At 40.1% G+C, this 63,408-nt stretch overlaps 1 protein-coding gene across 2 annotated transcripts; it reads left to right on the top strand.

The window, feature by feature from the left end:
• The first annotated feature begins 2,897 nt into the window (after positions 1 to 2,897).
• Positions 2,898 to 46,340, top strand: ublcp1 (ubiquitin-like domain containing CTD phosphatase 1). 2 transcript variants are annotated; one of them, XM_063052782.1, is made up of 11 exons: positions 2,898 to 2,994; positions 8,131 to 8,308; positions 16,046 to 16,137; positions 20,069 to 20,154; positions 21,308 to 21,423; positions 25,765 to 25,863; positions 27,837 to 27,874; positions 31,788 to 31,886; positions 35,167 to 35,283; positions 36,001 to 36,128; positions 44,439 to 46,340. In XM_063052782.1, exons 2-11 carry the CDS (start codon positions 8,155 to 8,157, stop codon positions 44,464 to 44,466), a joined length of 957 nt encoding a protein of 318 aa, XP_062908852.1. In that variant the 5' UTR covers positions 2,898 to 2,994; positions 8,131 to 8,154; the 3' UTR covers positions 44,467 to 46,340. The 2 variants fall into 2 exon arrangements, with proteins under 2 accessions (XP_062908852.1, XP_062908853.1); XM_063052783.1 differs by lacking the exon at positions 2,898 to 2,994 and adding an exon at positions 4,891 to 5,005.
• The last annotated feature ends 17,068 nt before the right edge of the window (positions 46,341 to 63,408 follow it).

Raw genomic sequence — 63,408 nt, 5'->3', positions numbered from 1 at the left:
AGGGCCGAGATGGCCTGTTTCCATGATGTAATTGTTATATGGTTACATAAGTAAGTCAATGGTATCATAACATTTTAAGTAACATTTGGATATTAAACACACAGCACATATTTTCCCTGTTTGAACATATAAAATCATTGCAACGCACCAATATTGCTGAATCAGTGGGAGCCCTGGGCTTGTTTCCCTGCAACAAGACAGTGCTATCGAGGGGTGTTGGGAGACAGCGATAATCAAAGGGGGTTCCTTATGTCCAGTCTGTTCCGCAATTTAGTTTTCGTTGCATTCATTGCAGAGATATGCTGGAAATGGAAGCAACGTTTTCAGTGCTTTCGTGGCTATCTCAGGATATTTCGCCTTGACTTTGATCCAGGATACCGGCAGAGATGTTATGTCAAACATACTTTTCATCCCGCCGTCATTTGCAAGTTGGAGGAGTTTATCTTCTTCCCGCGCTGACATGGATGACGCGCGAGTAATGACCTCACATGCGTAATGGCTCAACAGTGTGTGACGGGGAATGAGGAAAGGTGCAGCTGACTCATATCGCCAAATCATATCGCTTCTTCGTGGCCCGGTAGCGCATGCTTTGCGGCCTGGTACTGGTCCGCGGCCCGGTGGTTGGGGACCGCTGGACTAACGGATGCCTTTACTTTTACTTTAGGAATAACTGAGATAATCACCTCTCTCCAGGAAGGTGGAATTTCTCCTCTCTGTAAAATCCAATTAAAGGTGTTAAGTAATAATGGAACTAACTGTGAACCCATCAGAGCCTGGAGACACGAGGAAGTCTGCAGATGCTGGAGTTTCAAGCAACACACATAAAAGTTGCTGGTGAACACAGCAGGCCAGGCAGCATCTCCAGGAAGAGGTATAGTCGATGTTTCGGGCTGAGACCCTTCGTCAGGACTGTCAGAGCCTGGAGACTTTCCGGCCTTTAATGGCCGCATTCAGTTCTTTGGCAGTTACTGGTTCCAATAGGCATTCATTTTGTAAATCTGTCAGTTTGGGTAGATCTAAAGAATTTAGGGAAGTGTCTATATAGGGCTCATTGGAGGCCTGGGGTTGAGAGTCCAGCTCTCAATAATATGTTTCAAAACTCTCTAGAATTTTCCCTATTGTATTCTCCACAAGCTTTGTTTTTGGGTTCTTTATTTTATGAATTGTATTGTCTGCTTGTTCACGTAACTTATATGCTAATAATCTAGCTGATTTTCCTCCTACTTCATAATTCTTTTGTCTCGGGCAAAGAAAGTTTCTTTGAGTTTCCAATGTGTATATATCATCAATTTCACTTTGCACTTTCTTAATTTTCTGTTTGAAATTAGAGCTAATTTTGTTGCTATCTACAACTTGAAGTAGTTTTAATTTTCCGTGAAGGTCTGCTAATTTTTGTGCATTGAATTTTTTCATGTGAGTAGTAATGGAAATAATTTTCCCTCTCAGTACAGCTTTCAATGTATCCCATAAGATCACTAGTGATGCTTCTCCCATGTCATTATGGTCCAAGTATTCTTTGATTTCTCCTTTTAATTTCTCCATTACTTTCGGATTATTGAGTATATGTGAATTTAGCCTCCAAAGTGTTTTCCTCATTTTCCTTTCCAGAATTAGAGACATAGAAACTGGACTATGGTCCGATAGATCAACTGTTGCAATATTACACTCTTTTGTCCTGAATCTATCTATGTTAAATATTAAAAAAAAGGTCTATCCTTGAAAAGCTGAATGAGGGAAAGAATAATGCATATAGTCTTTACTAGGGTGTAATTCCCTCCACACATCTATAATTCCCAGCACCTCCATCAATGAATTCACTTTCCTAGTCAGAGGTTTATTCTGAATAACTGTTCTTGAAGAATCTAATGCAGGGTTTAACCTAATATTAAAATCCCCTCCGTAGATTACTACCCCTACTATAATTAAATAACATTTAATTATTTAACTGTTTTGGTTGTGAATAACAGAAGGCTTCATCAGTAAGTCTGTGGATGATGTGACATTAGGAAATATTGTTGAGGAGGAAAGCGATCATAGATATATGGAAGATTTTGATCAGCTGGGAAGAGGCCAAGCAGTTGAACTAGAAAGAGGGCAGAAAAGATGTTGTCAGGACTAGAGGGCCTGAGGTTGGCCAGGGTAGGTATTTATTAATTGGAACATAAGCGAATAAGGGGCAACCTTACAGGTGTTTAAAATTATGAGAGGCATAGATACGGTGGATTGTAACAGCCTCTTCCCCAGGAAAGGGGAGTCCAAAATTCATGGGCATCGATTTAGGGTGAGAGGGGAAAGATTAAAAGGGACCTGAGGGGCAACTTTTTTGCACATAAGGTGATGATGATGGAGTGAGCGATCAGAGGAAGTGCTTTTGTTAAGTGTAATGATATCATTTAAGAAGAATTTGGATGGGTATGAGGAGTGGTGCAGATTAAAGCGATACAGCAGGGAGGACACAGGGAATTGGGTCTAGTTATGTCGACATTTTCAATATGGACTTGTTGAACCAAAGGATCTGTATTTGTGTTATATTGCTCAATGACTCTAACTACTTCCTAGCAGTTTTTGGGATTTTAGATTAAAATGCTTCATCAAGACTGCCAATAGTGAAGGAAGATAATCAACATAAAGAGAACTGTGAGTGGTGAGTCTGGAGGCGATTGGCGAGTTGTGGAGGGAATAAAGATGATGGGCAGATGGAGAGTTGGAAGACAGATGATAGCTGGAGGCAAACAAGGAAAATAAACACAGATCGAGTCAGAGTGGAGATAGCTGCTGGAGTACTGACAGGAACTATACCTTAATTACACATTTTTTATAATTAAAGGAAAGTCGGGAGACCCGAATAGGTCAGAAGTATTGCGCTGAGATTTTTTTCGACGGGCGGAACCTTAAACCGTACAACGCAGCGGAGCCGGGGGTAAGGGGAACATTGTTGAGTTACGGACCCAGGAGTAGTGGGGGCGGACGGAACTTCCGGTGAACACGGAGACGGTAAAATGCCAGGAATTAAATCAAATAAAGAAAAAAAAATATGTATATAAAGGAGGACGGAGAGGGTCTGAGGACGGGGAGTCAGTGTCTGCATCCGTGTGAACGGATACTCCAGACTTCAAGAAAACTAGCGCTTTTTAATGGGGCCCGTCCGTGGCACGGTCCAGGCGGCTGATGAGCGCCAGCGGCTTCCAGAGTTATCACTCCTCTCTTTCACAGTATCCCATACCCTCTTTGTCCTCTCGTCAGTTATAGGATCCCATTCATCTTCTCCTTTGTCGCTCCATTACAGTAACCTATTACCCTCTCTCCTCTGTAACATCCACCCCCACCCATTTTCTTTCACTGCGACCGCTTCAGCTCTTCCTCTGACCGCCCCACCGCCCATTTTCGCCTTCTCTATTGCTCAATCTTTTGGCTTTGGCTCCATCCATACCCTACATCCTACCCCACCCCCCTTTACAATTTGGCAATACGTTGTCTGCTTTAGAGGACAAATTGTTTATTAAAAAAAAGTAAAGCGATTATTTAAATGCAATGGTCTGGTGAAGGAATATGACAAGCCGTACTACAGTAGTAACGAATTCTCAATGCTTTGGATCGAAACCCTGCTTCAGGACAGTTTCTTTCCCCATAGACATACCGTTCAATCCATATGATCCTAGCAGTTTGTTGTTCTAGATTCCAGTATTTGCAATCTCATCTGTAATTGTTATCTGTAAGATGACTATCTGGTGCGAGTTTAAAAAGGTCTGAGATTTAGTGTATGATATGCATTCAGTACACCCTGTAATTGGAAAAATGAAAATGTTATTGAGGACATGATGCAAGAGTAAAACTAGGAAACAGTGGAAAAACTGAGCAATTCCAGTACCATCTGTGGGAATGGAAGCTTCAGATCTGTGAGGCTCGGCTTCTTGACCTTTGGCTACGATCAAATGTGTTATCTGTTCTTTTTCCCTTCCCCCTTCTTCTATTCCCCACAGTGGCTTCTTGATTCTCGCCTGCCTATCATCTTTCCCAGTGCTTTTCCTCCTTCCCTTTCTCCTATGGTCCACCACTCTCCTCTCCTATCAGATTCTGTCTCCAGCCCTTTACCTTTCCTACCACCTGGCTTCACCTGTCCTATCCTCCTTCTCCTCTCCCCCCACCCACCTTTTTATTCTGGCGTCGTTTTCCTCCTTTTTCAATCCTGAAGCAGGGTCTCGGTCCAAAACGTTGACTGTTTATTCATTTCCATAGATGCTACCTGATCTGCTAAGTTCCTCCAGCATTTTGTGTGCATTGCTTTTGGATTTCCAGTATCTGTAGACTTTCTCATGTTTAGTAGGTCATGCTTCAGTTTTATAGGAATTGATGAGGCATATCTGGAGTATTAGATAAAGGACTGAACGTAAGGAAGAATGCACCTCCTCCAGCTCAGTAGTGTGAGAGGAGAACTTGACTGAAACAAGAAAGATCTTGAGGGTACTTGACAAGGTGGATGTGTTACCTCTTGAGTGCGAATCTCAAAATAGGATTCTCTTTTTAATCACCCATTTATGACAGATGAACTTTTTTTTGCTCTCTGTAAGTTTCTGAACTTCTGCAATTCTATTGGAAACAGCCTTTAAGGCAGAGTTAGGTGGATTGCTGATAAGCAGGGGAGGTTGTAGGCAGTCAAGTGGAGTTGAGGAGCCAGTCATACCTGCCATGATTTCATTGTATGGAGAAGCAGAATTGAGAGAACATGTGGCCTGCTGCTAAATTGTATATGACAAAATCCCCAGTGCTGTTTTAACACTGACATGCAAGATATGACATTTCTTTTGTACAGAGTGAGATGTTTCGTAGTTAAAAATGAATGCATGTGGCTTTGTTTTCTTTCTCCTCGCCACCACCCCTCCTACTGATTAGAACTAGGAAGTCGCAGAGTTTTGAGGCAAGAGCAATGGGACCAATGGGATAATTCACTTTGAAGATGAAGACCAAGGTCTGACACATTGTGGCTTACACCTTCTTAAAGGATTCAGTGAGTAGCACCCTCTGCTGTCTTCCAGGTGCTTCACTATTCACTTTCTGTCTCACTCTTTTTAAAAGCAAGTGAAGTCGAATCAGAAGGTGCAAAGACTCTTGCTAGACAAGTGGACATCTAAAGAGTAAAGCTGGGGTGAATAAGAACCCTGGCTCTTAGTATGCAGCAATAAAGTAGGAGTGGCATGGTGTAAAGCTGCTAAATTACATGGTGCTGTGTTACTTCTGATTGGAAATTAGAGAACAGAAAGAGGCTGCACTTTAAGTAACAATAGTGTCTCTTTATCATGTTTTCTAATATCTTTCAAGTTCTTTTCTAGTTATCTTAAATAACTTTACAGCCAATAAAATACTGTTGTGTAGGAATTCAGTGGCCACTTTGTGTATTCATACTTCCACTACAGTGCTGTGAGAATAACCAGGTCGTCTATTTTTGGGCTGTTCAGTGAAGGATTAGTATTGCGCAGGATACTCTTCTGCTCTTTGAAATGACATACGCCTGAGAGAATCAGCATGGCCTCAGTGTAATGAAGAAACTGATTAAAGTAGCATCTCTAAAGATACTATTCCCTCAGTCTAGGTTTTTGAATGAGGACCTGAGTACAAAGTATAAAGTACAAAGAGTAGAACTTGAGTCTACAACCTTCTGGCTCACAACTTCTGATTGTGTTCCTTGGAAGTTTGCATAATTAAAGTATGCATCACTTTTTATTGTGGAAAAAAAATTGGTTTCATGAGTAGTTGTATAGAGTATTTTTATACATTTGAGCACGGAAGTGACTGCATAACAAATAGAAAACTATCTGTAATAGGTTTTGGCACCACTTATAGGCAGCATGTACAAATCTTTGTATGCTTACTGCATAGACTTACCAGAATGGAAGCGGCTTAAAGGAACGACAGCTGCAAAGAGTTTTCTCAGATGTTTGGAATATGGTACTCGAGTGGAAAATCTATGAAGAAGTATATCAGGCTTATAAAATTAAGGAGGAAATACGGAATTTCTCTAAAAAGTTAACAGTTTAAAAAAAAAACTGCTGTTGTAGAAGTAAAGCAGTAAAACTTGAACTATATGCTGGGAGTTAAAGCTTGGACTCGTGAAGTAAACTCCAGTGGATGCGTGAAAGGAGAACCACACCAAGTGTTTGAAATGGAAAAGTGTGGGACTAGAGCAGGGGTTCCCGTACTGGGGTCCATGAATCTTTCGGTTAATGATAAGGGTCCATGGCATAAAAAAAAGTTTGAGAACCTCTGGACTAGAGGGAAGGTGGAAAGCAGTGAAATCAGCTTTGACTGCTTGTAGCAGAAATCTGCGATTTAACAGCTATAGATTGTTTTAGACTATGGAGGATTGGTAATGAGTTTCTGGTTGATTAGGAAAACTATGCAGCTTTATTTTTTTGAGAGGCTTTGTGCCCAAATAGTTTCCTGCCACCCCTAACCCCCACAGTCAAGATTCTTCCATCTTGCTGTTGCTTTTTCTTTTGGGTTACTGTGCTGTTGTTGGTGGCACATCCTTTTAACTAGAGAAGCCTTTGTAGCAAAGCTCTGTGTAACGTCACCTTCCATCCTTAGCCAGTATCACTGGACATCATTGATATTCGCATGGATTTGGCATTAATTGAAAATTTGACTGGAATAAACTAAAAAGCAATCAATGGCACAGTAGAGTGATTAGAAAAACATTTATTGTAAATTGTCTTGAAATGGAAGTCTCATTCTCTACATGACAACCTCAAAATAGATTGAAGGATTTAGTTAGAATCAGTTCTACAAGTTGAGTTGATACTAATACATTGTGCTAGGTTCAATTTTGTGTCATCCCAATTGAAACTATTTTTGTATATGAAAGAAAGTTGGTTTTGGTTACTGTTCTGAAAACACCACAGTTTCAAGTTTCAATTTCTTTATTTTAACAAGTGTGTACTGGTAATTTAAGGTGAATTTGCTTCACAATTACACTGAAAAGTTACATCATAAATGAGAGACAGAAGTGATTCTGAGCTGAGGGACCATATGTCCTTGTTCAGTAATTTTATTGTATTTTGTGTTGTTTGATGGGATTTAGACTTTAGATTTAGCATCCTTATGATAAATGTGAGTGAAACTGCTTCATCGGCTTGTAGTTACATTAAAACAGATGTTCCAAAAGTAGCTGTGCATTTATTCACCAGAACCACAGACATAAAAGTATAGAGATGATTGATGCTCAATTCTTTTGAAAATTTTTGATTTAGCAGGACTTTACCAGTAAAAGTTTAAAATGGGAATCAGCACTTAACTTCTTATCTTGAGTTAATATGATGAGATGCCACTTGATATTCATTATGACCTGACGGTTTGTTCAATTTTAAAATTGGAGCAAAGAAAATTTAGTAAGCAGTATAGTTGCAAAGTTCTATTTTCCGAGCTGAGTTGCATTTGAATAGATTGGTGGGATGAGACAGTTTTCTTCCATCCTGTTGTAAATAATAGAAACTGGTTGCATTACCAGCTTTCTTACTGTTGTCAATTAACTAGAAAGAGAGATACTGCTTATTCCTGGTTTCTCTTCGAAATCTGTGTTCTTGCAATGCTGCAGTCTGAGCACAAGGATGCTAAGTCGATGATGAATTGTGTTAATTTGATACTAACAGAATGGCTAGCTAGCTAACTTCTGAACATGTCTGAGGATCATCCACATTGGAGTGGGTCTGTCATAGCCACACAAGGCTGGGTAATTGTGGCAAGTTTCAATCCCCAATTGTATTTTTAATTTAGATCCAACAACTTCAAGTCAAGTCAAGTTTATTGTCATTGAACTATATGTATGTATATAACCAATGTTATGACGCACTTTTTGAAGTCCTCAGATTCTTCATATCATCACTATGAAATATCCCTGAACTTAATGCCAATTAAAGAAGACACCTACTATAATTTTGTTTAAGATTTAAGTACAAGGCATCAACTTATCCACAGTCCATTTGTTGCATGTTTTTAAAGTCAGGTCCCCAATTCCACATGTATTCTTCCAGGTGTTTGAAATACTTTTTAATATTCTTTGTACTTTGTAACACTATTGCAACATTTAGAATTTTTATTAATTATGATGCTTAACAAATAACTTAATATTCTATTTAGAGTACAGCCATCTTACCTGTGAGGATGTCCGTATCAATTATAATAAAATGGAGTGGGCAAGAATATCCTGTGACAAAGCTGACAGAGGAAGATACAGTTCTGGACTTGAAGGAAATGATTAAGACTCTAACTGGTGTACTGCCAGAGCGACAGAAGTTACTTGGCCTGAAAATCAAAGGTAGTATCCGCTACATTAATTTACAAATTCAGTGTTATTATCTTGGGTAAATGCAAAGAAAACCATTGCTTTCTTTGTCCTTCAGTTGCATATCTGTAAAGCAGCAAAACAGAGATATTACCAAATATTTTTTATTATTCATAATTGAGGGGTTCAGAGACATCATTAGCTCTGGTGACTAGGATAATCATTTTAATTATATGTGAGTTGTCTCTTTTGTGATAGCTTGAAGCTCTTGTGACCTGAATATACATTCATATCTTTTGCACACTTATCTCTCCAGTGTCTGCAGACTGACCAAGCATTTAGTTGGTGATACAAATCTAGATGTAAATCAACTAGCTGTGGTATTACATTGTAAAGCAAGTGGAAAGTCAAAGTCACAGAAGTCAACATTTATGATGCAACTTGACCTCGTTCACCCATTGTAATTTATCCTTTCATAACAATTTTTAATAATGGGCTGAAGTATTATTTTGCCAGAGGTTGGGCAGGTAATTGCTGGCTAGGTTATTCTCTCAAATCGGGCTATTCTGCCTGCGTGTTGCTATGCAGGACTGTCATGTAACCTGGAGTCTACTTCACCAGACTCAACAATGAGCCATGAGGCAGAGGACAAGAATAATAAACATAATCATTTAGTCTGGCTCTCCAGTTTATGCCAGCAACTGCATTTATTTGAATGGGGTCTCTAACATGGGCGGCAAACATTTTTTTAAATTTTAATTTGTGATAACTGTTTTCTTTTTGAAAGTTCATTAAATACCTTAATTGTCTTTATTAAATTTATTTTTTTCAATTTAAATCTGTTTAGATTAGTCTAAAATGTGCTGGTTATCAGAGATATTTAGAAACTTGTATCTTAACATAACAAAGATATTTATAGATGTAGAAATGTGTAAAACCCATTGATTGTACAAGCTTGATATTTTCAGAATGACAAGAGGTTAGTTCAGCCATGGGGATTGTACAGATAAATTAGGAGTCAGAGGGAGACACTCAGCCCTCAAGCTTTTTGTGTCCTTCAGTAAAGTTATTGTTTTGTCTGCCTGTCACCACAACACTGCATTTATAGTTAATCCTAATAATATTTCATTTTCTACTTTTATCTTAAGTATGTGTGTATGCTTCCATCACCTTTTGAGGAAGTATTCTCAAAATATTTGTATCCCTGAGAGATTTTGCATTATTTCTTTGTTAAATGTGTGACCCCCTAGTTCTAGATTCTCCCACAAGAGGAAACATCACTCCACATACATTCTGTGAAGAGCCCTTGGTATCGTGTGTGTTTCAATCAAGTTCCTGTCATTCTTTTAAACTCATGTAAACAAGGCTAGCTTGTACAATTTCATAAGTTAATCTGTTCAAAGCAGGTATCAATTGTGTAAACCATTTCCAGAATTGCTTCTCATGAATATTTATGATTTTAAAAGAGACCAAGACTGATCGATCTCATTCATGCTGAATAACTGAAAAATAAACTCCCTACTTTTATATTAAATTCTTTCAATAAACAAAATTCTTTTTATTAACTTTTTAAATGCATTTTTAGGATCTTTATTGGAAAGCCAGTATTTATTACCTATCATACTTTCCCCAGGAAGTGGTGATCAGCCACCTTCTTGAACTACTACAGTTACTCTGGTGAAGGTACTTCCATAAGTGCTCTGGAATAAGGATGCAGGATTTAGACCTAGTGAAAATGAAGAGCAGGTGAGATATTTCCAACTCAGGATGGTGCACGACTTAAAGAAGAACTTGCATGTAATGTGTCCCCATGCACCTACTGCCCTTTGTCCTAGTTTGAAGAAGTTGCAGATTTGAGAACTGATGAAGGTTAACTGATACAAGTATTTACAATACATTTTGCTGATGATGCACACTGAAAGCATTGTGCTGGTAGAGGAGGGAAAGAATGTTTAGAGTAGTTGCTAGGTGCTAATTAAATAGGCTTCTCTGTTCTCGATGCTGCTGAGCTTCTTGACAATGCAGTTATCTGAGCAGGTGGAGAGTATTCCATCACGTTTGTAAGTGTGTCTTTTGCACCCTGACGCCTTCTCTATAATTGTTGGAGATTTCAACCAGGTCAGTTTGAAGAAGTTTCTGAATAACTACCACCAACATATCACCTGTGGAACCAGGGGAGCCAACACACTTGACCACTGTTACACCATCAGCAAGAATGCTTACCATGCCACCCTACAGCCAAACTTTGGAAAATCCGATCATCTGATTCTACTTCTACTCCCAGCATGTAGGCAGAGACTGAAGACTGCAGCATCAGTGGTGAGGATCAAGAAGGTATGGTTAAAGGAGCCAGAGGAGCACTTTGAGGACACTAATCAGGGATTCATCTTTGAATCTGAATGAATGTGCCACAGTTGTCTCTGACTTCATCAAGAGCTGTGAGGATGAGAGTGTGCCTTCAAGAATATACCAAGTGTACCCAAAAGCCGTTGATGAACCACGAGATTTGTAGTCTGCTCAGGGCTAGATTTGTGGCATTCAAGAGCGGTCATCCAACAATATGTAAGAAATTCAGTTATGACCTACAGAAGGTTATTTAAACGGTGAAGAAGATTCAGATTGAGCTGAGAGATGCAATCGGATGCACGTCAGCTTTGACAGGGTTTGTAGGGCATTAGTTCTAACAAAGTAAATCCTAACTTCATGAATGACTACGATGTTTCACTCCCAGATGAGCTCAATGAATTTATGCGTGCTTTGAAAGGGAGAATAAAACTATGCCTGTGCAAATCCCTGCAGCATCTAGTGATGCTGTGATCTCTTGTCTCAGAGGCCGACGTCAGAACATCTATCATGAGGGTGAGCCCTCGCGTGGCGTTAGGCGCTGGTGGTATGTCATGGGATTCTGAATACCTGTGCCTACCAACTGGCGGGAGTGTTCAAGGACACCTTTAATCACTCACTTCTGCAGTCGGAGGTTCCCACGTGCATTGATAGGGTGACAATCATACCAGTGCCCAAGAAGAGCAGTGTGAGCTGTTTCAACGATTATTGCCCAATGGCACTCACATCTACTGTGATTAAGTGCCTTGACATGTTGGTCATGGCTAGAATCAACTCCTGCCTAAGCAAGGACCTGGACCTGCTGCAATGTGCCTATTGCCATTATAGGTCTACAGTGGATACAATCTCACTGGCTCCTCACCCAGTTTTGGATCATCTGGGCAATAACAATACCTATGTCAGGCTGCTGTTTATTGACTACAGCTCAGTGTTCAACACAATCATACCCTCAGTTCTAACAAGTTCCAATAGCTGGGCCTCTACCGCCATCTGCAACTAGATTCTTGACGTTTTCAATGGGAGACCACAGTATGTGCAGATTGAAAATGACATCTCCTCCCTGCTGACAGTTGACACTGGGTGTACCTCAAGGATGTGTGCTTAGCCTGCTACTCTCCTCTGTCAACACCCACGATTGTATGGCTATGCACAGGTCAAATGCCTATAAATTTGCTGACGACAATTGGCGGAATTTCAGATGCAATGGGGAGGCCTACAGCAGCGAGATAGATCAGCTCGTTGAATGGCATTGCAGCAACAATCTTGCACTCAATGTTAGATTGTCAACATCTCTGAGGATCTACCCTGAGCCCAACATTTTGAGGTAATTGCAAAGAAGGCACAACAGCATCTATACTTCATTAGCAGTTTGAGGACAATTGGTATGTTACCAAGCAGACTCACAGATTTCTACAGGTGTACTGTAGAAATTTTAACTGCATCACTGCCTGGTATGGAGGGGCCACTGCACAGGATCAGAAAAAGCTGCTGAAAGTTGTAAACTCTGCCAGCTCCATCATGGGCACTGGCCTCCCCAGCATCCAGGACACCTTCAAAAGGCAATGCCTGAAAAATCCAGCATCCATCATGTCATGCCCTCTTCACATTGCTATCATCAAGGAGGATGTACAAGAGCCTAAAGATAAGCACTCAATGTTTCAGGAACAGCTTCTTCCCCTCCGCCATCTTTTTAAATGGACAATGAACCCATGAACACTACATCAGTATTTTTTTCCTCTCTTTTTGCACTAATTTAATTTTTATATGTATATTTATCAGTAATTTATAGCTTTTTATTATTATGTATTGCAATGTACTACTGCTGCAAAACAACAAATTTCAGTGATATGTCAGTGATATTAAACCTGAACCAGATTCCGATTTTGGTAGATGATGAAAGGCAGGAAGTGTCAGCTGGTGGGTCACTTGCCACATGATCCAAGCTTTGGACTGCTGTTATTGTTCGGTGTTTAAGCCCTGATGAGTTTTTGGTCAGAGGTGACCCACAAGATATTAATAGTTGGCGACTTGATGTAATGATGCCATTAAATGCCAATATTAGATTCTCTTTCTGAAGATTGTTATTGTTTGCATTTTTGTGGTGAATGTGTCCAGTTTTAGTAGGGCAGCTTAATGCTGTACTTAAATGCTCCCTTGACGTTAAACGCAGCTATTCTCCTTTTGCGTCTAGATGGGGTCTGGAGGCAAGTGTACTTGTAAAACCCACCTGAGTGTTGATTATGGTTATTGGTGGATAGTTTGCTTCATGGACTTCTGCCGTTTGCTGATGATAGAGGGTAATTACCTGTATTGGATTTGACCTGTTATTGGTGAGTAGGATTTATCTGGGTATTTTCCACATTGCTTGGTAGATGCCAATGTTGTAATTGAACTGAAAGAGATTAGCTTGAGGCACAGCTAGCTCTAGAATGCAGGTCTTGTGGCGCTACAGCTGGAATATTGTCCAATCCCTTAGCTTTACCTATATTCAGTGGATTGGATTGAATTGACTGGAGATTGGCTTTTGTGATTGTGAATGTCAGGTGGAGGCTGAGATCATCCATTTAGCACTTCTAGCTGAACATGATTGTGAATGCTTCAGCCTTCTCTTGAGCTCTCATATGCTGGATTTCACATTGTTTGAGGTTAAGGATATTCTTGGATCCTCCTGCTTCAAGTTTAATTATTCACCATTGTGTGTAGATTTGGTAGGAATACCAAGCTTTTGATTTGAATAGTTTACCTCTTGTCTATTCTGTGCTGCTTTGGCTACTTAGCAAACAGTAGTCCTGTACTGTATCTTCACTGTGCTGGCACTTTATTTCTAAGTATGTCTGATGCATTTCTTTATACATTCCTCATTGACGATCCTTCTTCCAGACATAAATTGATAAAATAGTGGAGTGAGAGAATGCAGGTTATGAGGCTACAGATTATGATGGTATACATTTCTACTGCTGCTCATGTTTATCCATTTTTGAGGAACCAGGTAACTCACATTGAATTATCAAAGTTTATCTCTTTAGTAGCTCGTTTTTTAAAAAAAAGAGATGAGGGATTTGTCTCCCGATGATTGTGTACTATTTACTTCTACCAATGCAGTCGTGGATACATACATAGTTGCCACAGAATGGCAAAGAAGAGGTCAGATAGATTTATCCTTTGTATTCATTCACTCATTACCTGTTGCATGCCGAGTTAGGCAGCTACGTCCTTCAGACTTCCGGTGTGTTTTTTTTTAAAAGGCCCCCACCTGCTGTAATTTCCTGCAAAGGATGATTATGTGAATATAACAATGTTAGATTGTTGCTTGACTAGTCTATCAGAATCAGGTTTAATAATATGGGCATATGTCATGAAATTTGTTGTTTTGCAGCAACAGTACATTGCAATACATAACTACATAAACTATAAATTACACAATAAATATAGTGGATTCTGGTTAATTGCGCCATTGCTTAATTGGGGAAGCTACTTATATGGGACAACTCTTAAAGAACAGAAAAAGAGAGAAAATTGCTTGGATCCCCTTAATTTAAAAAGAATTAAGTAAGTAGTGCAAAAAGAGAGGATGGAAAAATAGGTAGTGTTCATGGGTTCATTGTCCATTTAGAAATCTGGTGGAAAAGGCCTCCACCACCAGTTGAAATGTTGAGCGTATCTTCAGCTTGATGAGAAGAGGGCATGTCCTGGATGATGGGGGTCTTCAGTGATGGTTGCTGCCTTTTTGAGGCATTGCCTTTTGAAGGTATCCTGGATGCTGGGGAGACCAGTGCCCATGACCGCGCTGGCTGAGTTTACAGCCTTCTGCAGCTTTTTCTGATCCTGTGCGGAGGTCCCTCCATACTAGGTGATGATGCAACCTGTTAGAATGCTCTCCATGGTGCATTTATGTAGAAATTTGCAAGTGTTTTTGGTGACATACCGATTATCATATCAAACTCATAATGAAATAGAGCCACCGTTGTGCCTTCTTTCTAATTGCTTCAATATGTTGGACTCAGGATAGATCCTTAGAGATGTTGACCCCCCAGTAACTTGAGACTGCTCACCCTTTCCACTTCTGATCCCTTGATGAAGACTGGTAAGTGTTCCCTCGACTTCCCCTTCCTGAAGTCCGCAATCAATTCCTTGGTCTTTATGATTTTGAGTGCAAGATTGTTGCCACAACAATACTTAACCAGCTGATCTATCTCCCTCCTGTGCACCTCCTCGTCACCATCTGAAATTCTGCCTACAATAATTATGTCATTGGTAAATTTACAGATTGCTTTTGAGTTGTGCCTAGCAACATAATTGTGGGTGTAGAGAGAGTAGAGTAGTGGACTAAGCAGGTATCCTTGAGGTGCTCTGGTGTTGATTGTCGGTGAGGGGATGCCATTTCCGATTCACTCATATTGTGGTCTCCGGTGAAGAAGTCAAGAATCCAGTTGCAGGGGGAGGTATGGAGGCCCAGGCTTTTGAGTTTGATGATTAGGACTGAGGATATGACTGTGTTGAACACTGAGCTGTAATCAGTATGCAGCAGCTTGTGTCATTGGCAAATTTATATATGGCATTTGAGCTGTGCCTAGCCACACAGTTGTGGGTGTAGAGAGTAGAGCAGTGGGTTAAGCACGCATCTTTTGAGGTGCTGTAGTGTTGATTGTCAGCGAGGAGGAGATTTCGGAAGAGGTGGGGCTGAATTGTGATTGGATGACTTTACATTTTAATAGTCTGTGAATCTGTAGAGATGGGGAGTCTACAACCGTGAGACGGAAGTATTGAACTTGGACGAGAAGATTATACAAGATACATTGCAGAAGATAATAATCATGCAGAATGCTATATTTGGCACTTAGGAGGAAAGTTTAGCAAGGTATTGATCAAAGTATTGCAAACTGTAAAAGTAGTATGCTGTCAATCTGTAAAACAGCTAATGTAACCTACCTTTTGGGTATTCTTCAGGACTGCTTTTCCCTCGACTTTGTAGCTGGTCAAAATTTAATAGATGTAATTGAGTGCAGAGAATCAAATTACAGCTTCTGTGGAGTGAAGGAGCCTGTACAGTTCCTTAATGGATTGGTACGTACACAAGCTACAAGCTCAGAAACACCAAGGTTTTTGTGGTCAGCAGGTTATTCGCTGATTAATCATCTCTGGTAGTTCAAATGTAGCACTCTGTAATCCATGAAGGTGGGTCATGATAATCAGTGGTGCAGCTAGTAGAGTTGCTGCCACAGTGATCCAGTTTTGATCCTGACCTATGGAGTTTACACAAATTTCTGCATTTCCTCCCACATTCAGGGCAAGTGTGCTTGATGGTCAGTGTGGTCTTGTTGGGCAAATGGCCTCTTTTGGTGCTCTGTCTCTGACAATATTGAGAATGCTTCATTTTATCAGTTTCTCCATTTGTAGTAAATTTGAATGCTTTTTTTCTTGTTACAGGTAAAGCTGCCGAAGATGACGTTAAGCTGGGAATGCTTAAATTGAAACCAAATACTAAGATTATGATGATGGGGAGCAGAGAGGAGTGCCTGGTAGGAATCAAATATTTTGAATATTATGGAATAGTGAAGAAATAGTGATCAATGTTATTTACTAAAACATGAGTATGTTGGAAATCTACAGTGTGCATGTTCCGTCCTAGCATTTGGAATGAATCTGGCAGGTTCTTGTACAGGAGAAGATAAGTTAGTACTTTGACTGGATAAGATTTGTCAGAACACTTCCTTGATTCAGTCTAAAATGTTGATCTGCCTTTTCTTGACCCAATCTACTCCAAAGCTTAAAAGATGACTTCTAAATTCATGCTCTATAAGAATCGTTAATCATTTATAACAAAAATAACAAGGGATTAAAAGTAGGATGTTAAATGGTGGCACCATCAGTTGCCTGTAAATCAGAAGCATATGTGGAATAAGGACAAAAGGTATAATGTTAAGTAGCCTGGTCTATTACTTTAAGGTTCTCCTGTCCCAAACTTTCTAACTATTACTGTTTCTGGTTGTTTGCCCAGATTGTTTTGAGGGAGAGAACATGTTAATGAACATATTGTAATGTCACTGGATGAGATTTTCTGCAGTAGTTGAATAACAGAGAGAAGGTACAAGATTTGATTGTGAGATTTGTGTAAGGTAGGTAGAAGTCTGAATAGATGGAGATCTATCTACCAATATTATCTGCTAACATTTGGTAGATTATGGCGTCGTAAGATGCATTAACTGAGTCATTGAATCTTTTGCAACATTACATGTGGCATGTCTCCTGAGTCAACTTCCAGAGTTTTTGCACAGTGTTTTCTGAGTGTGTATCTAGAAAACTGCATAGCCCATTGCTGAAATGAGACAACTCTCCTCTCCAATTGCCACACCCAGGCCTCCAGTGCAGTGTTCAGAAATCTTCTTGTTACCACCCCTAAATGTTTTTCATGGGTTGCACTCGCATTGTACCCCCACATTTGAGGCTTGTGGGCTGGCTTTAATTAGTACAGCTAGGTTCTAGCTAAGGTGACAAAACTATCAACAGCTCAGTCAGTAAAGGAAATATGTGGTGCTTCTACCAAGTAGAAAATAAGCCACATTAATTATGCATTGCTATCTCCTTGCTCGATTTTGGAGGTTGTCAAAATTAGCTATGTTAGCCAATATGTTCTTGTACTAAATTTCCCTGATTATCATTTCCATGCATCCTGCTACTCTGCTATTGATGTGAAGATACTGTATGTTTGAGATATATATATATTATTATACAATACTATGCAAAAGTTTTAGGCAGATAAATATAGCTAGGGTGCCTGAGACTTGTGGGCAGTGCTGTAGTAATTTTATGTATTACACTGTATTGCTGCTGCAAAAAAAACAAATTTCTTGACATAATGTGATCGATGATAAACCTGGTTCTGATATGAGTCTCTATTGTGGACTGAGAGTGGGAAGGAGGCTGGGAGAGGGGAATCATTGTTGGAAAAAGGGGAGGGAGCGGGAAGCACCAGAGAGATGTTCTGTAATGATCAATAAACCAATGATTGGGAATCAAATGACCTTGCCTGATATCTCAGGGCTGGGTGTGTTTGCCGACCACCCCCCCCCCCCCCAATTGCCCCTGGCGCTCCTTCTCTGCCACCTGACTCATATCCCTCTGGTGCTCCACCCTCATTGTTCCCACCAGATTTAGAAACTTGCTGTCTGCTGCACATTGGCAAGTACAGTAATCGGCACTAGACAGCAGTGGAATGAAAAAATATATATATTTCCATATTCTTAAGACTTTTGCACAGTACTATATATATGATATGAAGGTAATTTCTGCACGGTTTCTGTTCCACAGTTATAGATAGTGGTACTACTGCTGCCTTATCCTTTCTGATGTCCTTCCTTCCAATATTGTAATGCTGCTAAATAACTGTTGATATTTTTTCCAGACCTCCCCGACACCTTAAGAAACCAACATTTTATTTCACCCTTGATCTCATATCATATTTAATCTCTGTCTTCCAATCAGTCACCGGGCCTTTCCTTTTGTTCTCTCTTCTCCCTTCCTTTGCATCATAAGCCCTGTCTACCTCTAACATTTCCCAGTTCAGATGATATGTCGTTTGAAGTTTGTTTGAAGAACAAACTAATTGATTAAAGTATGGGTTATCCTTAGTAGAGAGAGCTCATAATGTAAAATTTGTAAGATATTTAAATATTTGGTTAAAGATAAAATTCACTAAAGCAATTTAAAAATAGTTGACTTCCTCTCACTCAAAAAAAAGAAAGCTTGGTTTACCAGGGAGCCCTGAAATGTGATTTCAAAAAAAGTTACTGTTCATTTGAAAACAGAAATTCCTGAAATAGATCAGGCAGCATTTGTGAAGAGATGCAAGGTTTATTGACTTAAAACATGCAATTATTACAGGATCAGTGGAGGAATGATATTTTGCCTGGCTGGGGTGTCTAGGGCCTGCTAAATATTTTGTGCCTTTCCTGCTTTTTTATTTCAGATTTGCAGATCTACAATATTTTATTTTATTTAAATAGAACAGCAAAGATTTAACAGGCGTTGATCCATTTGTAGGACTGAATTAAGGACTAGTGACATAGCTAAGTTAATACAGTGATTACAAGGAAAATTGCAATTTACTTTTTAGAAAGTTGTCGAAGTATAAACTACTTTGCTACAAGCTATTGTTGAAACAGTCCATCAATTAAAAGGTAATTAAGTTTTTCTTGAAAATACTGTGAGATGTAAAGAATGATCTAAACAATGAGATTAACATAAAACTTATTTAGTGTCCCTGTTCTTGATTTCCCAATGATTCTACAACTCCAACCCCCCCCCCCATTTTCTATAAACACTTGCTTTTGTGGTGGAATAACTAAAGGGTCACTAAAGGAAGGAATTCTGACTGATTCTGCCCCTTCTGCATGCAGGAATGCAAAGATCTTTCATTATGCCCCAAATCATGTGCAAATTTTAGATAACATAATGAGCTATAAATTTACTTGGTTCAGTTTCACCGTGAAGACCTGTGTCAGTGGGATTAGCTAGGGAATGATGGGTTACGTTGGTGAATTTTGGCAGTCTATTTTTTCCATTCGAGGTGTTGCAGGAAACTCTGTTATGTTGTGTAACTTTTCATACATAGTAGCTTGATCATAATTACTGCCAATACCTATCTAAGCACAGAGACTAAAACATGGGATTATACAGATTCTTGATTTTTTTTTCATATTTCCTTGCCTTCAGGGATGAGTCTTTAGTGCAGCTTAGTGCCTTCCCCAGTTGTAGCCTGTCATTCAGGACTTTCCACTAGGGAACTGTTGGTATGAATGTCTGATTATGAAAGTACACTGCACTTCCTTTTGAGTAATAGATTCCTTTTCATTTATGCATACATTTGCCTTTTGTTGTTTTATTTGCGCCTCTGAAGATATTGTGCACCTTGCCCAAATGTCAATCTTCATATGTGAGCCTATTCCATAAGTGATCAGAGAATCAGCTGTAGTAGGTCTGGCAGAAGTATAGTATATGGAGTAAAGACAAAAGAAAATGTTGGAAACACTGAGCAAGATAGAGGAGAGATTTTTTTATCAGCTTAAAATATTTATATTGTTTTTCTTCCTGCACAGATGTTGTGTAATCTGGTTCGTACTTCCAGCATTTTCTGTTTGTGACTCACTCTGCAAATATGAAATAAAGTTGATTAAAGTAATTGCTCAGTGGGGCTTTTACATGTTACCCTGTCTGTATAGTGTACTGAAAGCTTTACGTTCATTTCAAGACCACATTTTTCAGCTTTGAAAGGATGGGTTGTAGAGTCTGCTGACACAGCATGGAACAAAAGGGCACTGGTGCAGGTGAACATGATCTATATGTAGTTTAACCTAGATGCATTAGAGGACAGGAGCTTTTGGATGTATCAGTTCCTGTTTGCTCTTTGCTTGGGGTTGCTGCTTTAATGTATTTATTTCCCAACTTGCTCAGGAGGAAGTACTGGCACCACCCCCTGACAATGAAGATGTTATCAATGACTTTGACATTGAAGAAGATGTTATAGAAGTAGAGAACAGGTATTGATCTCATTTAAATAAGCTTATGTGGGCAATGGTTCTGCACTGGTAGTCTGATTGAATTGGTCTCAGTGTCCTTTTTAGTTTGACCTTATGCTTATTGGTGTTTCACAAGGATTTAGATAATGAAGACACGCAGTCCTCTTTTATTGTCATCTAGTAATGCATGTATTAAGAAATGATACAGTATTTTCTCCGGTGTGATACCACAAAACACAGGACAGACCAAGACTGAAAAAAACTAACAAAACCACATAATTATAACATGCAGTTACAACATTGCAACAATACTATAACTTGATGAGGAAGTCCATGAGCACAGTAAAAGTTCAAAGTCTCTCAAATGTCCTACATCTCACGCAGACGGGAGAAGGAGGAAAAACACTCCCTGCCATACCCGACCATGGTCCAACTCTGAGTCATCAGAAAACTTCGAGCTCTGATCAGCTCTCCGACACTAAGTACTGAGCGCCATTTCTATCGGAACGATTCGACCTCCATCTCGGTCGCCAACAGCAGGCAAAGCAGGGGATTTTGAGACCTTCCCTCCGAAAGATTGCTGACTGCGCATTAATGACAGCAGCGAAAGGGCGTTTCAGAAATTTTTCCAGATGTTCCTCTGTGCTTTCACGTCCATCTCCATCAAATCAGAATTGTCCACGGCCCTTATTTAACGGATATGATACCATTTTTCACCGGAGGGCTGCGCACGCACGGCGCGCTGCTTCTCTCTCCTCCCGCCTTTTTAGTACCTTATATTATTCATTGAAACAAAGTTCCTTATTTATAGATTGATCTGATACTTATCTGTTAAATGGTTGGTGCTCTAAAAGCTATTCTAACTGTGTACAGCAGGCACAGTGGTGGTGGTGATGGATGATGGGGTTGTGTAGAGGATGCGAACTGTGGAGGTTGGACTATGGGAATTAAATGTGTTGTACATTTTTGAATTTGCCTTAACTTAATTGTAAAAGTAACTTTATTGTACATTAAGTACATAATCTAGGTTGTAAACTATATCCTGTGGGGATGAGGCGAGAAAAGTAAGAGCTAATGCACTTAATTAGGTTCTTCTTGAATTTGCATAATAAACATGCAGTTTCCTGTAGCTCTGATATATTTGTAGCAATTAATCTTATTTATTTTACACTAGGGAAGAAAATTTGGCCAAAATTGCACGCAGAGTGAAGGAGTACAAAATAGAAATGCTGAACCAACCCCGGGAAGGGAAAAAGCTACTAGTTTTGGATGTTGATTATACATTATTTGGTAAGCACACTTACTAACATTAAACAATTAGCCCGGTTATGAATTAATTTATAGGAATCGCATCTGTTAAACACTTATCTGACTTTCTTTCCGCACTTCAGTAAACTTGTTCTAATATTAGCCTTCATTATAATATCAAAATTTCTTGAGGAATGTTTAAAAAATAAAGATATAGTCTGACTTGCTGCAATTTTCTGTAATCATTGAGGCATGTAGTTTTCAAAGAGTTAAGATAATTTTGTTCCCTGTTTCACTACTTCCTCAATTTTAAAATTGTGGAGGAAATATTAGGTGGTTCCTCAAGATTATCCCACTTTGTTTATTCATCATGTTTGCTTCTTCCTCAGCTGAAGGAAAGACATTGAGTAGATCCGTTTGAGGCACAAGAAACTGCAGATGCTGTAATCTGAAGTAAAATCAAGCTGCTGGGGGAACAGGGTAGTTGAAGTTTGAGGTTGAGACCTGTCCTGACCTGGATTGTTGACTGTCCCTAGCAGCATAGCTGCTGCTTGACCCGCTGAGTTCCTCCAGCAGATTGTATTTTACTTTCAGTCTTTACAAGCCTGATCTCTCATTTGACAAGGTTATGACTGATCTTAAAATTCAATTCATGGTGCACCTTTTTCTCTACGTACCTAGTTGTACAAGAATCTGTTGATCACTGATTTTCATGATGATCATTGAACTTTTTTAAGCAGCAGTGAATTTTGGCAGACAAAGATGGATAAGAACATTAGCACATTGTTTCTGAGCATCCTATTACTGTTAGTCTCACCCTATCTCACACTTCACTAGTAGAGTAAAAATACCCAAGCTACAGTATTAAGGACACTAAAATGCTCTCATGTCAAAATAATCAGCCCAGGAGATGAGGTTGACCACGACAGGCTATTTTTTTTTTCATCTCAGTGAAATTTGCAGTTTTGAAGCATAAGCAAAACACTTGTTACATCAGATATGCAAATGCAAATATTTCCCTAGGCCTCACTGACATGCAGTGTAAGGAAGGAACTCTAGCATTTTTCTAAATGTAAATTCCCTTTTACTTCCTTGGGAATATTGCAGACAGCTAAGCAATTCCACTTTTCTTTTGGCCAAGGCCAGGTGATTCAGGGAAGCAGGGGTGTCTTGCTACTCAGCATATCTGAATGAGTCAACCATTGTCCTGAATATACTTCTGAGCATTGTTTCAGTATGTGATTGATTTCAATTCTAAAGTACTGCAGAATTAAATACCTACTAACACCCACTGTTGGAAATTACCTGAAAAACTTCTGTGTGTTGGTTCAGGTAGTTAATATTTTTTTCTCATTGTCAGCTGTTGGCTCGACACACACTCCATCCTTTGAGCCCAACTATATATAGGCTCACCCAGTGCTATTTTCTTTGAGGGCTGTGTTGTTTCAATTAAATTTGAAATGGAGCTTGTATTTACTTGTTGCTGCTGAAAGAGGTTCAACGTTCAAAGTAAATTTATTATCAAAGTACATGCACAACCTTGATATGTACCAGATACAACCTTGAGATTCATTTTCATGTGGGCATACTTAATAAATCTCTAGAATGGTAACCATAACAGAATCAATGAAAGACCATCCAACTAAGGTGTTCAACCAGAGTGCAAAAGACAACAAACTGTGTTAATACAAAAGAAGAAATAGTAATAATAAATAAATAAGCAATAAATATCGAAAACATGAGATGAAGAGCCCATTAAAGTGAGTCCATTTATTGTGGGAACATTTCAGTGATGGGCCCCTTTGCTTCAAGAGCTTGATGGTTGAGGGGTCACAACTGTTCCTGAACCAGGTGGTGTGAATCCTGCACCACCTTCCTGATGGTGCCTGTTCTGGGTAGTCGGTTCCGTAAGGATGGATACTGCCTTCCAGCGACAGTGTTTCAGGTAGATGTCTTTACCCGTGATGGACTCTATCCACATTTAGTAGGATTTTTCAGTTCAAGGGCACTGGTGTTTCATACCAGGCTGTGATACATCAGTCAATAAGTACATCTCCACTTCGCATCTATAGAAGTTTGTTAAAGTTTTAGATGTCACGCTGAATCTCTGCGAACTCCTCAGGATGTAGAAGTTCTGCCTTACTTTCTTCATGATTGCACTTGCATGCTTAGCCCAAAATAGGTCCTCTGAAGTAATAACACCCAGGCATTTAAAGTTACTGACCCCCTCCACCTCTGATCCTCGGGTGAGGACTGGCTCATGGGCCACTGGTTTCCCTGTTCTGAAGTCTACATTCAGTTCCTTGGACTTGCTGACATTGAGTGAGAGGTTGTTGTTCTGGCACCACTCAGCCAGTATTTCACTCTTCCTCTTTAAGCTGATTCATCACCACCTTTGATTCGGCCTACAACAGTGGTGCCATCAGCAAACTTGAATATGGCATTGGAGTTGTGCTTGAATATGGCATTGGAGTTGTGCTTAGCCACACAGTCATAAGTGTGAAGCATTGTTACACTATTTGAAAAAGAGTAGGGGAATCTTCTCTGGCTAAGATGTTGTACCCTCAGAACTAATCAATAAGCCTCGGTATCTTGGCCTCAATACCATCTTGTGCAATTGGATCCTCAATTTCTTCACTTGCAGACCCCTGTCAGTTTGGATTGGCAACAGCATCTCCTGCACAATTTCCATCAGCACAAGTCCACCACGAGACTGTGTGCGTTAGTTCCCTACTCTACTCACTTTACACTTACGACTGTGTGGCTGAGCACAGCTCCAATGCCATATTTAAATTTGCTGACAGCACCAGTGTCATAAGTTAAATCAGAAGCAGAGACGAATCAGCATATAGGAGGGAGATTGAAAATCTTTCTGAATGGTCCCCCAGCAACAATGTCAGCAAGACCAATGAACTGATTATTGACTTCAGGAGGAGGAAACTGGAGGCCCATGCGCCAGTTCTCACTGTGGGAATCAAAGGTGGAGAGGTTCAGCAACTTTAAATTTGTCGGTGCCATCATTTCAGAGGACATGCCCTGGGCCCAACAAGTAAGTGCAATTGCGAAGAAAGTGCGACAGTGCCTCTACTTTCTGAAAAGTTTGTGAAGATTTGGCATGACATCTGATACTTCAACAAACTTCTATAGATGTGTGGTGGAGAGTGTCACAGCCTGGTATGGAAACACCAATGCTTTTGAAGGAAAAATCTATAAAAAGTAATGGATATGGCCCAGTCCATCTCAGGCGAAACCCTCCCCTCCTTTGAGCACATCTGCATGAAGTGCTGTCTTATTTTTACTTGTCAAGTTTTCAGATCTGTTTTGGATCAAGATAATATGTCAAAAGAATAATATGGATATAGTGGAAATATTTATTGCTTTTGTGATATTTTTACTATTGAGCTCTATTTAGCAGATTTTCTTAAGCCTTGAAAATCTTAATTAAATTACTGTTATTATTTTCTTCTCGTGTATTTGCACAGTTTGTTGTATTTTGCACATTGGTTGTTTATCCACTTTATTGAGTGGATAGAATCTTTCATTGATTTAATTATGGTTCTGGGATTTACTGAGTGTGCCTGCAAGAAAACAGATTTCAGAGTTGTATATGGTGACATATATGTACTTGGATATATAATAAATTTACTTTTGAACTTTGTCACAACTTTGTTTGTGTATCATTCAGGGAAAGAGGGGAGAAGATTGCCAAGGAGTAAGTTTGCCAAGGAGTAAGTTAAGGGAATGAGTATGACATTGGCAAAGGTAATGTAACGTAGGGAAATGAGAAATTGTCCATTTTGGCATGAAGTATGTGTTTAAAAAAAATGTTCTAAATGGGGAGGGATCTTTATGCCATAGTGTATGTTCTTGTATATGAGTACAATAAGTAATTAGGAAAGACAAATGAATTTTATCCTTTGTTGCTAGGGGAATTCAGGGCGGAAGGACTGTTTGCTCTAGGGCACCTTGTGTAAAATGTTGATATCCTTATGCAAGAAGGTTTGCTAATGCTTTAGAAGCAGGTCAGAGAAGATTTACTAGACTAATACCTGGAATGGGTGGGATGTATAGGGATCTTGTATCTGCTGGAATTTGGAGGAGTGAAAAAGATGGTGCTGAGCGTTCTTGACAGAATGGATATGTGAATCTAGAATAGGAGATGACTTTTTTTTATAAAATAGAAAAGATTATCTATTTATCATGTGAGATGAAATTTAGTTTTCCATGAGGGTTGTGAGGCTTTAGGCCTTTTTGAAGGAGAGTAGAAGCTGAGTCTTTGAATGTTTTTAAGGCAGAAGTAGATGGATCAGAAAGGCATGACATAAATGCAATATTTTTAAATCTTGCTTTGTAAACCATTGATTTTGTTAATCTTGATTTAAGACCATAGATCCTGTGCTGAGAGTGGACTTGAACTAATGAGACCATACCTGCATGAGTTCCTTACATCTGCATATGAAGATTATGACATTGTTATATGGTGTAAGTAATGAGGTAGAGTAAATTGGTGTGACTAGTTTTACTGTATATCTATCCAAAAATGAAGTGTTGCATTCTGGAGTCGTCGTCCCTCCTTTTTAGTCCTGAAGGATCTTGGCCCAAGGATGTTGACTGTTTATTCATTTCCATAGATGCTGCCTGACCTGCCGAGTTCCTCCTGCATTTTATGTGCGTTGCTTTGGATTTCCAACATCTGCAGACTTTCTCGCGTTAATAAAAATATACAGTATCTTGTATGAAAATGTGATTTAGTGCAAACTTGAAAGTTAGTTGCAGTAAACAAAGTTGTTTTACATATACAGGCAACCACCCTTCAACCCCACCCCCCAAATGTTCCATCAGTTTGGGTAATCTAAATTTGTCTGAGAATTCACAGTCACTACCAAAAAATTAAGGTGCAGAATAAAAAATTGTTTTTATGGAACATGTGGATTAAAAAAAATAAGCACTGTACACCTGTATTCCAAGCAGAACTCAAAAAGACACTATTGTCTTTAAATATTGTTGATGCTAGTCCACAGCAGGGTGCAGGGGGCACAGAAGTGACTTACTTTAGAAACTGACTAGAAATCTCTTCTATTGATTGCTAGACTAAAGTAGTTAATTATTGTACTACTTTCTAGATCCATTCTACTTGGTTAAACTTGCCTCCATATAAGGAAAAAGGTTATTGCAAATTTCCAGTTTCAAGATTCCTTTGCCTGTAGACCACGTGCCTGTGGGGTTATTCCAGTTGACAGAAGTGCTTTCTGTAGGGACATGTCTCTGGATTGCAGTCTTTGATCTGTAATCCAGATTTAAGCATTCATCATCGCCCTTGGAATTTGGGTAACAAGTAGCATCATTACAAATGTCATTAGTAAATGTAGTTGAATTTCTTTTCAAAGCACTGTAGTCTCATAGATTTTTTATAGCAGAGAAACAGATCCTTTGGCCCAACTCATCTATGCCAACTAAAGTGCCTACCTAGGAGACTTGACCCATATGTCCCTTTTAAATCTCTCCCCTCTCACCTTAAATCCTTGCTTTCTAGTTTTAAATGCCTCTAAAAAAGGAAGCTGTGGATAAAGAATGCGATTGTTCACCTTTGTCTTTGCCCCTCATGATTTTATAAATCTCCATAAAGTCTCCCCTCTGACTCCTGTACTCTGTGGAAAACAGTCTTAAGCTTATCCAGCCTTCCCAAGTAACTCCAACACTCTCAATCTGGTAGCACGCTTGTGAGTCTCTTCAGCATCATTTTCTGCTTAATGTCTCCTTCCTATAGTCAGGCAACTGTAACTACATTCATTATAACAAGTTTCGTCTTGCCAGCCTCTTATACAGTTGTAACATGAAGTAATAACTGTTTGTACTCAGTGCCCTGACTGATGAAAACAAGCATGCCAAATGCTGCCTTCACCCCTTTGTTTACCTGTGTTATCATCTTTGGGGAATTTTCTGTGCCAGTGGTGATCCCATGATGCTGCAGATATTTATCACATAGCCCTGGGTTTTTTTTTCTTTGTCTCTTACCCTGCTTGAACTCTACAATTATTTGTAAAGAACATCAAAGTTGGTGAGAATTTGCTTTTCAAATGGAGAAACAAAAATGATGCAACAGTAATTGAGAAGCAAAAAACTGCAAGGCTGGGAATCTGAAAGAAAAACAAATGTGCTGTAAGTAGTCAACAGGTCAAGCAGCATCTGCGGTGAAAGAAATAGACAGTTCCGGGTCAGTCCAGTCTTTTTCTCTATCCACAGATGCTACCTGACCTATTGAATATTTTCAGCAAGTTGTTTCATTTGTTGCTGTAATTGCTATGCAGAATATTTCAGTGTGAATTTCATTATTGTGGCTGATGTTAGAATTAATCAGTAACAGCAGCTATTCCCATTTAACATGCTTTTGTGGGGCTTTGCATTTGATACAGTATAGTAAGACTCAATACAGTTTGTTTCAATTTTCTACACAGCTGCTACTAGTATGAAGTGGATTGAAGTAAAAATGAAAGTAAGTTGTGTCTGAGTATCATTCTGTTTCATTGCTAATGGTTGTTGGTGACAGTGTGGCATGAGTTATGTTCTGATCGATTTGTAGCAGTGACAGTATGAAGTATCATTTGAGAGGATTTGGTAGTAGGGTAGTACCAGGGTGATGGGTATCTTTATTTTGAACTTGGGCAGCTCATACTCAGTGTGCATTAGGTAATTTGTTTTCGTCCAGTTTACATTGCATATATATTTTCAAATAAGGTGATCTCTCCTTTTTTTCCTCAAAATTGCACAGCTTTGGAATGCAGCTGGCAACAGAAGAGCAGCTGAATAACTGTTCAGTTTTTGCAAATTCAGCTATAGAAGCTGTCCTGTGCAAGTGCAGTAACACATTACTCATTTGCTAGTTCCAGTTTTCATGTGGGTTGAGCAGCGGATTACTCTCCAAATGGTAAACCTTGCTGGACAAGGGAAACTCCTCTGCCTCACCCTTGGAAAGCCTTGGTGCCACCCACAGCACTGGCACCTCGATTGCATCCATGAATGCAAGTCTCACGAGAACACTCTATGAATAGATGAGTTTTTTTATCTTTTCCTTTGAACATTTTGTTTCTATCCCAGGTAACTGCATGAATTGCATACAGTATATCCTGCTCATAAGAATAGTGGATTTTTGTGTTGCTGTCTGTATCCAACACTTCACTGTCCCTGGGCAATTTTCCAGTAAGATGTTACACTTCCATTATAGCTGTGTTGGATTGTTTGATTTGTAGTAAACAACCTGGTCTTGCTGGTTCCACACTTGTAATGTCCTATTTGCCTTTCAGTAGCTTGCCACTCTCCTTTGCTTGTTTTTAAATGGGTGAAAAATGCTGGTTTGCTCTAGCCTTCTATTACAGAGGAGTGAAACTCTGCATGCATCTTTTTCAATGCTGTAAAGAGCCAATTTTTCAAAAAGAAAGTAATTCCCATTATATTGTGGCTCTTGAAAAGTGCTTCATATCAATGTATGAGCAAGCATAAAAGGGAGCAGAAGTTAGGTTGGATGTTCTTTTTAGGTCAAGGATCAAAGATCCTTTATTCGCTGTATACATTTAAATGTATTAGCAACTTGCTGTGGTGTGTTGGTCGGGGTGCAATATGCAACAGAAAACAAACAATTATAAAGAATTATATAAAAAAGTTAGATATTTAAGTATAAATATGGAATAAAATGTGCATGTATTTACAATGTACAGAGCATTAAAAAAGGTGGTTTAAAGTGCAGTGCAACTGTTATCTAATAATGTGCCTTCATATTCAAAAATCTGGCAGTCTGAGACTCAAATGTCTTTTTTCTCCACGACCATCAGCACTAGCGAATTCCAAAGGTTCACAAACTTCTGAATGAAGAAATCTCCCCTTGCCCTGCCCTTGACTGTTCTACCCTTAACACCATGGTGCTCAGATTGCAGCTTTGCAACCAGGAAAGTGTCCATAGTCTAAACCATGTCAAGCCACCTTAAAAAGTAATTGACCTCAAATTGAGTTACAATTTGAGAGGGAGAAGAGAAGATCGGAAGTGTCAGTATTACAGTTGAACAAAGGGGACTATGGACCCATGAGGGAGGAGCTGGCCAAAGTTGACTGGAAAGATACCCTAGCAGGGATGACAGTGGAACAACAATGGCAGGTATTTCTGGGAATAATACAGAGGGTGCAGGATCAGTTCATTCCAAAGAGGAAGAAAGATTCTAAGGGGAGTAAGGGGTGACCGTGGATGACAAGGGAAGTCAAAGACAGTATAAAAATAAAAGAGAGGAAGTATAACATAGCAAGGATGAGCGGGAAGCCAGAGGATTGGGAGACTTTTAAGGAGCAACAGAAGATAACTAAAAAAGCAATACGGGGGGAAAAGATGAGGTACGAAGGTAAGCTAGCCAAGAATATAAAGGAGGATAGTGAAAGCTTCTTTAGGTATGTGAAGAGGAAAAAATTAGTTAAGGCCAAAGTTGGGCCCTTGAAGATAGAAACGGGTGAAAATATTATGGGGAACAAGGAAATGGCAGACGAGCTGAACAGGTACTTTGGATCTGCCTTCACTAGGGAAGACACAAACAATCTCCCAGATGTAATAGTGGCCAGAGGACCTAGGATATCAGAGGAACTGAAGGAAATTCGCATCAGTTGGGTAAACTGATGGGACTGAAGGCTGATAAATCCCCAGGGCCTGATGGTCTGCATCCCAGGGTACTTAAGGAGGTGGCTCTAGAAATCGTGGATGTATTGGTAATCATTTTCCAATGTTCTATAGATTCAGGATCAGTTCCTGCAGATTGGAGGGTAGCTAATGTTATCCCACTTTTTAAGAAAGGAGGGAGAGAGAAAACAGGCAATTATAGACCAGTTAGTCTGACATCAGCGGTGGGGAAGATGCTGGAATCAATTATAAAAGATGAAATAGCGACTTATTTGGATAGCAGTAGCAGGATAGGTTTGAGTCAGCATGGATTTATGAAGGGGAAACCATGCTTGACTAATCTTCTGGAATTTTTTGAGAATGTAACTATGAAAAAGGGCATGGGAAAGCGAGTGGATGTAGTGTACCTGGACTTTCAGAAAGCCTTTGGTAAGGTCCCACATAAGAGGTTAGAGGCAAAATTAGAGCAAATGGTATTGGGGGTAGGGTACTGACATGGATAGAAAATTGGTTGGCAGACAGGAAACAAAGAGTAGGGATTAATGGGGTCTTTTCAGAATGGCAGGCAGTAACTAATGGGGTACCGCAAGGCTCCGTGCTGGGACCGCAGCTATTTACAATATACATTTATGATTTAGATGAAGGGATTGAAGTAACATTAGCAAATTTGTAGATGACACAAAGCTGGGTGGCAGTGTGAATTGTGAGGAGGATGTTGTGAGAATGCAGGGTGACTTGGACAGGTTGGGTGAGTGGGCAGTTGCATGGTAGATGCAGTTTAATGTGGATAAATGTGAGTTTATCCACTTTGGTGGCAAGAACAGGAAGGCAGATTACTATCTGAATGGTGTCGAGGTAGGAAAAGGGGAAGTACAACGAGATCTAGGTGTCCTTATTCATCAGTCACTGAAAGTAAGCATGCAGGCACAGCAGGCAGTGAAAAAGGCTAATGGCATGTTGGCCTTCATAACAAGGGGAGTTGAGTACAGGAGCAAAGAGGTCCTTCTGCAGTTGTACAGGGCCCTGGTGAGACCACACCTGGAGTATTGTGTACAGTTTTGGTCTCCAAATTTGAGGAAGGTCATTCTAGCTATTGAGGGAGTGCAGCGTAGGTTCACGAGGTTAATTCCCGGGATGGCCGGAATGTCATATGTTGAAAGATTGGAGCGACTGGGCTTGTATACACTGGAATTTAGAAGGATGAGAGGGGATCTGATTGAAACATATAAGATTATTAAGGGATTGGACACGCTAGAGGCAGGAAACATGTTCCCGATGTTGGAGGAGTCTAGCACCAGAGGCTGCAGTTTAAGAATAAGGGGTAGACCATTTAGAATGGAGTTGAGGAAAAACTTTTTCACACAGAGGGTTGTGGTTCTGTGGAATGCTCTGCCTCAGAAGGCAGTGGAGGCCAATTCTCTGGATTCTTTCAAGAAAGAGTTAGATAGAGCTTCTAAAGATAGCAGAGTCAAGGGATATGAGGAGAAGGCAGGAAAAGGGTACTGATTGTAGATGATCAGCCATGATCTCAGTGAATGGTGGTGCTGACTTGATGGGCTGAATGGCCTACTCCTGCACCTATTGTCTGTTGTCTCTCATTTTCCTAAACACGGAAGAACAAGCTAATTGTTTTTTTTTAGTTTGGAAGGGAAAAGATGGAAATGTACTTAGAATTCTGTTCATTGACATTTTTGTGAAGTTTTGCAGCATTACAAAAGTGACTTATTTTGCTGGGCATTCACATTTTTTTCAGGAACTTGGAGTCACAACACATCCTAATTATAAGATAACCTTCATGTTGGACAGTGCAGCAATGATCACAGTGCATACACCTAAACGAGGAGTAGTGGAGGTAAGTGCAAAGTTGCTTAGGAATAAATGATGACTCTTTGAGTTTAGTGCAGAACCTTCAATGAATTAGATCACAGAATTAAAGAACCCTCCTGTTGAGAAATGGCCAAATAATTATTTCAAGGGTGAAATATATAAAGAACATGAGAACTAGATGTCATGCCTCGTGTTGTCTGCACTGTTTGTTCTCCATGTCCCCTGAATGCTCTGAAGACTGTGGGTCTTGTCTGAATATGTGTAACAACAATGTGTAAGAACGTACAAGCCCCTAGAGAACATGTGGCCCTCAAGGAGGAGGATTACAAAAATTTACAATTAACTGTCTGGAATATTTAGTGAAAAACAAAATGCTGCATTCACTTGAGATGAGGAGACTCAACCTGAAACTTCAGCTGTCGATTTTGCTGCTCAGGTTCTGCCTGACCCACAAAGTTTCCCCAGCAGTTTGGTTTTTGTTCCATATTCCAGCATCTGCAGTCTCCCATGGATGCCTAGAACCTCAGTCCTAGCACCCAGAAGCTCTAACCTTAAACACTGGCTCCCAGTTTAAGATTCTTACAGGAAGGAGCCTCTCAACATCCCCCTTTGTCAGTGTCTTAAAACCTTCAACAGATTAAGTGGCATCTGTGCGAAACAGTTAACATTTCAGGCTGAAACATTGACTCTGTCTCTCACCCCATATGCTGCTTGACCTGTTAGGCATTTCAACATTTTCTGTTTGCATTTTAGGTTTTCAGCATCAGTTTTTTAAAAATTATTTTCCTTGGAACTTTCCGTGTCTCAGTGCAATTATCCACCGTTCTTCTAAACTTTAAGTGGAGGCCATTATTAATTCCTCCTTTCACAGACAAGATCCTTGGCTGAGAAATGAACCTAGTGAATCTATGCTTTGCTAAATCTAAAGCAATTATATCCTCGTTGAAAAAGCTATGATGCACAGACTGCCCTGAACAATATCTTGCCAAAGCCCTGTACAGCTCAGCAAAATGTCTTAACGTTGTACTCCACCATATACCTTCACACTTGGTTATTATAACTACAGGTTAACTTTTGTATATTGTGAACCAGCTTAATAAGATTCCTTTGTAAGCAAACATACCTTACTGTAATCATCGTGTAGATATTTTTATTACTAGACTGCATAATTTTTTATATTCTAGTGGTACCTTTGCCATCTTGTTTACCCTGTCTCCATCCATTTTGCACTCTGTCTACCTCACGGCTGATTTCTTTTCCTACCCAACATCATATCAGCAGCAGGATTGATACTTTCATTTTTTTTTTCTCCTTTATGTCATTTATATAAATATGAATTATTGAGAGTCCAGTGCTAATCCTGTGCACCTCACTGGTAACTGTCAATCTAAAAAATTAATTTCTCTTCTTGTCTAAGTTTTCTCCCATCCATGCTAATATGTTATCCCCAAGCCTCATGGTTCTTTATGTAACTCCTTTCTGTGTGGTATGTTATCAAATGGTTTTTGACAATACAGAAATGAAACCGATCCTGAATATGTGTATCAGTTGGTATATCAATTTGTACCATTTTGGTTGCGTTCTCAAAAACTTGAATGTGTGGAGCAATAGGTCAATGGCAGACGCAGTCTCAATGGCTCTTCACGCGGCTTAGACCACCTGGACAATACTATGTCAGGATGCTCTTCATCGACTATAGCTCAGCATTTAACACCATTATTCCCACAATACTCTGTACCTCCCTCTGCAAATTGGATCCTCGACTTCCTAATCGGAAGACCACAATCTGTGTGGATTGGTGATAACATATCCTCCTCGCCGATGGTCAACACTGGTGCACCTCAGGGGTGTGTGCTTGGTCCACTGCTCTACTCTCTTTCTATATCCATGACTGTGTGGCTAGACACAGCTCAAATACCATCTATAAATTTGTTGTTGATACAACCGTTGGTAGAATCTCAGATGGAGATGAGAGGGCGTACAGGAGCGACATATACCAGCTAGAGAGGTGGTGTCACAGCAACAATCTTGCACTCACCGTCAATAAGATGAAATAGCTGATTGTGGACTTCAAGAAGGGTGAGATGAGGGACTCATAGAGGGATCCGAAGTGGAGAGAGTGAGCAATTTCAAGTTCCTGGGAGTCAAGGCCTCTGAGGACCTAACCTGGTCCCAACATATTGATGCAGCTATAAAGAAGGCAAGACAGCGACTATACTTCATTAGGAGTTTGAAGAGATTTGGTATGCCAACAAAAGCACTCAAAGACTTCTACAGATGGATTGCATTTTGACAGGCTGCATCACTGTCTGGCATTGGGGGGGGGGGGGTTTGCGACTGCACAGGACCAAAAGAAGCTGCAGAGGATCATAAATTTAGTTGACTTCATCTTGGTACCTGTAGCAGCCTATAGGTACCCAGGACATCTTCAAGGAGCAATGTCTCAGAAAGGCAGCGTCCATTATTAAGAACTCCCAGTACCCAGGGCATGCCCTTTTCTCACTGTTACCATCAGGTAGGAGGTACAAAAGCCTGAAGGCACACACTCAGCTATTCAGGAACAGCTTCTTCCCCTCTGCCATCCGATTCCTAAATGGACATTGAGTCCATGAACACTACCTCACTTTTTTTAATGTAATTTGTTTTTACACTATTTTTAATCTATTCAGTATACATATACGTAATTGATTTACTTATCTTTTTCTTCTATATTATGTATTGCATTGAACTGCTGCTGCTGCTAAGGTAACAAATTTCTCGACACATGTCGATTCTGATTTTCCCTTTATAATGCTGGAATATGAGTTCTTGATATAAGTGTAGTGTTGATACCACACATTCCTGATTAGAGTAGGTTAGGTACAGAATATATTCCCGTTCAATAATCCTGATGTAGTGGTGGGGAGAAACGCCTTATACTCTTCCCCCTCCCTCCAAACAATAAACTGTCTTTGCATCCTTGTTATCAGTTTTGGTGGTTTTTTCTTTTAGCACCATCAGCTTGAACTGTGGTGTCTCTATGTGATCTCACCAATTAAAGTTAAACTAAAACTAGCTTTATTGTGGACTTGCATTAACAGAAAGGGAGGTGAAACAAAGTCAGGCTCACTTTTATCAGCTCAATCATTTTTCTTAGTGTAGCTGAAGCACTTTCTGTCCAAGGGAAGTTTGCATCGTGATTGATGACTGAAGCTGTTTTAATTATGATCATTCTTCCCTTCCTTGTTACCTTCAAGCCCTTTGCTGCAAATGGAATCTTGTCCTAGTGTTGACGGAAGATATTTCACAAAAGCTTTTCCTCATAGGTCAAGCCACTGGGAGTCATTTGGGATAAATTTCCTGAGTTCTACACTAGAAAAAATACAATAATGTTTGATGATATTGGACGCAACTTTCTGATGAATCCACAAAATGGGTTGAAGGTAAGAGCAGATGTTTGGTAAATCTCTAGCAATGCAAGAGTTCTGTGCATTGTACCTTACAAAGTTCGCTATGTGTATGGTTTCCTTGCTGTCCTATTGCCTACTTGTTTGACTATATAAACTGATGATTTTAATCAGATGCAAACACGAGGAAATCTGCAGATGCTGGAAATTCAAGCAACACACATAAAAAATGCTGATGAATGCAGCAGGCCAGGCAGCATCTATAGGAAGAGGTACAATCAACGTTTTGGGCCGAGACCCTTTGTCAGGACTAACTGAAAGAAGAGATAGTAAGATAGATGCTGCCTGACCTGCTGCGTTCACCAGCATTTTTTATGTGTGTTGCTTTTATTTTAATCAGATGTTTGTGCCTTTTGAGCATGTAGTTTCATTTTTGTGGTTTTTGAACAGCAATTTTATTAAACATCTATTTCACAAAGAAAAAGCATTGTTATACTTCGATTCACTTACTGTAATCATTGGAATTCAGAACATGGCTGTAGTACAGATGAAAGAAAGCACTATTTTCTCACATCCTAAAGGCAATCATTCACTTGTAATATTTCTATGTCCATGTATTATCTCTTAAGATGATAGAAAGAGAACAGTGTCCATATAGTGTGCCCTCTGTTTTTGAAATAAAACTGAGCTAACTTTCCTTGTGGAATGGCAAGTTGTAAACTTACCTAGAGTTTTATTGCAATTTATTTCCAGATTAGACCTTTTATGAAGGCTCATCTTAACCGAGATAAAGATATGGAACTATTGAAATTATCGCAATACCTGAAGGAGATTGGCAAGCTAGAAGACTTTACGGAGCTTAATCATAAATACTGGGAAAGGTATGAATACTATCTCTCACTCCACTATACCCGGTGGCAAGGCTGTGCTCTAACTTGATACTACATGGATGATGCGGCAGTTGAATGACGATAATGGTACTGCTGCTGTCTTCGGCAGGGAGATTTGGATTCTGGTTAGTAAGAAGAGATTCCAACTCTGGAACTCTAGAACTGTGGTGTTCTCTATAGAACATGGTTCTTTGAAGTAAACAAAACTTATTAAAGACATAACAACTGGAGCAAGAATCAGTCATGTGGGCCCCTAATACTGCACTGCCATTCAATAAGATTATGGGTTATGTGACTTTTGTTTTCTCGCCTTCAATCCACTTCTTTTCTCTGATCTCCAAATTTCTATCTACCTTGTCCTTATTAAAGTATCCACAGGGAACAGAATTCCAAAAGGTTTCAATATTTTAAGATAAAATTTCCTCAAGTGAATTCCAAGTATTTGACCCCTTTTCTTGAGAATATGCTGCCTTTTACTTTTCTCATCCAGGGAAAACAGCCATGCGCATTTGCCACATTGTGCCTCCTCAGAATATTATACATTTCAATAACATTCCTCTTGTTCTTCCAACTCCAGGACCACAGGTTCATTCTGCTTAATTCTACCGCATTTCCTCTCTTAGGCTCTAAGTCAAGGGTAACCTTCCTTGAATAAGGAGACCAAAATAAGGATGAGTATCTTGGATGTGGGATCGATAAAACTCTGTACAGTTGTCGCAAGGCTTCCCTAATCTCTTAGTCCGTGCCCCTGTACTAATAACTAACAAGTCAATTGGGCTTGTGGGGTTGCTGGAGCAGCATGGCTCGAAAGGCTGGAAGTGCCTACTTTGTGCTTTATACTAAATAAATAAATAAATAATGTGTTTTATTTATCACCTTAACTGATTATGTACTTGCATGCTTCTGTAACCCCATCACTGGGGTCATATGCAGACTTGGCTCATTAGCTGACACTGCCAATAGTCACGTGACTCTGTGGTGAGAGGTCCACATTTCCAAAAAAAAAGAAAAAAAATTGTCTAGGGTTGGTATGATTTGCAGTTCAACCAAGCAGGAATGTTGTGATGTTCCGATTAAAGGAACCTTGATTTGAGTGAATGCTGTGGAAATACTGCTTATATACAATTATCGGTCGGCAAGAAATAACACATCGTACATTGCATAAACCTAGAATGAAAGTGTATTTATCAATTTCAGCTTTATCAAATGGCTAATAGGGAACAAAATAAAATAAAATAAAAAGGCCCATTACAGTTAAACCAGTGTTGGAGCTTCTGCTGGAGTATTCGGGGGTGTATCTCTCACTCATGCGCTGGACCCATGGTCTACATGAAAGCACAATTCTCCTCAAAGACCATCTTGAATGAACTGGCTCTTTCAGGAGTATTAGCCCCTTCCTCCTTGGAGCCATTCATCTACACAAAGCACTTCTTGCAACAGTGTTCTGTCCAGCTCTGCAGCTCCCACCAAAAGACTCCAAACCACACTACTGTCCTTCAGAAAACTTTCCCACGGCTCTCTAGTGCCTTCTCTCTCATCCCACAATCCTGATAGGCTGACTCACATTCCTAATTTGGACAACATGTATCTCTATCTTAGCTGAAGCCAAAACACACTTTCTAGTATGGCACACTGCTTTTACAGAAAACTGCTAATATAAACATGATGATGATGATGACATCGACTGAGGCCTGAGAGGCCAGTGTCAGGCATTTTCATGCCTTACAAGGCGTGGATTGGAAGGCTGTGTGGGGCGACACTCCTCACACAGACATTTCACAGTATTTTTCTTTACTTTACGAGGTTGAGTTGCAAGCTCAACACTCAACCCGGCACAGATGGAAAGCGTACTCGGGAGTGGCCGGACTGGATTCGAACCTGAGAGCCTCCGTTCCGGAGTCTGGTGCTGATGTCACAGTACCACCAGCCGAACTACCTCACAGCAAAGCAGTAGAATTCTAACTAGGGCATTACATTTCCATTGTATTTTGCTTGTATAAGAATGCCAAGTCTCTGAAGGGAAATAGTTCTTTGTTTCAAACCTTTCAGATAATATTCTGTTTTTCTGTCCTTTTTCCCAGAGAAAGTAATGTTATACTTTCCCCCTTGGTACTCTCTGCTGTCTTCTGCTATGCACTTGGTGTTGTTACATACCCTGCAACTGGGTTGCCAAACCAGCCGAAATGGACCACTCGTTGGAGTCTGGATTACTAGGAACTAATGAAGTTTTATTAAAGAAATAAGTAACACAGTACTCTAATCGTAAGGATATAAATGCAACAGGTTAGCAATGATAATACACACATGTACACAGAACTAGGATAATAGGGATCAACCAAGCTCTATCGCAGTCTAGGGGTAAAATGATCAGTCTTAAGTGACGCAGAGTTCAGTTCAGCTTAGTACAGTTCACAGTAATTGCTGTTGTGCCATGGGGGTGGGGGGGGGATGCAATTTTGTTCATTCAGACCTTTGATGTCTTCACAGTTGGTTTCGGGCAGACCCTTTTTGATGTCTTCTATTTCGCTGTGGTCACTGACTATGACCCCTCCGTCCCGGATACGATCGTTCTTCCGCGGCGAACCCGGCACCCAGGCAAGGGCGGACACATACACCAGGTTCCCACCGATCGTACCTTTACACCCTGTGAGCCTATGGTCGGTTCCTGCGAACTGGACCTCCGAACTCACACCAACTTGTGGGGGCACACCGCTCTTTTCAGGGTCTCGTTATCTCGTGGTCTCATAGTGTCCTGTGCCTTAGCGAACCTATTCTTTTTATCCCCCTGCTGGGGTATCGCCTGTCCATCAAACTTCAAACAGTTCAGGTTCAAAGCAACCGATCTGTCAATATTCTGAATTGTGTTTCTTTTCCGTTAATCCCTCTCTCCTCTCTTATTAGCATTTTGAACGTTTCTCCATTGTCTCCCTTATCTCTCTCATTAGCATCAATCGTCCGATAGCTTTGGCGTCACAGTATCCTCGCAACTTGCTCCTGCATCAAACTGTCCTCAACAAACCTGGATAACTTGCTCTCCATCCTTTCATCTAAGGCAATTTCAACTGTGTGTAGTTGGCCCTTGGTACTGATGGCTGGGGCACTTTGCAGCTTACAGTATGACAATATGGAAATGACATGTTTCCTTTGTTTTTTCTTTAACCAAACTTCTATCTATTCTAATGTCTTGTACTTTAAAATGATGTTTTCCGTCTTCTCCCCTTCCTTTTGAATCTATTTACCTGGTTAACACTTAAAAGCCTTCTCAGAACCATGCACACAAAATGCTAGAGTAACTTAGCAGGTCAGGCAGCATTTATGGAAAGGAATAAACAGTGGACATTTCAACCAAGAGCCATATTCTGGAGAAGAAGGGAAGGGAGGAGATGCCAGAATAAAAAAGGTGGGGGGAGGGGAAGGAGGACTAGCTGAAGGTGATAAATGAAGCCAGGTGGGTGGGAAAGGTAAAGGGCTGGAGAAGAAGGAATCTGATAGGAGAGGAGAGTGGACCGTATGAGTAAGGGATGGAGGGGCACCAGGGGGAGGTTAGGAAAAGAGGTAAGAGGTTAGTGGGAGATGGGGGGGAGGGGAAAAGATAAAAAGAAAAAGAGAAGGGGGACATCAATAGGATGCAGAACTGGGCTGAGAAGTGGCAGATGGATTTCAACCCAGATAAGTGAGAAGTGATTCATTCTGGTAGGTCCAATTTGAAGACAGAATATAATATAAATGGTAAGACTCTTGGCAGTGCGGAGGATCTGAGAGATCTTGATGTCCGTGTCGATAGGACATTCAAAGCTGCTTTGCAGGTTGACAGTGTTGTTAAGAAGGTGTATGGTGTGTTGGCATTCATCAACCGTGGGATTTAGTTCAAGAGTGGTGAAGTAATGTTACGGCTATACAAGAATTTGGTCAGACCCCACACTGTCTTCAGTTTTGGTCACCTCACTACAGGAAAGATGTGGATACTATAGAGAGAGTGCAGAGGAGATTTACGAGGATGTTGCCTGGATTGGAGGGCGCACCTTAAGAGAATAGATACTTGGCCCTTTTCTCCTTGGAGCAACAGAGAATGAGAGTTGACTTGATAGAAGTGTATAAGATGATTAGGAGCATTGATTGTGTGGATAGCCAGAGACTTTTTCCCATGGCTGAAATAGCATTTTAAGGTGCTTGGAAATAGGTACCGAGGGGATGTCAGGGGTACGTTTTACACAAAGAGAGTGGTGGATACATGGAACACACTGCTGGTGGTGGTGGTGGAAGTGGATACAAAAGGGTCTTTTAAGAGCCTCTTAGATAGTTACATGGAGCTTAGAAAAGTAGAGGGCTATACACTGGGGAAATTCTAGGCAGTTTCTAGAGTAGGTTACATGGTGGGCACAATATTGTGGACTGAAGGGTCTGTAATGTGCTGTAAATTTCTATGTTGTATGTTCTGTGGGGGGAAAGGGTTACTAGAAGGAGAAATTGATGTTTTTGCCATCATGTTGGAGGCTACTTAGATAGAATGTGAGCTGTGTTGCTCCTTCACCCTGAGGGTGGCCTCATTGTGGCAGAGGGGGAGATCCTGGACTGACATGTCAAAAATGGGAATGGGGATAGGAATTAAAATGGTTCGTCAGTGGGAAATTCACTTCTTGTTGATGGAGCAGAAGTGCTTGATGAAGCAGTCCCTCAATTTATATTGAGTCTCACCAATATAGAGGAGGCCGCATCAGGAACACTGGATACAATAGATGACCCCAACAGATTTGCAGGTGAAGTGTTGCCTTCCCTGGAAGGACTGTTTGGGGCACTGAATGGAGGTAATGGAGGTAAAGAAGGAAGTGAATGGGCAGGTATGCATTTCTGTTGCTTGCAGGTATATGTACCAGGAGGGAGATTAATGGAGAGGGATGAATGGACATGGGAATCACAGAGGGAGCAATCCCTGCAGGAAGTAAAGATGTGTTTGCTGGTACGATCCCATTGAAGATGGTGGAAGTGTGGAGAGTTAATGTGTTGGATGTGGAGGCTCATGAGGTGGCAGGTGAGGATGAGGAATTCAATCCCGGTTGTGGTGGGAAGATGTATTAAGCGTGGATGTCCAGGAAATGGAGAAGATATGGGTGAGTGCAGCATCAGTGGTGGAGAAAGGGAAAGCCCATTCTTTGAAGAAGGAGAACAACTCTGATGTCCTGGAAAAGCCTCATCCTGGAAGCAGAAATGGCTGACAAAGGAACTGAAAAAAAGGAATAGCATTTTTACTGGGGACAATAGGAAAAGGTAGCCATGAGAATTGGTAGGTTTATAAAAGATGTGGGTAGACTGTTTCCAGAGATGGAGACAGAGAGATCAAGAAAGGGGAGAGAGGTGTCAGAAATGAACCAAGCAAATTTAAGAGCATGGTGGAAGTTGGAGACAAAGTTGATGAAAATGCGAACTCAGCATGGGTGCATGAAGCAGCACCAATGCAGTGATAAATGTAGTGCAGGAAGTGTTGGGGAGCATTCCCAGAGAAGGCTTGGAATGTGGACTGTGATTCACCAATGTAGAGGAGGCTGCATTGGGAGCACCAGCTACAAATTATGTTCAGAACTGATTAAATTTGGGGACCACTTTGTTGAAACCCTATGGAAATATGGCGGGAGGAGAAGATGGTGGCGCGACGCAGCTTGCAGCAGCCACTGCTGTGGTGATACCTGTTTTCTGTCAAGTAGGGTGCCGTGCACAGTCCTGATTTGATGGAGGCAGATGTGAGAGCACGGAGGAACATCTGGTGAAACTTCTGAAATGCCTGCTTCGCTGCCGCTGCAATTGTGTGGTCCAGAATCTCCGGAGGGGAAGGCCCCGAGTCCTTGGCTTTGCTTGTTGCTCGGCGGCCGGGGCGGGATTGAAGCGCTCGGCAGACATGGTGCTCGGTGTTGGAGGGCTGATCGGAGGCTCGAAGTTTTCGGACAGACTCAGAGTCCGCTGCGGTCGGGTGCTTCCAATGGTGCTGCAGCAGCAAGTTTGCAGCGCTTGGGTTCATGGCAGGGAGAGTTTCTCCCTTCTACCGTCTGCATGAGATGATGGGGCTATCGGGACTTGAGACTTTTTTTTTACCGTGCCCATGGTCTGCTTTTTATCAAATTACGGTATTGCTTTGCACTGTTGTAACTATATGTTATAATTATGTGGTTTTGTCAGTTTTAGTCTTGGTTTGTCCTGTGTTTCTGTGATTATCTTTCTGGAGGAACATTGTATCATTTTTTAATGCATGAATTTCTAAATGACAATAAACGAGGACTGAGTGTCCTCATAATCTAAATTGGGGGACCGCTTTGTCAAGCACCTCCACGCCATCTGCCAAAAGCAGAATTTCCTGCTGGCCAACATTTTAAATTCCTATCCCTGTTTCCGTTTCGACATGTCAGTGCGTGGTCTTCTCTTTTGCCACAGTGAGACCACTCGTAGGTTGGAGGAGCAACACCTCATATTCCGTCTAGGTAGTCTCCAATGGCATGAACATTGCTGTCTCCCTCTGTAATTTTTATTTATATATTTATTATTATTTCCCCTCCCTTAATTCCCCACTCTGTCTCTTCTCACCTGCCTATCATCTCCCTCCTGGTACCCCACTTCTCCCATTCCTCAGTCCACAGTCCTCTCCTATTCTTTCTTCTCCGGCCCTTTACCTTTCCCACTCAGCAGGCTTCACCTATCACCTAGTGAGTCCCCTTTCCCTCTCTTCCCCTCCCCCCCACCTTTTTATCCTGGCATCTTCTCCTTTCCTTTCTAGTCGAGGAAGGGTCTCGGCCCGAAATACCTGCTGTTTATTCATTTCCCTGGCTGCTGAGTTCCGAACACATTTCGCATGTGTTTTGCATTTCCAGCATCTGCAGAATCTCTTGTGTTCTCAGAACTGCTCCTATTTCTGCTTCTCATATATATATTTGAATGTTTCCTTTGTGAAAGTTGAAGTATATTTACTCAGTGAATTGTTACAATCTACAGCTTCAGTAGTAACTTTCAAAACGGAACTGGATCTCTGAAACAGAGATATCTTCTGGAAAGTAAAAAGGGAATTAGGCTAATTGTTAGCTCTTTCAGGGAGTAAAGCAGGCCAAGAACCATTTCCTGTGCTTAATCATTCTCTTCACATTGTTTGTACAGCCCTCTATCTCAGTTCAAATTCTGCTTAGTCTGGTGGTACAAGTATTTTGGATTTTCTGAATTGGGGGTTGTGACCAGATCTGGAGTGTAAAGTAAATACAGGTCTTGTCTCAGAGACAAAGGATCGCTGATGTGTGTTATAGTGTATTAGGAGTTACTTTTCTAGATCTGTAGCTGAGTCACGTGATTGTGGATGCAGCAGACTGAACTGTTCTGAGTATCCTTCAGTATCCAACTTTGATGCTAGATTGTGAAGTGGGGCAACGTGCCACATCGGAACATTGATACCCTTCTGAGAATGATTCATGGATGTATTTGCTTTTACTATAGGGCCAGAAGTTGCATTTGTTCTGTAGGCATGGGTCTTTGTTTTATTTATGCATTTTAAACTGAACATTCCTTTACTGAAGCTACATTAAGAGGTATTTTAATACAATTGTAGAAAATCTATGACGGGGAAACCATTTAATCCAACTGGGCCAGTCTGCAAAGAGCTACCAGCATAAACCCTTCAGGTCATTCACTACTCTTCATATACATTTTTTGAAATGAGATGAGAGTTCGAGGTAATGCGTCCCAGACCCTACCACTCTCCAGCTTAAAAAAAAATGTACAGTCTTCCCTCATCTCCCCTCTGATCCGCATATCTATTACCTGAAATTTTTTTTGATCCCTCTGCTAGGGGAAATAAATCATTCCTATCTACTCGTATCTATGGCCTCTTGTTATTTTATGTAATTAAGTCTCCCCTCAGCTCTTTTGTCATCATTACTTTAATTAGTTTAGATAGGATAATTGTTCATCCTGATAGAATACCACCAGGGATGCAAGTACAGGGAACAAACAAATTATAAACCAGTTTAGTTTGTAAATATGGGAATTTTTGGGGTATTCTAGTTTTGGAATTTCTGGGAAATCACAAGCAAGGTTTTAACCTTGACTGAAGGAAGGTAAGTTTAGAGAAGAGGTTACCATAGAGATACTCATGAAATAGAAAAGGACTGACAGACTTTTAATAAAAAAGATGTAATAGCTGCCTCTGTGATAATGAAGAATTCAGAGCTTGGTTTCAAAATCTCTTTATTCATTGATTGTATTCTTGAATATTTATTATCTTTTAGCATTAAATGCCATCCATTTTAATTGATCATTTCACCTCTTCTGCAGGTATCTTTCCAAGAAACAAGGGCAATGAGCCTCCTGTGGATCTTCCTGCACTAGGTTGTGTATACTTCAGAACTACGTGAGAAAACTTTTACTGTGATTGAACTCAGAACATGTGCTGAGCACTTTGATAGACACAAATATTTAAAAGAAAAATGCCAAAGGGACTTATCAACTGACATACTGCCTGCAACTTTCTTTATCCTTTGGTCTTTCCCTGTGGAAGAACACACTGAACAAAGGACAGCATGCTTCAGCAAAATACTGTCACACTGTGTGAATTCATAGGGACATATTCCTGCTGTGATATCATTGATCTACTGTATGTCCAAGTGTGGCTTCCTTGCTTTGTTGTGAAGCTGGCAGAAGACAGAAGTATGCTAATTGCAGGTTTCTCTTGTATAGAGTAAGCTGCTTCCATTTATTTTGGTATGCAGTTCTTCCCCGTGTGCTGGGTTGGACTACGTAAAGGATAGAATTCCCATATGAGCAATTTCTGTTTGACCAAGGTTTTAAAAGAGGGAACATTTAAATTTGCTTCAGTGAAATTAACTCCAGTGTATAAGCAGTGGACTAGCAGATAATTAGCTGCAAATTCCCCAGTTCTAAGGAAGGAAGTACCTTCACTCAGTTAAGTTGTATGAAAATGTAGCACTGGTGTCCCAAGCCGGCTCAGAAGTTGGATTGGACATGGGTTGTGGGGTTCAGTTTCGCTTGCCATTCATACCAAAAGGTATGGCTTCTCTTTTATTATTGTTTATTACACTGTCGCACCACAAGCCAAATGTTACATTGACAATGTTATTTGCTATGAGGTACTACGGATTCCTCTCCAAAGATTATTCAGGATGAACTGTATGGTAAACTCATTTTCTGGGTGTAATGTTTTATGTTTTTGAAATCCAACATTAACCATACCCTCCAGGGCAGTGCTTCAGTGGGTTCTCTCTGTGTAAGGTGCCTGAAGAAACTAGACTAAAATGAGAACTCTACATTACACAGTGATGTGTACAACATGAGCTTTAGCACCACAAAGGAGTGATCTTACATCTTGCCCCCATATTGTTTCTTGCAGATAGTTTTAAAAAGCATGAATTAGAAGTGTGGAAGGATCACTTGTTTCAGTGTCTTATGACACTTTCCTTTCAAAAGCACTTGAAAGGTATCAAGAGCTTCAGTCTTCTATTGCTGACTGTTCCCAACAGTACAAAGGTGGTGGCCTTTGAAGGGGTCCTAGGACCCAAGGAAAGCTTTCAGCATATAGCAGAGCTGTCGCATTCTATTTGTGCATTCTGCCATTGGGGACAAGCTGTAAATACTTGGAGTTTTGTAGTTCTTTAGTGATGCTCTTCTATCGCCATGTTGCTTGGTATTGAAACTGGTAAATTAGCAGTTCTTGCAATGAAATCTGCAAGTCATAGTATATCAAACCCACAAAGGAAATTAACCATATATTCTCAATGATGACCTGTCCCTACACAACCCTCCCACAGTCCCTGCCCTAGCACTGCAGTATAGAGTTGGCAAATAAGTGTTTTCTGCAAATCCACATAGGTTGCTGTGTCAGGAATTGAAGTCAAAATTAATTAGGTTACAATTTAGTCTGGCTGACAGGACCAGAATATTCTGCAATTTTTAATTTTGGTTTCTTCATGTTATGTTTCTTTCGTTACTGCAGTATGCTTCTCATTCTTTTAAATAAATAACACAGGCATTCCAGGTTGAATTCTGTATTTTTAATAAAGGTTTTTTTTGTAGTGAAGTGTATCAAAGGTTTAAATATGAAGTAAAGTACTTGCTGGGGTCCTTTGGCCCAATGTTATTGTTTTAATGGCTTTTTATTATTTGAATATAATGTACTATTTCCTATTTACTTTGAACATCCAGAGCAAGAGCTGCTTGTTTATGAATATAATTCAGGAATATTTGCAAGAACAAATAAATTTAAAACATACAGTATTTGGGAACTGAAGGCTCTACAATACCAACCTAGTAACAATCTGTACTTGTGCATTGACCATCCACCTTTGTTGTATGAATTTGGAAAGATATACAAATTATAAGAAATTTCCTCTTGAAAATGGCTGAATCCTATCCTACATATAAAAGCCCAGGTTTTAGACCTTCCAGCTTAATGAGACAGCCTCTCAGCACCTGTAATGTTGTGACAGAAGTATTATGTATTTCAATGAAATCTTCCATGGTTCATTGAAATTTTGGAGAATCCGTCCTATGTGATATTCCAACATGGGGCGGTTCATTTTAGGAATTACTGTGGTGAAACTAAAGTGCATGTCCATTAGGTCAAGTTATCTTCCTTCGGAACAGACCAAAACCAGCAGGAAATGTTTCACCAAAGCCGTGTATAGTTGCATCAAGACAAAAGAACATTCCAAGCAACTCCCTAAAAAAGTTAATGAAAAGCACAAGTCGGAAGATGGATACAAGAAAATTTCCCTTGGAGTACAGTTAAGCCAATCATCAAGAAATGGGAAGACTATGGCACAGCTGTAAATCTGTCTACAGCAGACCATCCTCAAAAACTGAGTGACTGCAAGAAGGGGATTAGTGAGGTAGGCCACCAAGAGACTTATGACAACTCTGGAGGAGTTACAAACTTCATTTTCTGAGATGGGAGAGACTGCGCATTCAACTGTTGTCCAGGTGCTTCAATTGCAGCTTTATGGGAGAGTGGTAAAGAGAAAGCCACTGTTGAAAAGAACTTGCATGAGGTCTCGGCTAGAGTTTGCCAGGAAGTGTGTAGGAGATTCTAAGGTCAGCTGGAAGAAGGTTCTATGGTCTGATGAAACCAAAATTGAGCTTTTTGGCCATCCGACTAAATGCTATGTTTGGTGTAAACTAAACACTGCACATCATTAAAAACATACCAGTCCTCACTGTAAATGTAGATCCCCTACAGACAGAAACAGGTGAATTGATTATGGGGAGCAAGGACATGGCAGACCAATTGAATAATTACTTTGGTTCTGTCTTTACTAAGGAGGACATAAATAATCTTCCAGAAATAGTAGGGGACAGAGGGTCCAGTGAGTTGGAGGAACTGAGCGAAATACATGTTAGTAGGGAAGTGGTGTTAGGAAAATTGAAGGGATTAAAGGCAGATAAATCCCCAGGGCCAGATGGTCTGCATCCCAGAGTGCTTAAGGAAGTAGCCCAAGAAATAGTGGATGCATTAGTGATAATTTTTCAAAACTTGTTAGATTCTGGACTAGTTCCTGAGGATTGGAGGGTGGCTAATGTAACCCCACTTTTTAAAAAAAGGAGAGAGAGAGAAACCGAGGAATTATAGACCGGTTAGCCTAACGTCAGTGGTGGGGAAACTGCTGGAGTCAGTTATCAAAGATGTGATAACAGCACATTTGGAAAGCGGTGAAATCATCGGACAAAGTCAGCATGGATTTGTGAAAGGAAAATCATGTCTGGCGAATCTCATAGAATTTTTTGAGGATGTAACTAGTAGAGTGGATAGGGGAGAACCAGTGGATGTAGTATATTTGGATTTTCAAAAGGCTTTTGACAAGGTCCCACACAGGAGATTAGTGTGCAAACGTAAAGCACCTGGTATTGGGGGTAAGGTATTGATGTGGATAGAGAATTGGTTAGCAGACAGGAAGCAAAGAGTGGGAATAAACGGGACCTTTTCAGAATGGCAGGCAGTGACTAGTGGGGTACCGCAAGGCTCAGTGCTGGGACCCCAGTTGTTTACAATATATATTAATGACTTGGATGAGGGAATTAAATGCAGCATCTCCAAGTTTGCGGATGACACGAAGCTGGGTGGCAGTGTTAGCTGTGAGGAGGATGCTAAGAGGATGCAGAGTGACTTGGATAGGTTGGGTGAGTGGGCAAATTCATGGCAGATGCAATCTAATGTGGATAAATGTGAAGTTATCCACTTTGGTGGCAAAATAGGAAAACAGATTATTATCTGAATGGTGGCCGATTAGGAAAAGGGGAGGTGCAACGAGACCTGGGTGTCATTATACACCAGTCATTGAAAGTGGGCATGCAGGTACAGCAGGCGGTGAAAAAGGCGAATGGTATGCTGGCATTTATAGCAAGAGGATTCGAGTACAGGAGCAGGGAGGTACTACTGCAGTTGTACAAGGCCTTGGTGAGACCACACCTGGAGTATTGTGTGCAGTTTTGGTCCCCTAATCTGAGGAAAGACATCCTTGCCATAGAGGGAGTACAAAGAAGGTTCACCAGATTGATTCCTGGGATGACAGGACTTTCATATGATGAAAGACTGGATGAACTAGGCTTGTACTCGTTGGAATTTAGAAGATTGAGGGGGGATCTGATTGAAACGTATAAAATCCTAAAGGGATTGGACAGGCTAGATGCAGGAAGATTGTTCCCGATGTTGGGGAAGTCCAGAACGAGGGGTCACAGTTTGAGGATAAAGGCGAAGACTTTTAGGACTGAGATTAGGAAAATCTTCTTCACACAGAGAGTGGTGAATCTGTGGAATTCTCTGCCACAGCAAACTGTTGATGCCAGTTCATTAGCTATATTTAAGAGGGAGTTAGATATGGCCCTTGTGGCTAGGGGGATCAGAGGGTATGGAGGGAAGGCTGGTGCAGGGTTCTGAGTTGGATGATCAGCCATGATCATAATAAATGGCGGTGCAGGCTCGAAGGGCCGAATGGCCTACTCCTGCACCTATTTTCTATGTTTTCTATGTAAAGCACGCCCTTCCAGCAGGGACTGGAAAGCTTGTGCAGGTAGAGGGTAAAATGAATGTAGCCAAATACAGGGAAATTCTGGAGGAAAACCTGATGCAGTCTGCAAGAGAGATTTGTTTTTCAGCAAGACAATGACCCCAAGCATAAAGCCAAAGTTACACAGGAATGGCTTACAAACAGCAAAGTTAATGTCCTGGAGTGGCCAAGTCAGAGTCCAGGCCTCAATCCAATTGAGAATTTATGGCTGGACTTGAAAAGGCTGTTAACTCATGATTCCCATGCAATCTGACAGAGCTTGAGCTGTATTGTAAAGAAGAATGGGGAAAAACTGAAGTGTCCAGCTTTGCAAAACTGATGCTGTCCACACAGACTGAAGGCTGAAATTGCTACCAAATGTGCATCTACTAAATACTGACTTGAAGGAAGTGAATATTTATGCAATCAATTAGTTTGTTTTATATTTGTAATTAATTTAGATCACTTTGTAGAGATCTGTTTTCACTTTGACATGAAAGAGGATTTTTCTGTTGATCAGTGTCAAAAAAGCCAAATTAGATGCACTGATCCAATAAAACATGAACATTTCTGGGGGGGGGGATACTTTTTATGCATACTATATTTGCACCAATGACATAGGTAGGAAAAGGGTGAATGTCTTGAAGAGAGAATTTAGGGAGTTGGGTAGAAAGCTGAAAAGCAGGACCTGATGAATTGTTGCAAGAGGCAAGGTTTCAGATTTCGGGATCATTGGGATCTCTTCATGGAAAGGTATGACTTGTTTTTTTTTTAAAAAGGAAGTTACACTTGAACCTAAGGGGGACCAATATCCATGTAGGAAGGTCTGCTGGAGCAGTTGGGGAGGTTTTAAACTAAATTAGTAGGGAGATAGGAACCAGAGTGCTAGGGTTGAGGATGGGGCAGTTGGTATTCGACTGGATGAATAGTGAGATTGTCAGGAAGGACAGGCAGATGCTAGGGCAAAATTGCTATCAATGGGATAAATTGCAGTGTAACATGGATACAAAATCAAAAAGGGTGATGAATACAGGATTGGAGGTGTTATATTTGAATGCATGCAGTATATGGTATAAGGTAGATGATCTTGAGGTGCAGTTAGAGATTGGTAGGTATAACGATAATGACATCACTGAGTCATGACTGAAAGAAGATCATAGTTGGGAGCTTAACATCCAAGGATACAGACTGTATCGAAAGGATAGGCAGAAGAGGTGGGAGTGCACTATTGGTTTAAAAAAAATTAAATCAAATGCTTAGAAAGAGATGACATAGATTACAAGATGTAGAATCATTGTGGGGAGAGTTAAAGAATTGTAAGGATAAAAAAAAAAGACCCTAATAGGAGTTATTTATAGTCTTCCAAACAGTAGTCAGGATGTGGGCTACAAATTTCAAAGGAAGATCGAAAACATGTTAGAAATGTAATGTTACAATAGTCAAGGGTGATTTCAGTATGCAAGTAGATTGAGAAAGTCAGATTGGAGCTGGATCCCAAGAGAGCGAATTTGTGGAAGGCCTATTCTTTCTTTTTCAATCTTTTTATTAATTTTTTTAAAAAAGTGTGTATACAAACAGGAGGTGAATATTTCTGGTATATATGTCAGTAACAGTACATATAGAAGGTGAAATAAACTATCAGAATCACACGTGTTGATCTACAAAGAAATTTGATATAGAATGTATAATACAGAAAAAAAATAATTCATTCTCTTATCAATTTATGAAGAAAGGAAGGACTATTAGAAATTTTTATATATTAACAAAAAAGAAAAAAACCCACTATACTGAACAGAAAAAAAAAGGACTGGGCAGTCCATCCCGAGAGAAAAACCAAGAGAAGATAGACTCTCTGATCAAATCCAAGGTTCTGAAAAAAAATAGCTGGAAGAGAATCAGTACAAAACTCAGATCATATTAAAATACTGAATAAAAGGTCACTAGATTTCTTCAAATTTAAAGGATTTATCCAATGTCTGACTTTTTATTTTCTCTAGACTTAAACAGGTCGTAATAGAGGAAAGTTAATAAAAGGCGGTAGGAGGGTTAGGGTCCTTCCATTTAAGTAAAATGGCTTTCCTAGCCAATAGGGTTGAAAAGGCTATCATCCGCTGAGCGGAAGCAGGAATTGGAATTCTAATGGAATAATCCCAAAAATAGCTGTAGGTAAGTTTGGTTGTAAATTCAGATCCAGCACTTTTGATAAGGTTTTAAAAACATCTTTGCAAAAATTCTTCAACTTTATGCAAGACCAAAACATGTGAGTTAAAGTGGCCACCTGAGCATTTCATCTATCACAAATAGGATTAATATTGGGGAAAATACAGGCTAATTTATCCTTTGACATATGTGCCCGATGCACTACCCTGAATTGTATCAAGGAATGACGGGCACAAATAGATGAAGTATTTACCAGATGAAAAATTTTACTCCATTGATTATCTGAAAGTAACTCTTGAAATTCCAATTCCCAGGCAGCTGTAATTTTATCATTAGATATCATTTGTAAATTCAATAACAATTTATAAATTGTAGCTATTAATCCTTTTTGGAGTGGTTTAGCCTGGAAGAGGGTATCTATTATATTAGATGGATAAGCAGAGGGATAATTTGGAAGCAAAGTACATTAAAAAAATTCTTAATTTGTGAATATCTAAAAAAAAGTGTACATCGGATAAATCAAATTTATCTGCCAGCTGAGTAAAAGACATTAAACAATCCCCTATTAACAAATCTGAAAAAGTTATTATTCCTTTGGTTTTCCAAATTAAAAAAAGCCTGATCTAAAATTGATGGTTTAAAAAAATAATTAAGATATATTTAACTAGAAAGGACAAAATTATTTAATTCAAAAAATCTGTGGAACTGAAACCAAATTCTTAATGTATGTTTAATAATAGGATTAAGGTCTTGTCTACCAATCTTAGAGAACAGAAAAGGAAGAGGAGCTCCCAGTAAAGAGGCCAAGGAATACCCCTTCACCGAGTTTTTCTCCAAATCCACCCATAAAAGACAGTTATATATGTCTGAATAATGAATCCAACAGGTAATATATCGAATATTAATTGCCCAGTAGTACAGTCTAAGATTTGGCAAAGTCATACCACCATCTTTTTTAAATTTCTGCAATAAAGGTTTACTCAATCTAGGATTCTTATCATTCCAAATATAGGATAAAATTTTAGAGTCCGTTCTGTCAAAAAATCTTTTAGGAACAAATGAAGGAACTGCTTGAAATATATGTAAGATTTTGGTAGAACTATCATTTTAATAGCATTAATTCGACCAATTGATAGCATCATAGGAGATCATTTAGAAAGTATTTGTTGGGTATAATCAATTAATGGGAGAAAATTATATTTATACAGATGTTTAAAATTCTTAGTAACTTTAATACCAAGATAAGTAAATTGATTTTTAGCAATACTAAAAGGTAATTTCTCATACTGATCTGTGGACACGTGGCCAAGTGGTTAAGGCATTGGACTAGCGATCTGAAGGTCGTGAGTTCGAGCCCCAGCCAAGGCAACATGTTGTGTCCTTAAGCAAGGCACTTAATCACACATTGCTCTGCGACAACACTGGTGCCAAGCTATATGGGTCCTAATGCCCTTCCCTTGGACAATATTGGTGTCGTGGAGAGGGGAGACTTGCAGCATGGGCAACTGCTGGTTTTCCAAACAACCTTTCCCAGGCCTGCGCCCTGGAGAGTGAAGACTTTCCAGGCGTAGTTCCATGGTCTTGCAAGACTAATGGATACCTTTACTTTACATACTGATCCAAATGATTATTAATGGGAAATAGCTCACTTTTGTATAAATTTAATTTGTATCCAGAAAATCTACTAAGTTCAGAGAATATGGATAACATAGTAGGAATAGATTTCTTAGGATCTGAAATGTAGACTAATAAGTAGTCTGCATACAACAAAATCTTATGCATTTTATCCCCTCTCTTAATACCCTGAGTACTACTGGAATTCTGAAGAGCAATAGCAAGAGGTTCTAGAGCCAAGTTAAATAACAAAGGACTAAGAGGGCAGCCCTGCTGGGTACCTCTGTATAGTCTAAAATAGGAAGGTTTCTGATTGTTAGTTGTAACTGCAGCCATAGGAGCTTGATAGATCAATTTGATCCAGGAAATAAAACACGCACCAAAATTAAATCCTTCTAAAATTTCAAATAAATAAAACCACTCCACCCTATCAAAGGCTTTTTCTACATCAAGGGAAATGACACATTCAGGTTCTTTGGATGGAGAAGCATAAATAATGTTCAATAGTCTCCGAATATGAACATGTGAATATCTATTCTTGATAAATCTAGTTTGATCGTGAGAGATAACTTTAGGTAAAATATTCTCAATCCTATTCGCCAAATTTTTAGAAAGAATTTTAGAATCCACATTTAGTAAAGAAATTGGTCTATAAGAGATACATTCAGATAAATCTTTGTTTTTTTTTAGGAATTAGTGAAATTAATGCCTTATAAAAAGTTTTTGGGAGAGTCCCAGAGGGTATAGAATCAGTAAAAACTTGACATAAATTAGGTGTAAGTATCTTAGTAAAAGTCTTAAAAAATTCCACTATATATCCATCTGGTCCCGGAGCCTTACCTGATTGAAGAGAGGATATAGCCCTTGCTATTTCCTCTTGTTTACTAGGCGCATCTAATGTATTCATATCTTGAGTAGAAATTTTTGGGTATATTCAGCTTTTGCAAAAATCTATTCATAGAAGTAATATTGTCCAACAAGTCAGATTTATAAAGGTTAGAATAGAAATCCAGAAATACCTTATCAAATTTCCTGACCACCTGATGTTTCAATTCTATCAGGTCTTCGTATTTTCAAAATCTGTCTTCTAGCTATAAACGCTTTTAACTGACCAGCCAACGATTTGCCTTGAGATTTGAGAAGTTGCTGCTCAATGGGATAGGTCAAAAGCAAATCATGCTGTGTTTGAAGTTCCACCCTTTCCTTATTAAGATCTTCATTAGGTGTTACTGAATAAACTTTAACTGTTTCTTTAATCCTGTTAGTAATCACTAAAAGTTCCACTTTGGTTTTCCTTCTTAAACCTACTGAATATGAAATTATCTGTCCCCTAAGAAAAGATTTCATTGTATCCCAAATAACCAAATTTGACATTCCCTCAGTTGTATTTAATTCAAAAAATAAAGAAATTTGTTCTTTAACAAAACTTACAAAAGCTAAGTCCTGTAATAATGTAGTATTAAATCTCCACTGAGAAGATTTTAAATGTTATCAGGAAATTTAAATGTTTTATTTCATAGGTACGTGGTCCGACAATGTGATGACATCATACGTGCAATCGGCACAAATGGCACCAATTGCGTGTCCAGCAAAAAATAACCAATTCTTGAGTATTTATGATATACATGCGAAAAGAAAGAAAAATCCCTATCTTTAGGATTTATAAATCTCCAGATATCAACCAAACTGTATTCCAATAAAAAAGAGTTACAGCCTTATTAGGAAGCAATGGATTGGTTGGTGACCTATCAATCGAAGGATTTAAACAATTGAAGTCACTGCCCATAATCAACTTGTGTTGATTTAAATTTGGCAGCGCAGAAAATAGTTTCTTAAAAAATTCAAGACTATCTATATTAGGTGCATAAACACACACTAAAGCCACCTTTTGACCACATAACAGACCAGTAAAAATTAAATATCTTACAATCGAATCAGTAACCGTATTAAAATGTATGAAAGGGATTTTAGATTTAATAAAAATAGACACTCCTCTAATTTTAGTTGTTGATAAAGAATGAAATTGATAATCCCTCCAAAATTTAAAAAAAATGTTTTTCATCTTCCCTACAAATATGGGTCTCCTGCACAAAAATAATACCTGCCTGAAGTGTTTTTGATTTCTTAAAGATCTTTCTCCACTTAATTGGTTGGTTCATATGATTCAAATTCCAGGATATTATATTAATTTATTGACATCCATATTTAAACTTTAATATAAGATTCTGTAAAGTAAGTTATTGCATAAGCATAAATCAAATCTACCAGGAAAAACAAAGCATGAACTCGATCAAAGATAAAACAAAAAATGCAACATGATTGACAGAAAATGACAGGATTGCCCAGTTGGAAAACACACAATTTAATAACCCCACCCCTCCCCAAAGCCCGAAAACCATCCAATAGGCAGACAGCATACTAAACTATTATCCCTTATCTCCTGTCTTCGATTGGGAGGCTCTTCTCAAAGAGTTATGTATTAACACCACTAACTAAAGAAAAACAAAAAAAATGAAGATGTAAACAATTTCAAATATTTTGATATTATGTCTAACAGAGGTTGGCACCTAACTAACATCAGCCATCTTAAATTTATTTAAAATAAGTTAATAGTATATTCAAAAAAGGGTAAATCCAACCAATTAATGTGTATGACGAGTGCTAGCCACTTACAAGTCAACAAAAAAGTAAGTAAGTATGTGTATATTAAATCCAAAACTATATTAAGTATTAAAATTTTTCCCATTTCAATGACTCCCAGCGAAGGATTAATCGTTCAAGTTGCTTGCGAGATGGATTTGAACTCCTTTATGAATCTCTAACCCTCTTCTGGGGAGTCAATCCATTTGGGGCGATCATTAGGTGGAGAGATTCTCAGACGAGCTGGGAAGTGCAAAGAAGGACAACAATTACTCTTATAAAGTTCAGCCATCACTTCCCAATATTTAACTCCTTCAGCATAAACCTCTGGAGAAAAATCTTCAATTATACGAATGGCTGCCCCATTAAAGATTAGCTTCCCTCGCTTTCTTGCATCTTGGAGAATCGCTTCTTTAGTTGTAAAATAGTGCAGATATAGTATCACATAGCAAGGTTTCATCTCAGATTAAGGCTTTGGGCAGAGAAAACGATGGGCTCTATCTATCATCAGAGGTGCTTCAAGTATCTCACTAAAAAGTGAACGTAACATATCTAAAATATTTTAATGGCTCACCGGATTCCGTATTTTCAGGCAAACCCAGTATACGTAAATTCATCCTGCGGCTTCTACTTTCCAGATCAACCGTTTTCTTCTTAATATTTCTGAAGTAGCCTCATTAATTTTCTTTTCCACAGCTGATATCTTTAATTCTTGTTCTTTAATAACTTGATTCATTGCCTCCCGTTCTCTTTTAATTCTGTTAGTAGTCTTCTTGGGCACCTCAAATTGTTTTTTTTTAGATTATGAAGACACGCAGTCCTCTTTTATTGTCATTTAGTAATGCATGTATTAAGAAATGATACATTATTTCCTCCAGTGTGATATCACAAAACACAGGACAGACCAAGACTGGAAAAACTGACAAAACCACATAATTATAACATATAGTTACAAACAGTGCAACAATACCATAACTTGATGAAGAAGTCCATGAGCACAGTAAAGTTCAAAGTTTCTCAAATGTCCTACATCTCACGCAGACGGGAGAAGGAAGAAAAACTCTCCCTGCCATGCCGACCACAATCCGACTCTGAGTCGTCCGAAAACTTCGAGCTCTGATCAGCTCTCCGACACCGAGTACTGAGCGCCATTTCTGTCCGAACGATTCAACCTCCTTCTCGGTCGCCAAAAGCAGGCAAGGCCGGGGATTTTGATGCCTACCCTCCGAGAGATTCCCGACCACACAGTAATGACAGCAGCAACGGGCGTTTTAGAAATTTCTCCAGATGTTCCTCTGTGCTTTCATATCCATTCTCCATCAAATCAGAATTGTCCACGGCCCCTATTTAACAGATATGATATCATTTTTCACTGGAGGGCTGTACACACGCAGGCGCGTTGCCATCTTCTCCTCCCACCTCCAGATTGCTGCAAGATTCCTGGACGACGGAAATAATTTTTTCAAACTTTTCATTAGCCTTCACCAAGCTATCAATCTTAGTATTCATATCTTCCATTAAAGAGAGCATTCCTTCTGAAGTAAGGACTTCTGCTGATTGCTCTGTTGGGTCGGTCTCAGCAACAGTTTTTCCAGCTTTTTTTAAATCGTTGCCATTGTAATTAAATTGTAATACCTTCAAACTTTAAATGGATCTAGCAGTGTGAAGTAGGTTATTAAAGTTAGGAGCAGCACCACACGTGTCCGACTCCATGGACCACCAACGGGAGACCTGGAAGACCTATTTATAGCAGCTTGTGGTTGAGCTCAGTAGTGGAAAGTATGTTCTGGATTGAGTGTTGAGTAATGAACCAGATTTGATTAGGGAGCTTAAGTTTAAAGGAACCCTTAGGAGACCGTGATCATAATTTGAAAGACTTCTCCCTGCAATTTGAGAGAGAGAAGCTAAAGTCAGATGTGTCAGTATTACAGTGGAGTAAAGGAAGTTAGAGGCATTGGCAGGAGCTGGCCAAAGTTGATTGGAAGGGGACGCTAGTAGGCATGACAGCAGAAGAGCAATGGCTGGAGTTTCTGGGAGAAATTTAGAAGGTGCAGGTTCGATACATCCCAGGAAAAATGTATTCTAAAGGCAGGATGATGCAACCATGGCTGACAAGTTACGTCAAAAACAACAGTAAGAAGGCATATAATAGAGCAAAAATTAGTGGGAAGTTAGAGGATTGAGAAGACTTTAAATAAACAACAGAAGGCAACTAAAACCCATAAGGAAAAAAAAGATGAAATAGGAAGATAAGCTAGTTAATAATGTAATACCAAAAGTTTTTTCCAGATATATGAAGAGTAAAAATGATGCTGACTTCTATTGACTAGTGATGTTCCGCAGGTATCGGTGTTGGAACTGCTTTTTACGTTATATGTCAATGATTTGGATGATGAAATTGATGGCTTTGTGGCCAAGTTTGCAGACACCACGAAGATACGAGGAAGAGCAGGTAGTGTTAAGGAAGCAGGGAGGCTGCAGTAGGACGTAGACAGATAAGGAGAATGAGCAAAGAGGTGGCAGGTGGAATAGAGTATCGAGAAGTGTTTGAATGATCATGCACTTGGATAGAAGGAACAAAAGAGTGAGATACTTTCTAAACGGGCAGAAAATTCAAAAATCCGAGGTGAAAAGGTACTTGGGAAACCTTGTACAGGATTCCCTAAAGGTTAACTTGCCAATTAAGTTGGTTGTGAGGAAGGCAAAAGCAAGTCAGCATTTATTTCAAGAAGACTAGAATATAAAAGAAAGGATGTAATGCTAAAGCTTTATAAGGCGCTGGTGTGGCCTCACCTAGGGTATTCTGAGCAGTTTCAGGCCATTATCTAAGAAAGGATGTGCTGATGTTGAAGAGGATTCAGATGAGGTTCACGAGAATGATTCTGGGATTGAAAAGCTTATCATATGAGGAGTGTTTGATGCCTCTGGGCCTGTACTTGCTGGAATTTGGAAGAATGAGGGGGATCTCATTGACACCTATTGAATGTTGAAAGGCCTAGATAGAGTGGATGTAGAGATAGTCGGGGAGTCTAAGACCAGAGGGCACAACCTCAGAGTAGAGGGATGTCCACTGAGAACAGCGAAGAAGAATTTCTTTTACCAGGCGGTGGTGAATTCTGTGGAATTCATTACCACAAGTGATCATGAAGGTCTGGTCATTTGGTATGTTTAAGGTGGTGAACTTCTTTTAGAGTCTTGTTACTGTTACACAGGTAATGCCACAGATAAATTTCCATAAGCATTGACATAATATTATTTTGGAATCACATATATGTTTGAATTTTTGATGAAAAACAGGCAAATAGACAAAGGAAAGTCAGTGTTTGTTGTTTACCTGGATTTTCACAATTTCTTTAACAAGGCGTCGCACATGAGGCAGCTAAAGAAGATAAGAGCCCATGGTACTACAGGAAAGATGCTAGTGTGGATCGAGCATTGGCTGGCAAAGAGTAGAAATAAAAGGGACCTTTATTGGTTGGCTGCCGGTGATTAGTGGGGTCGGTGGTGGGACTTCTTTTTACATTATATGTCAATGATTTAGATGATAGAATTAATCACTTTGTTGCCAGTTTTGTGGACAATACAATGATAGGCGGAGAGGCAGGTAGTATTGAGAACGTAAGGAGTCTACAGAAATTCTTAGATTGGGAGAATAGGCAAAGAAGTAGCTGATGGGATGTAGTGTAGGGAAGTGTATGAGTCATGCACTTTAGTAGAAAGAATAAGGGTATAGATTATTTTCTAAACTGCAAGAATATAAAAGCAAGGATGTAATGCTGAGGCCTTATAAGGCATTGGTCAGACTGTATTGTGAGCAGTTTTATTCTTATCTAAGAAAGGATATGCTGGGATTGGAGAAGGTCCAGAGGAAGTTCATGAGAACGATTCTGGGAATGAAAGGGTTAAGGTATGAGGAGCGTTTGATGGGTCTGGGCCTGTACTCACTGGTATTTAGAAGAATGAGGGGGAATCTCAGTGAAACCTGTCGAACATTGAAACGCCTAGACAGGGGGGACATGGAGGGTGGGGAAGTTTAGAACCAGAGGGTACAGCCTCAGAATAGAAGGACATCCCTTTAGAACAGAGAGGAGGAGGAATTCTTTTAGCAGAGGGTGGTGAATCTGTGAAATTCATTACCACAGATAGCTGTGGAGGCCAAGTCTTGGGTATATTTAAAGCAAAAGTTGATAGGTTCTTGATGAGTAATGGCATCAATGGTTACAAGGAGAAGGGAGGAAAATGGGGTTAAGAGGGATAGTAATCAGCCATGTTGGAACAGCAGAGCAGACTTGAAGGGCCGTAATTCTGGCTAGTGGGTATGTGGAATGAGCAGCCAGAGGGAGCTGTAGAGTTGTGTACAACTGCATTGGGCTTTAAATGACATTTTGATAGGTGCCTGGATAGGTACATTTAGACGGATATGGACCAAGGACCGTCAAATGGGATCAGTTCAAAATAACCATTGGTTGGCATGTGTGGGTTGAGCTTAAGGGATTGTTTCTGTGCTGTATAACTGATGACTTTTAAAATACTATGTATAGTTCTGTAAAATTCAACAGTGCCGCCAATAGATGGCAGCCTGTGCAAGCTGACCGGTTTCCTTGATTTCTCAGGAAGGATAGGAACAAACTATATTTGTAATGACACCAGATGTTAATTAGACCAAATTTAACAGCACAATAGTATTTTAAACATTTTGTGTTCCTGGATATCATCTTTATTCACCTGTATCCAAACAGCTTTATTATCCAGGTGGTAAAAAAGGAATGGATCTGATTTGATAGCCATGTCCCCCTGATTAAATGTTCATATTTGAAAGCAAAGGGCTTCTGCCTCGAAAGCTCACCATCACCCACCCGGTTTCTATATAACTTCATTGTTCTGATGAAATTTTTAAAGAAGACCTGAGGGGCAACTTCTTCACACAGGCTGGTAGATATAGGATTGAGCTGCGAGACGGAGCTGCAGAGGTGGGTACAACTCCAACATCTAAACATTTTGACAGGTGCATGGATAGAAAACGTTTCTAGGGATATGAACCAAGCAGTGGCAAATGGGACTAGATCAAGTAGTCATTTTGGTATGCACTTTGGACTGCAGTTCAGCATTCAACACCACAGTTCCCTCCAGGCTGGACAAGAAGCTCAGAGACTTCGGCCTTCACCCTGCCTTGTGTAACTGGATCCTGGCCCCCCTGTTAGATCACCAGCAGGTGGTAAGAGTGGGCTCCCTCACCTCTGCTGATCTGACTCTCAACATAGGTGCCCCTCAGGGCTGTGTCCTAAGCCCCCTCCTTTACTGTTTGTATACCCATGATTGTGTTATCAGCCACAGCTCCAAACTGCTAATTAAATTTGCGACGACACTACACTGATTGGCCTAATCTCAAATAATAATGAGGCAGCCTACAGAGAAGAAGTCATCTCCCTGACACAGTGGTGTCAAGAAAACAACCTCTCCCTCAATGTCGCAAAAAACAAAGGAACTGGTTGTGGACTACAAGAGGAATGGAGACGGGCTAACCTCTATTGACATCAATGGATCTGGGGTTGAGAGGGTGAACAGCTTTAAGTTCCTCAGCATACACATCACTGAGGATCTCATGTGGTCTGTACGTACTGGATGTGTGGTGAAAAAGGTGCCTCTTTCACCTCAGATGGTTGAGGAAGTTTCGTATGGGCCCCCAAATCCTAAGAACTTTCTACCGGGGCACAACTGAGAGCATCCTGACTGGCTGAATCACTGCCTGATATGGGAACTGTACTTCCCTCAATCGCAGGACACTGCAGAGAGTGGTGTGGACAGCTCAGCAAATCTGTAGATGTGAACTTCCCATGATTCAGGACATTTACATAGGCAGGCATAGGCAAGGGATTGGACAGGCTAGATGCAGGAAGTTTGTTCCCGATGTTGGGGAAGTCCAGAATGAGGGGTCACAGTTTGAGGATAAAGGGGAAGCCTTTTAGGACCAAGATGAGGAAAAACTTCTTCACACAGAGAGTGGTGAATCTATGGAATTCTCTGCCACAGGAAACAGTTGAGGCCAGTTCATTGGCTATATTTAAGAGGGAGTTAAATATGGCCCTTGTGGCTAAAGGGATCAGGGGGTACGGAGGGAAGGCCGGTACAGGGTTCTGAGTTGGATGATCAGCCATGATCATACTGAATGGCGGTGCAGGCTCGAAGGGCCAAATGGCCTACTCCTGCACCTATTTTCTATGTTTCTATGTTTGACACAATATGTAGGTAAGCCTACAACAGGAGAGGCTGTACTTGATTTGGTATTGGGAAATGAACCTGGTCAGGTGTCAGATCTCTCAGTGGGAGAGCATTTTGGAGATAGTGATCATAATTCTATCTCCTTTAGAAATAGCATTGGAGAGAGATAGGAAGAGACAAGTAAGAAAAGTGTTTAATTGGAGTAAGGGAAATTATGGGGCTATCAGGCAGGAAATTGGAAGCTTAAATTGGAAGCAGATGTTCTCAGGGAAAAGTACGGAAGAAATCTGGCAAATGTTCAGGGGATATTTGTGTGAAGTTCTGCATAGGTACGTTTCAATGAGACAGGGAAGTTATGGTAGGGTACAGGAACCGTGGTGTACAAAGACTGTAATAAATCTAGTCAAGAAGAAAAGAAAAGCTTACAAATGGTTCAGAGAGCTAGGTAATGTTAGAGATCTAGATGATTATAAGGCTAATAGGAAGGAGCTTAAGAAGGAAATTAGGAGAGCCAGAAGGGGCCATGAGAAGGCCTTGGCAGGCAGGATTAAGGAAAACCTCAAGGCATTCTACAAGTATGTGAAGAGCAAGAGGAAAAGACATGAAAGAATAGGACCTATCAAGTGTGACAGTGGGAAAGTATGTATGGAACCGGAAGAAATAACAGAGGTACTTAATGAATACTTTACTTCAGTATTCACTATGAAAAAGGATCTTGGTGATTGTAGTGATGACTTGCAGCAGACTGAAAATCTTGAGCATGTAGATATTAAGAAAGAGGATGTGCTGGAGCTTTTGGAAAGCATCAAGTTGGATAAGTCACCGGGATCGGATGAGATGTACCCCAGGCTACTGTGGGAGGCGAGGGAGGAGATTGCTGAGCCCCTGGCGATGATTTTTGCATCATCAATGGGGATGGGAGGGGGATGGGAGGGGGATGGGAGAGGTTCCGGAGGATTGGAGGGTTGCGGATGTTGTTCCCTTATTCAAGAAAGGGAGTAGAGATAGCCCAGGAAATTAGAGACCAGTGAGTCTTACCTCAGTGGTTGGTAAGTTGATGGAGAAGATCCTGAGAGGCAGGATTTATGAACATTTGGAGAGGTATAATATGATTAGGAATAGTCAGTATAGCTTTGTCAAGGGCAGGTTGTGCCTTACAAGCCTGATTGAATGTTTTGAGGATGTGACTAAATACATTGATGAAGGAAGAGCAGTAGATGTTGTGTATATGGATTTCAGCGAGGCATTTGATAAAGTACCCCATGCAAGGCTTACTGAGAAAGTAAGGAGGCATGGGATTCAAGGGGACATTGCCTTGTGGATCCAGAACTGGCTTGCCCACAGAAGGCAAAGAGTGGTTGAAAACGGGTCATATTCTGCATGGAGGCCGGAGACCAGTGGAGTGCCTCAGGGATCTGTTCTGGGACCCTTACTCTTCGTGATTTTTATAAATGACCTGGATGAGAAAGTGGAGGGATGGGTTAGTAAGTTTGCTGATGACACAAAGGTTAGAGGTGTTGTGGATAGTGTGAAGGGCCATCAGAGTTTACAGCGGGACATTGAAAGAATGCAAAACTAGGCTGAGAAGTGGCAGATGGAGTTCAACCTAGATAAGT

The sequence above is a fragment of the Mobula hypostoma genome, chromosome 7 (assembly GCF_963921235.1).
Source record: "Mobula hypostoma chromosome 7, sMobHyp1.1, whole genome shotgun sequence".
NCBI lineage: Eukaryota > Metazoa > Chordata > Chondrichthyes > Myliobatiformes > Myliobatidae > Mobula > Mobula hypostoma.
Note: the sequence above shows the minus strand (reverse complement) of the source record. Positions and strands in the feature narration are given on the sequence as shown.

Bases quoted from the DNA above. Each gene is read 5' to 3' on its own strand.
- ublcp1 (XM_063052782.1), top strand. From the start codon at position 8,155: ATGTCCGTATCAATTATAATAAAATGGAGTGGGCAAGAATATCCTGTG. The intron at 27,875-31,787 runs GTAAGTTGTGTC...CATTTTTTTCAG, and splicing joins GGATTGAAGTAAAAATGAAA to GAACTTGGAGTCACAACACA. The intron at 31,887-35,166 runs GTAAGTGCAAAG...TTTTCCTCATAG, and splicing joins CTAAACGAGGAGTAGTGGAG to GTCAAGCCACTGGGAGTCAT.